We start from the raw sequence: 70,853 nt of genomic DNA on the forward strand, positions 1-70,853 counted from the left end.
TTTTCTCCTCACCTAACAAGGAAATAAATAAAATAATAAATCCTAATACTTAAAAGAAATAATTAATTTTCTCATTCATAATAGGAAGTCCAAAACTAATTAGGAATCCACAAAACATATAAAAACATCATAAACACAAGGTTGGCCAAAAGTTTGGAAAATTGACAGCTTTGTTATCAAAACCTCATGACCCAAATAAAGTTGGATTGGGCTCCTTTTGCACATTGATAAGATGTATTAAGACCGCCTTCTGATACTCCAATGGACCCTTCAAATCTGACTTGGTCAAAACCTTCAAAACTAATATATTCAATGTCTCTTTCAATGCCTTTGTATTGGACCATGTCATTGGCCCATTTGGAACATGTAATGGGTCCTTATTGGTGTTTTTCAACTGATCTACATCATCCTCTTGATACTCCAATGGCCCCTTCAAATCTGACTTGATCAAAACCTTCAAAACCAATGCATTCAATGCCTTTTTCTTGAACTGAGTCATTGATCCATTTGGAACATGTAGTAGGTCATTGCTGGTTTTTGTAGGCTGATCCACATCACCTATGGTCTGAAAAAGTCTGGGTAAGGGACTGGTTGTGCAAGAAGAAAATGCATCACCCCTAGTGCACCCTACCTGAGGTAAGCTGCATTGTTGTTTGATTGTTTTTCTAGGTTAAGTTTTTATTTGTTGGTCTCGTCTAAGGTTCAAGGTAGATCTCTATTCGTGAGGAAGTCTCTACCTTATCCTGTTAAATCCTAACCATTATAAGGTCTAAATTTTAGCATTGTATTTGTTATATATATGAGGGTATACTCTATTATCTAGTTTTACACCCTCAAATATTAAATTCTACAACTAAACCCTAATATTTTAAATATAAAGTGAACAAAATGATTGGTGAAGGGTTTTTGAAACTTTGATTAAACCCTAACGGATAAATATAAACTAGTCACGATATCCATTTTAGCATTTGAAAACATGAGAAAGATGTATTTTTGTTTTTTATATAAAAAAATATGCTTGGAAAACTTTTAGGATTTGATCGTATGCACGAAAACAAAATAATTTTCTGTTTTTTTATCAAGAGGGAATTAATTTAAAAAATTTTGAATTTTTTTGAATTTAAAAAAATAAGAAAAGTTTCAAAGAAAATTGGGTATTTTAATACCGGATTTGTATCTTACAGTGTAAATATATAGCTCGATATTATTCAAAATAGTTGGAAAAACATGCGAAGAGCCCACAAATATTTAACCTTTGGAAAATTTGAAAACAAATTTCTTTATTTTTTTAAAATATTTTAATATTATTATGTATTATTGTATTATTATTATTATATGGGCTGGACCCGGCCCATCTATCTAGGCTGGGCTGAAACGGGTCTAACCCGGCTAGGTTAGGTCGACTGATGGCCTCACAACCCTTTTTTTAAGCTGGACCGACCCATCCTTATGGACTAGGCTAGAACGGGTCCAGCCCACAACTCATATGGTTGCTAGCCCGGTCTAGCAACGATGTGAGTTATTTGTCCATTCCAAGCATTGAGCATAAAGAAATTGAAGGTCAAAGTTGGGAAAAAATCAGCTATTTTCCTAGTTTTTTTTCTCCCCTCTCAGCCACCTCTTTCTCCTCTTCCACCGCCATGCCTCCGCAGTCATTATCACCACCAGCCATACACCGTACATGTTGTCTTTACTAGTGTCAAATCTTGACCCTTGATTCGAACTAGAATGATCCCAATCGTTGGTTCAAATGTGTCATCATAGTCTGTCAAAATAGATTGCTAAAGCCACCTTTTCAATTTATGCAAAAGACGTCGATCTATGATGACAACCAAACTTTTGCAAAATGATCTTTGGTTATGAATTTCTTCAATTTAGCCCTTAATTGACCCCAAACTTTTAATTTTCTTAATTTTAACCCTTAATTAAAGTATAATTAAGTCCTTACACCTAAATAAATCATTTAATTGGACCCAAATTAATTCTTGAATATAATTAAACTTTTAATTTGACCCATGATTAAATCAAATTGGCCTATTAAAAATTTAATTATGTCTTTAGACTTAATTTTTATGCAGATTTGTCCAATAATTATTTAATTTGATCTTGAATCTATATTGTCTCTTTAGTTTTGAGCACAACGGGGTACAATTAAGCTCCAAATTCATTTAAAATTGTAGATTGATCTTTCTCTATATTTGAAATCCTCCTAACTTGCTTTTTCTAAATGTAAGTCTTCCTGCTATTGTTATTTATTATTTATTTTTTTATTTTAAAAGGAAAAGGGTAAAATTTTAGGGAATAACCAAAAAATGAGTTATAACAATAGCGTCAGTGTCATCTCCTCATACCTAAGATGGAATATATGTCTCTCACATCTTCATCGCTCAATTAGTGTATGGATTAAGTCGTGGTTAAGCTTGATGTGCTCTATACAACCGAACCTTCTCATATAGTTTCATCTGCTTATATGCTCAACAATAAATGATAACCTCATCTTGTATAGAAATCTAAAATATAATTACATAAATATGTAATACCTTTAATGTTAAGTAATGAAAATATTTATTAAAATTAAATATACTTACAAACTCGATGAAAACATCATCCAATTAATGTCTATCCTGCAACCACATGACGAAAGTGTCAGTGGACCCTGCAGACATGTACTGTGACCCAAGCTCTCCATGAAAATAGTCATGATATTTGGGAATATCAATGTCATAATATGGTTACCTAAAATGAGAAGAAGATCCTTTATCTCGTGTGTGCGACATTCTATGTAAGAGTACCTGTGTTTAATGTGAGATCAGATAAATTTAATATTCTTACAAAACATATCATAATATATTTTAACTTATATTTGTTTTTGTCATACATACATTGTTGAAGAGGATATGTTTTCATATCATGACATGTTTTATTGCATATGTATCATCTATAATATGTATGACCCTCTATTGCATCTATCGTATTGTGCAAACGAGTAGATATTCGTTGACCATGCTCGAGTTTCCATCTAGATGAGTCTATGTCAACTTGAGGTCATGTCTAATCACTTAATTTTAACTCCTTTGGTAATGGATGGAATGTCATGCCATCTACTAATTTATAAATCTAAACCATATAATGACCATCAACAAATTATGTAAAGTCTAAGTGATTCTCAGCACAACATGCAAAACACGTGAACATGGACGTTGAAATGTCTGTCATTAACCACATGTGCATGTTCTATCATTCAAAGTGATTGCCTATTTGACTTCTTTTACAACACCCGATTTAATAGGGATGTTGACTTGAAAAACCTGTTATTCGGAGTAAAAAAAACATTACAGTATGATCTCTTGATCTATCCCTACTTTTATCAATTTAACCTAAATTGATTGGGGCGGATTATTCCACATTAAATAAAATCATTTATTTCACGTCTCTGTTTGATCCGATAACTATTACATCTGCAAAATGTCAATTGCACTAGAGCTAAAATAGGCATTGCATAGGCACCTTTTAGAAAAAAAAAATATGATTAAAAGCTTCTAAAAGATTAGTTGTCATATTACCATAACGGTGACCACCATGGTAACATAGTGCCCATTTTTCTTTTGGTTTCTTTTTAAGCCATTATTGATATGTTAGGTCCAACTTACACATTCTTTCGTACTATAAATCAAATTTGTGCCTTGATGATTCATAACACATCCTCATCAAATCTTTTTTTGTAGATGAGTTTTTGAATTTATGATTGAAGTTTCTAATAAATTATCGGGTACAATATTGATGGTATCCTATAGGTGCATGCCAAATTTCCACTAGTTCATTCTTTATACCAGCATGTCTATTTGATATTATCCATATACATGTTCTATAATTGATAACATATCTCTGTAAGCAAAGCAAAAGTCATCTCCAATTTGAATTATTTTTTTCATTAACAATTACAAAAGCCAACGAGAATATCCTATTATTTGCCTAAAACAAATTGCAATCAATAACTTCTCATTATATTGCCCATATAAATGTGTGCCATCAATATTGACAAGCGATCCATATAAGCTCCAAATGACCAAAAATACTCTCTAAAAAACCATTGTACTATCATCAAGATTTTCTTTATGTATCTAGTCCACAACTATTCTAGGATTTGATTTTTTTATTGCCAATAACAACCTTGATAATTTTTTAAAAGACTCCTCATATGAACCAAATAAATGCTCAAACACCTTTTGTTTTGCAACTCATACTTATCATATGATATTTTATACTTGTAATGCAGTTTTATCTCATTTTGTATGTTTGCAACCGTTATTGAAAGACTATCCATCATAACGGTTGATATAACATTAGCAACAAAATTTGCATTGAGTAGATGATGATTTTCTTGGATAAAGGTCAAGGTATATATGCATGGCCCTTTAAATTTTCCTATCTCAAGTGAATCCAACCTTTTGTGATATCCTCCATGTAAATACTCTTACACACATTGTAATTGAACAAATGTCAAGTTTGACCGTTGGACTTGATATTCAACCGAATGTGCAATGTGTCAATATTTAACTGAATTAACAAATTTATTTTTACCGCTAAATGTTTGTCTAACCTCTAAATTAGAGCCTCATTGCAAACTTATATGACTAAGTGCCTAATTATGAGAAATAATAAAAGCAGACCCAGAAGAATCTCCAAATTCAGGAATAGAAGGTATTACCTCATCATCAACACCATCATCAACATCATTATCAACATTTACTATCACATTCGGGTCTAATGTCTTATCATTTTCATTGTCACAAGGCTAATAATAGTCAATCTTTGCTGATTAGTGAATGGATTGTCAAACATAATATCATTAATCCCTTGCAGCAAATCATCAGACAATAAACTATTTTTTCTTTTATTAACCGACTTTGAAGAACCAGTAGATTGTGAGACACTTATACATATTTGACCAGAAGTTGGGACACACAAAGATTTTGGTTGACTGCTCACATACAATATCATCATATTCAATCCACTTTAGATGAATGAATCAATGAAACTGCCATCACATATAATCGATACAGGGTAATACTAATGTTCACCAATTTGACACCTCCAAGTTATTTTAACATCAACATCATTATAATTCCACTCAAGTCCATGAGAAATAATTTCTTTCATTTCCGCATATGACATACTTAAATTACCATTTAACAAAAACTGCTCTTGTTATTGTATGTGATACTACTGCTCACATTTGAATCAATAGTACCACTGTAATGATATAACATAAATATGTAATAAGACATTCTATATAAAAAAAAGAAACAAATCGGATTCCGATCAATTGGATGTAATTTTAACTAAATTGCATTACTCCAACTCTAATTGCCAAAATTCATAGCAAATTCAAAACAAATTCCTAAAATTTAATGTAGTGCATAATTGATCAAAATTAAACATAACTATGATACAAATCTAATTAATATTTTCGTGCTTAATTGCATTAAATCAAATTCAAATTCATAAAAAATCAAAAGGGTTTAAAGAAAATACCAAATTTAGCAACTTATCTATAATTCAATGCAACACATAATTTATTGAAATAATTATTTCATAATTAATTTTACTTATTTTCATCTTCAACTATATCAAATCAACATAATTGATGGTATTAATTACTAATTTATCACTAATTCAAAAAACCCTAAACAATGATTTCATTTCAACTAAACCAAACACAAATTCAAAGCAATATAGTATGTTTACCTTATTTGTAAGACTAGAAAAAAAACTGGGGCGGCGAGGGCAAAGGTGGCAATAATAGTAGTGGATTATGAAGAGAAAAACATCATAGGATGCTTAAAGACTAAGATAAATTTTATTTTATTTTATTTTTGTGTTTAAAAAAAAAACAAACAAGTGATTAGTGAGTTTTTTTTTTAAAAAAGAGGTGAAGGTTATGAAAGTTGATTTTTCAAGAAAAAGGATTTGCATTTATTTGTGTTTTTTAATTTGAAAAGGAATTTAAATTTCATGAAGACATGTTAAGTTATCGTATTTTTAAAGCACGATAATTATCTTATCATATTTAAAAATAATAATATTTAATATATTTCATTTCAAAAGTATGATAAAATAGAAATTAAAAATTTTTGGATAGTGTTATTTTGAGATAATTGTGCTAATGTTTCTTTTAAAGAAAACCCGCAATAAGATAGATAGATAGAGTGCAGCAACAGCTATGCTCGCGTCACCCTACTCAAAAGTGGAACTTGCCAAAATTCTAAGCGTGGATTGCAAGGCTAAAAAGTTGAAATAGCACCAATAATCCTACTCGTTTCACACCAAAGCTTTCCAAACTGAATTAAAATGTCACTTTATCTACTAAAATGCTTTTAAAAAAATCCTCAACATTCCCCAGCAGACAAAAAAAACAACAGTTGTAACATGAAGCATCATTATCAATGGAGCATCACATGCTCGGTATATTATATATGTATGTGCCTATGTGAGCTTGCAATTAGTAATGGCAATTGTTTATATATCATTATTGAGCTGCCCTTTTGTCCATATTGGAAGGTTTATATATATAACTCCAAAAGGACCCCTGCTTCTGGGCTGTTGCTGCTTCCTTCGTGCTCATTTTGTGAGAAGAAATCGTGGGTCTTTTGAGCTTACTACTTTGAAGCAATAGTCCACATGCCGCCAGGTCTATTCTTTTTTTTATATAACCAGGGTTGTCTGGGTCAATTTAGCGCACCACGACTAATCTCCGGACCCACTGAATACTCTGCAAACCCAGTAGGCAGGTAAGACATCATGGGAGTGACAGACGTGCACAGAAAGAGTCGAACCTGGATGCTAAAGAAGGAAACAAGTCCCTGCCTGGTCTATCTTAAGAGAACCGGTGATTATTCATACAAAATTCAAGAATTTCCAAAGTGTGGACGCAATATTGTTTGGTTGAAGATTTTCATATCCTTAAGACGAATATACCAATGTCCAAATATGATTCCAAAAGCTTGGGTGGATTTTCCTTCTTGTTTTATTCTGAGAAAAATAACTTCACATAACATGGAATTACATACAGTGTAGTCTAAAGCAATAGAACACAGTATAATGTCACTTTTAAGTTCATCCTATTCTATTTCCATAAAAAAGAACTATCATTACATCTTGCTTGTAGAAATGGGCAAACAACCCGTGGCGATGGGGTTCAGATATGAAAGGGGCCCATGCCAAAATAATAAACTGAAAATGGCTATGTTGCCAAGAGAAAATCCAAGGAAAACAACAGCTACCATCAAATTTCACTCTGTACTTTTTCCAATTGAACTAGATTTCTCGTGGTCCAAGCAGTCACATTGATTGACGACTGGCACAACAAATGCAGCTCAATTTATACCCAACTCCCAAAACCTGCCATTTCATAGCTCGCCCGCTTACTGGACCATAGTGAAACCACTAACCACTTAACACGCACGACCCTGAACCAGAACAATGTGACCATGGAGGCATGGACTCGCTTCTTGATTATGCGCATTAAGATTATAAATTAGCCTTTTCCATTTCCCATATAGCAAAAAGCCACATCACTAAACTGTATTTACACACGAGTCACGCTCTAGACCTCAGTCAGTCTTCTTCCCTCTGTGAATGAACAGCGTAGTCTCTTAAAATGCACCAAACATACCCAGCTTCTGTTTTTAAGGCCTCCCTTCTCTTTTCTCTCTCTTTCTAGCTTCAAGGTTTCCTTCTTGGTCTTGGCAATGGTGGTGTATAGATATTCCTTGTTGTTGTTGGGTTTACTTGCATTTATTGCAATGCTTCTGCATTTAACAATGGCAGGTCAGTACCATTTAATTAGCATTTCTTTTCTGTTTCAGAAAGATGTAAACTTTTGATATTTGTGTTTTTGTTTGGATTGAGAAAGGAAGTTACTTGCATTTTATTGATTGTTTTATTCTTTACTGCGAGTGATTATTTTGTGAAAAGGGAGGACTTTTGGAAGAGGGTTTTGGTTTCTAGCTTGAATTCTTTGAGGTGTTATTGTTTTTCTTAGTGAATAATTGTTTTGTTTAGACATTATTGAACATTTCCAATGTGTTTGATTCCTGAGACTCGTGGGATTGCATGAGCAGTTTTGTTTTTATGGTTATGTGTAACTGGGTTAGTGCCAATAATCATATTATAGCTATACTGTCACAATGCTGGAAAATTTAGAGATTGTCTACATTGAAGATATTGTTGTGTTATTTCGAACTCCCAAGTAAACAATCAAAAGTCTATTTTTTTGGTGATGCTTTCTTCTCTTTTTTTTTGTTGAAAAATGGTTATTTTGATTCACAACAACACCTGCTACTTCTGCAGATTGCCCCTTAGATCTGAGTGGATCAAATTTTACCTTAGCAGCCTCTATGTGCTCTAGTAAAGATGGAAGAGGAAAGTGCTGCCGCTATATTAATACGTTTATTGCAGTTTCCATTGCTCGTTATGCAAATGCAACTAGCAATCTAGGGGTTGCCTCGAATCTATCTGATATATGTCTTAATTCCATTTCTCAAACTATGCAACTGTATGGAGTTCCAAGTGATGCAACAGTTTTTTGTGGGTTTGGGACAAAAATTCCAGTGACTTATGAGTGTAAGGGTCGATCAACTGTCACTCAGATGTTGGGGTCTCCAAAATTCGTGGACGTTGCACAAAATTGCAGGCTTCCCCTTTTGTTAGAAAGTGACTGCAAGAGGTGTTTAAATGCTGGCATTATATACCTTCATCATCTGGTGGGAACAGATAATAATCTGACATTGAGTACCTGCCGCGATGCAACTTTTATTGCACTTGCAAGCCAATTTGATGATGTTTCAGCAGTTGAAATTGCAAGCTGTTTCTTCGGAGTTCAAGGGCTCAACATCCCTTTAGGTAATGAGTAGTTTTCTGCTTCATGTGTTTACTGATTTCTTGCTTGTGTCGAGTATGTACCCCTGTGCTGGTTTTTGTATTCTTTTGTTTATTTACAGTGTGAAATTTGAATCAATGTTGCATTTTATGAAATGAAGATAATGGTTCAGATAATCAAAGTATAAGAAGTTCAAATATTGACTTAGGGAAGAAACTCCACATAAAGGGTAAATGGACTATGTTAAATGCAGTTCTTTTAAGAAGAATGAGAATACACAGAGATTATCCTGGAAAAGGGCAAAGTAATTTTCCCAATATATTGCATCGGTCAGACCCTTAGCCTGTTATTTGTCATGTTATAACCTTCTAGATACAGGATATTATATATTTACTATGAGTTAATTGTCGTTTCTTGGCCAGGAAGCTGTTATCTGAACCGTCTCACATCATGGGAAGTGATTTCATCTGTAGTTCTTGTTCTATGTTCTGTTATCCAACCACTTAACTCATTTTTTTTTTTTTTTTTGGTGTTTCAGAGCCACCTCCATCTGCAGTCATTCCTGAAGCCCCTCCAAATCCATTAACAGCTGCTGGCCCGAACCAAGCTGTGCTGGGACTGCCCCTAAAAGCAAACCACCACCCATACCATCTGACATTAGTTCCAATTATTGGCATTGCAGTCACAGCAGCTGCCCTTGTGATGCTGATAGTCTTGATATTTCTTATTCGTAGGAAAAACAGAGAAATAGAGGAATCTGAGAATATAAATAAGACCTTTTCAAGAGCCTTTCCTCCTCCTAGGCCTTCAAGGAAATTTCAAGGTGTGATTCTGGGTTTTCTTGGTTATGTGCTATCTTCATGCTGGTGTTCGTTAAAATTGCAATTTTCATTCATTAATTCATAACTTCGGGTTGTTTGGGGTTGGGGTGGCTGTCATCTGCAGGGCCTGCATCAATGCTACGAAAATTCAGCTACAAGGAGACAATGAAGGCAACAGATAACTTCAATACAATCATTGGACAGGGAGGATTTGGAACTGTATATAAAGCTGAATTTAGTGATGGGTTAGTGGCAGCAGTGAAGCAGATGAACAAGGTTTCAGAGCAGGTAGAACAGGAGTTCTGCAGAGAGATAGAATTACTCGCTAGACTGCACCACCGCCATCTTGTTGCTCTAAGAGGCTTTTGCATAAAAAAGAATGAGAGGTAGTTTACCACTACGTTCAAGTATTTTATGATTGGCCCCATCTTATCTTGCAAGCAAAACTAAGACTTGATGAGTGTTTCCTTGTGGTCCATGTAAATGTTTGTATGCCATGGCTTAGTGCAAGCAGTCTTGTGGTGTTCTTTTTAAATGTTACTAAATGTTTTGTATCAATTAACGAGTAGGAAATTGAGGTCATTTCAATGTGATGTGTGTATGTGCTCAATGTGTGCCATGACATTACTTTTTCATGGGTTTAATATAATGAACACGAGGGCAGATTTGAACATTCACAAGCTCTGCTTAAACTTTTTCTAATCATCTGGTTTTGTGTGGGATTATCGTTTCTCTAACTGCAAAATCAAATACTCTTTGGTTGTTCGTGGCAGGTTCCTCATGTATGAGCATATGGCAAATGGAAGCCTAAAGGATCATCTTCATTGTACGTCTCTTCATTTTCATTATACTATTGCTAGTCCATTTGATTTGGTGCATTACTCTTCCTTTCTAGTTTATGTTCCACTGGAAATAAATTTTTGTGGTGCTGTTCACAAGAGAAATATCTCTCTGGTGTGTGCACACACACTTGCAATCCATGCCTTCATTTAACAAAGAAAATTTTTTCTCCAGAAGATTCATGGATTCAAATTCTATTGGTTATAGAAATTAGTGGTTTCTTATATTGGGGGAACTCATTTGGCGGCCTTGTATTCTGAATAGATTTGACATCCTGTTTGCAGCCCCTGGAAGTCCTCTGAGTTGGCAGGTCAGAATCCAGATTGCAATTGACGTGGCTAATGCTCTGGTAATGAACAGAAACAGTGGCTTACCATTGGTTTGGTTTCAGACCTTTGGCTCATTTACATGAATTATTCCCCCCCCCCCCCCTCATTTCTTATTCTTACTTGCAGGAGTACCTCCACTTTTATTGTGATCCACCTCTGTGCCACAGGGACATAAAATCAAGCAACATTTTATTGGATGAAAATTTTGTTGCTAAGGTAGTGTATTGATTTACTGCCTTGTTGCTTTTGTGAGTTTATTTCTTTCATGGCCCATATTGTATTTCTCAATTATACACTCAGAATGATAGTACTTCTAATAAAACCCAGATTTTCAAAAATTTTGAAGACTACGAAAAATTTAAAAATTTGAAGGACTGGGTTTTTCTTGCAAGAGTATGTCCTGCAAAGTCATACCTATCAGCGGTTTATCTTTTACAGTGTCTCCTTCACACCATTTTTATTTTCCAGGTTGCAGATTTTGGCCTTGCCCATGCTTCAAAAGATGGTTCTATATGCTTTGAACCAGTAGAGACCGATATCCGTGGAACTCCAGGTCCGGGAATACAATATTTGTGTTCTACTGTAAATATTTGCTAGTTCACTGTACTAAGAGGCCTGAGTACACAATGATTTTCAGGTTACATGGATCCTGAGTATGTGGTCACCCAAGAGCTCACCGAGAAAAGTGATATATATAGCTATGGTGTGGTACTGTTGGAGATAGTGACTGCAAGACGAGCAATACAGGAGAGCAAGAATTTGGTGGAGTGGTCTCAAATATTCATGGCATCAGATTCAAGGCTACCGGAGTTGGTGGATCCACGCATCAGGGATTCCTTTGACTTGGACCAGCTACAAACTATTGTGACTATCGTGAGATGGTGCACACAGAAGGAAGGCCGGGCAAGGCCTTCAATCAAGCAAGTCCTTAGGATTTTGTATGAGAGTTCAGACCCAATGCATAGTGAATTTGCGCGAGCTGTGGAAGATGAAGAGTGTGAAGGAAGTGAAGGAGGAGGAAGAACAAGCAAGGAAAAATCAAACAAGAGTGATGCTATTTTTCAGAGTGGGGATGGAAGATATCTTGCTTCCTCTTCAAGCACATCGAGGTCGTATTGTAGTAGAAGCTTTTTACTTGAAACTGGCTCCCCACAATCTCCCTCCAGTATGCTCTCTGTTTGAGGCGATCATTGTTTGCCTCGATCAACAATCATGGTTTGCAAGAAAGCTGTAGCACTACTCTTACAGACTTGGCAGCAGGTCAAGTCAATGTCTTCTGAGAATACATATCACCAGTTAGATAGAAAAGGCAATTGTAAAACTATTCATTGTTTTTTTAAGCATGAAAAAGTACTCATTATACATCCATTTCTTTATTTCATGTTTTAGGATTTCTGGACAACTAAAGCTGGGAAATATAAACATTTTATATTTCATCGTTGGTTTGTAAGACGGGCTGCTTTGCTTCAAGCATTTCTTTTCTGTTTTCACTTTGAAAAGTAAAATTGATCTAGCAGCTCACGAAAGTTTTACTCCTTACACTCAACCTAATCTTATTTCATTCTACTCTCATACAATTGCAAAGCTCTCTTTTTCCATCATTACATCTCATGATCCACTGAGAAATTGAAGAAATAATGGGAAGAAAATTTATTTACACCTGAACTTTTGCCAATAAAAATACCTGTGCAGGTCCCCAAGGTAACCATCATTGTTGGTGGAAGTTTTGGTGCTGGAAATTATGCAATGTGTGGTCGTGCATGCAGTCCCAGTTTCTTGTTCCTTTGGCCAAATGCCAAAATATCTGGTGATGGGTTGTCCTCAGGCGGCCTCTTCACTCCTCGGATATGATCAAGATGTCAATAAAATCTTGTGCCATCACTTTGATTTGAGCAATTAGATATATATAAAAAATAACATATCTACATTAATATTGACCGTATCTACATCGATCCTGTGCAAAAATTACATTTGTTCTGGCAAGGCCCTTTTCATATTTTATAGAATTGGTGCATTTTGGGGCAAACGCTTAGTTCAGATGCTCTGAATGCCATATTCACTTCTTTTGTGTTCAGGCTGTTAGTGTGCTGTCTCAATCGAAATGCAAACAAGAAAAGGCAAGGAATTCATGTGACCTCACCTTTCTTATAAATATTATTGAGGCCTTTACCAACTTATGGCAAGCTTATCTGCATTTGGATATGGTTGCATGGATTACAGTGGACTGAGGAGGAAATAGAAAAATTCAAGGCAAAGATCATGGAAGCATACGAGCGAGAAGGAAATTGTAATTACTGTATACTTCAGACAAGGAAATCGAGGCAAAGAAGTTTGTGCTTGGAACTTCTTAGACCCCAAAGATGTTGCAGGAAAGTTCCTCTTCTGTGACCACGATGATGAGTCATCAGTGTCTCTCCGATGTGGGCCAGACATTGCTGGAGCTAATGGGGCTATCCTCAGTGAAGACGATGCAGAAGTTCTCCAACAAGACTACGTCTACATGCCGATTGTGATAGTGAGCACAAAAGACGGAGACTTGCTGAAGAACTATATCATAAATACCACGAACACAACAGTTAGAGTAAAATTTGGGTTAACGTTATTAGGTACTGAGCCAGTTCGAAAGTGGCATATTTTTCCTCTTGAGGACCTGATCGAAGATCCCCATGGACTCTTGAAACCTGATATACTATCTCCTGGATACCATATTCTGGCTGCTTGGGTTCATAATAAAGGATTTGCACCAATGCGTGAAGATGGTTATTTGCTCACAGATTATGCTCTTGTTTCCGGCACATCAATGTCATGTCCCCATGTAGCTGGGATAGCTGCATTGCTTAAAGCTTCTCACCATGCTTGGAGTTCTGCTTCCATCCGATCAGCACTGATGACAACTGCTGATGTTACAGGTAACGCAGTTGGTAGAATCATCGATATGACCACTGAAGTTGCTGGGACACCACTTGATTTTGGAGCAGGGCATGTAAATCCCAACAAAGCCATGGACCTTGACCTAGTGTATGATATAGAGGCGGAGGATTGCGTTAACTACCTGTGTGCGATGAGCTGTACAAGCCAACTGATCCAAATCATCACAGGGCCTTCAAATTTTACTTGTGAATATGCTAGCCTTGATCTTAATTATCCTTCGTTCCTTGTTCTCTTGAACATGACGAATACTGCCACCACTACATTCAAGAAGGTGTTGACAAATAGAGCAGATAATAGCTCCGTCTATCATGCGGTGATCTCAGCTCCTCAGGGTATGAAAGCTCTAGCCCAACCAACAACACCTACATTTTCAGGAAACGACAGCAAGTCTTGGGGGATGCAATTTCAGAGACCATGGGACTCCTAATCACATCTTCCATTAACTTCACACCAGCTCAAAAACCCTGAATTCCCAAAATAATCGCTTCAAGGACACTTCACACATTTTATTGAGCTGCTTCTTCTTTATGTTTTTCGTAGTAAACAGAACGTCTCATATTATTTAAGGACCAGAGTAAAGAAATAGTTTTGGTTTGAGAAAGCTTCTATACAAACAAAAAGCTTCCAACTTTTGAATCACTGTAAAATACAAGGGGCACTGTTTTGTATCGCTGTTAAAAGTTTGAGGCACGAAATCACATGGATCTAGGTTCGGAGTCTTGACAGCAGCCAACCATTCAAAAATGCTTGAAGTAAAAGTATCTCCACTTCGATAGATTGATAAGATCAATCATCAAATACAACTCATGTAGCCAACATGTAATGAAAGAGCAAGTAAAGCTTCTACTTTCCAGGTGAGAATGTTGAAAGAAGTGTTCGGGCACTAAACTGGTGAAATTATATTACAGATCTCACATTAGTAGTTTTATCAGTAACAACGATGAGGCACAAGGCATACATGGAGATACTCAAATCCATGCAGGACACATAATGATAAAAGAATAAATGTGATCCAGCCTTCTCCGTCATCTTTTATGAAAAATAAGGGGAAAAAACTATGAGAGAGCATGCAATTATAAGGCATGCCTCAACTATCTGATCTATGTAAGTGAACACGTTACAAGACAAGCAACTCTCATTTCTCCTAGCCACCAATTGCAGCCAGGAACTTCTTCTTGCTCACTGGTTCTTCATGCAAGACCACAACGTCTCTCACCTTGTCAAAAAGCTGCTCCAGCTCATCCACACCAAATCTTTGATAGTCCAGTGGTTTTTTGTATCTTTGCTGGTATATTGACTCAAAACAATCCAAGAAAATCTGACAAGAATAGCTCACTAGAATCTCCTGCAACTCAAACTTGAACAGCTCAAGATTTGGGTCATCAACTTCATATCGAGCTGCAGCTCCCAAATTAGCCTTCCCTTGGTTCCTCCCCACCTCATGTTCCTCAACCATCACTCTTTCTTCATCTGAGACCTCATCTGAAGAGCCACCACCTGTCGCAGCATCCAAGCTCTCCTCCTGAAGCCCCTTTCCTGTCTTACCCCTCCTTGCTAGAATTATAGGAGGTGCACTTGGACCTGCTTTCCAGTTTTTAAGATAGACGAACTTCTTGTGACCCTTGCCATCTATTGCCATTGCATCGCCCATTTTCTTGAAAAGACTAACAAGCTTCAATGCCCCATATTCTGAAACATAAAGAGGCCGACCATACATCTTCTGATACTCAGGAGGAACTCGGGTAAGAGGCAAACATCCTCCTGAAAGTTCAAGTAACTTCACCAGCTGAGCTTTCAGACCATTTATGTCCCCAGGCTGTACCCACATAGTAGAATAATATTCATCATAAGATGTGGGACATGCTGAAACTTCATTCAGACCAGATGGGAGACTCTGTGACCTCGAACTAGTGGGGTGACAAGGCACAGTCATCAAAGAACTGCTGTTGTATTCAGATAAAGACTGTGACATTATAGAGAGATCTCTAGAGTTGTAATAGCTTTGCGAGCGCCCCCAGTAAACAATTGCCTCTTCTTCATTCTGGCCATCGTGGTTGTCATTTATACGGCATCCCATAAAATACCCAGCAATATCAGCTGGTCCTGCATGGGAAGGCAATAATGTCTTTGAGGGGGGTATAAAACCTTCCCCACGAGCCACACTAGGCCAGTCCCAAACAAACTTGCCAGCATTGCATAGGGCAGACGAGACGCCAACCCCAGAAGGGATAACAAGAATCACAGTATATCCACGCTGACCAAGTATGTGAAGAGCAGGAGAAAAATCCACATCTCCAGAGATAAGCATGATGGAAGAAGGTGGGGGGTTGTCAAGTGCAAAGAGAAACATGTCGACCAAAATAGCCTTGTCAGCAGCATCCTTTCTACCGTTTGGAACATCAACTAGTTTAACACCAGTTCTCTGGCAGCCTTCTCTCAGTCGTCTGGAGAAGGAGTTAAAATCTCCATATGCAGAAAACATCATGACAGCTCCTTTAATAACAGGGTGCACTCGCAAAGCCATTCTGATATTCCCAGCCACATCTTCAGGGCGGACATCACTAGGGACACGGCAGTTCTCAATGTCCCAAAGGATAGCTACAGGACCATCCAAAGAGGGTCGAATTTGATGGCTAACACAGGGTTGAATGGCTTGCATGTTTGAATCTGCCATATGGATTCCCCTCTGCTCAGAAGAATCAGAGGGAAGCGTTGATGCCGATGGATTTGAATTTGCCATCGCTCTTTTTTTAATGCTATTGTTAATTCTTTTATGTTATCAAAAAGTTAAAGACCCCTGTTGATTACCAGAGGAAGAGATTGAGAGTCATCAAACAATATAGGATTATTCTAAGAATAACTCTAGAAAAACATCAAAGCAAAAATGTGTATACCAAACTATTCAAAGAAGCACTGCCACCAAACAAGCTAACATTAAGAACCCAATTGATTAGCCAAACCTAAAAATAGATGTATTTGATTACTTCACCAAAGAGCTGATCAAGACTACATATTTAGCAGCTAAGCTCAAGAAGTGTTTTATTTGAAGATTAAGATCTTAGCTTAACGCCTGTCTCTCTTAAGACCAGAGAGCATAACAGAACCCAAGAGTTTAAATCTATCCCCACTGCACAAATTATGAAATTTACAATTTGAAGATGAAACTCAATTGATCAAAGAAAGGAAAAGAAAAGGGTACCTTTGAATTGAGGTCATAGAGCAGCTCTTTAAAATAAAATAAAGTTGTTATCACCAGGACCAAGGAATTGAGATCTTGTTGAAGAATAAAACCAAAGGGTAAAGATCCAATAAATTATCATCCAACAAAGATCAAAGAAGATGGCGATCACTCTTTATGGATTATTCCTACACAAGGAGAGGTGAAGAAGATTTTGGCTTCTTTTTCCTTATTTGTTCACTACCATACTTGCTTTTTTTGTAGAGACGATGGGTTTTTGCTTCTCTGGGGTGTTTTTTTTTTCCTAGGATTTTGAAGCCGGAAGAAGTGATATATTAATTATTTTTTCTAGGTTGGTTGGAGGGCGCTGTCAGAGAATGAGGTCTTGGGCTTTTAGGGTAAATAATGTTTGAGCCCAAGAACAAAGGAACAACCAGCCTGTCTCTTGTTTCATTTCAAGCTGATTAACCGACAGACACGATCAAAAGGTCGGAATGTTGATTTTCATTCTGCCTCGAGAAAAAGTCGCATCCAATTCCTACCCACATTAACGTTGAAACAAAACCAGAACCTTGCAAAATAACATGCAAAGTCGGAGGGATGTCACTTCTCAAAATCGACATCTCCCAAGAGTCCTGAGTCACAGCTGTAGCTGACAAACCCAAAAGATGTGGTTAACAAGAACATACTGTAGGTGTCTTAATAATTGCTTAGCATAAAAAGCTCAATTTGGAAACCATAAAGCAAGCAGAAATAAGAGCAGCGCTGAAGATAGGGAGCCAAAACTTATAAGATCCCTGAAGATTGTCATGAGAAACTCTGTTCTCTGGAAGATTGACAAGCAACTACAAAAGGAAAAAAGGGCTTTTCTAAAGATTACAACCCACGTATTCTATTCTCAAAGAACAAGTCTGGTTGACACTGCATGTCCTATCGCCAGATATCAACGTTCCATATTAGATGTAACCATTTTGTAAAGCAAAGCACAGCATGAACATGCATCGCATCCCGTATATACCAACAAGCAACATCAGCTTGTATAAAAGACAACGAATTTGTCCAGTCTTCATCATAATGCCATCCTCTATTAAAACTTCCTTGGCTACATTGAGAGTACTAGCAGCAAAAGGACCGGGATATGAGACTAATAGTACAAAATAGGATAGCAAATGCAGAACATCCGACCACAATTAAAATTCAAGCCCAAAGAGAACGCAAGTTTCTGAATTGATGTTTGGACAGAATATGAGAGATTAACAACATGACATAAATGGAATACAAAAGAAATATGTTTCACAGAAATAGATTACAAAAGCAATATATTTCATCTTGAACTTCTATCCATTTATTTCAAGAAGTACATAGGTCAAATATAAGTCTTTCCTCCGCTTATCCTTTCCAATAGTCCACTTGTCTACATTAAATCCTGTTCATGGATCAACGAAAATGCACAAAAGCTCTATTAGCCTCTGCCATCTTATGAGTGGTTTCCCTCTTTTTTATGGCTTCACCGGTCCCTTTGGCAGCATCCATAACTTCAGAACTCAATTTGAGAACCATACTTCGTCCTGAACGTTTTCGGGATGCCTCCAACAACCAACGGATAGCAAGTGCTTTTCCTTGGAATGTTCCTACTTCAATAGGAACTTGTTGGGTAGATCCACCAACACGTCTTGCTTTTACCGCTACATCAGGAGTTACTCCATTCACTGCCTCACGTAAAACAGCTAATGGATTTGATTGTGTCTTTTGCTGAATATTTTTCAATGCTTGATAGATGATATTATAAGCCAGTGACTTTTTCCCCTTTTTCAAGATTCGGTTGACAAACATGTTAACTAACCGGTTACGATAAACTGGATCAGAAGTGGCAGGTTTTTTTGCCGTTGTACCTAGACATGAGATGAGGATGAAAGGGAATCAGTCTCCCTTCATAGAGTTAATGAATAAATTCATTCTCAACATGCATGATAAATAATAACAATAAAATACTTTCACACTCCAATCAATACTCCAAAATTTGATGGCCCAGTTGGTAAGCAAAACAAAACGATAATTTCACTGCCACAGGAAAGTAATTTGGGCACCCAAAAAAGCAACATTCTTTGCATACATCACCAGTTTGCTATATTTTGAGTCTCGTCTCATCAAAACAAAGAACTTATTAAACCATTCCCCAGTTCAGTCCAGCTTGGGAGTTCTAACAAGAAGAAGAATATGCTAATTCTGAAAATGGGACTGGCATTTGAAATAACATGTTCTGATTCGCTCCCCCCTTCCGTAGGAACCTCTCTAACTTTCTTCCACATTTCTCCTACCCTGTGTCTTTATTTGGCCCCTTTTTTTCTGTTTTCAATTTCTTCCAGGGATTTCATTCATTTACACTGTGTCTCCAACCCGAAAACAAAATCTCAGCTTCTTTTCTGATTGAACCTATATTTGCTATAAAGAGCAACCTTCTACTATCTGATATATCGATTGCATTGAGTAGATGAGCTAATCTTTGATTTTTTTTAGCACACAGCAAATCCTAATTTTTTATTATTCATTAAAAGAAAAAACAAGATGGATTATCTCTTCTCCTAAACTCCAATCAAGTCACCGTCAAAATCAGCAAAAAAAAACTCAGTATTAACAAAAATAATAAAGATGAAACAACTCAAACAAGAATCAAAATTAAAAGAGTACAGAGTTTAAGGGAGTTATTTATTAATTTTGTTTTACCTCGTTTTCCGCGAGCACAGAGAACCTTGAGAGGGAGAGGCGCATGTTGAACAGTGAGATTCGGTGCTCTTTTAGCGGTGTTCAAGTTGATTGGAAATGAGAGTCTATTAGGGTTCAGCTGCTGGCATTGGCGAAGAACGGAAGCGCGGGAGCTCGTGAGCGGTGGAGAGCAGAATGAAGTAGCAGTTGAAGCCATTTCAAAAAAGAAAGAAACAGCGAATACTAAAAATTAGTCACGCAGAGAGAGACCAGAGAGATGGCGGTGGTTCTTGCTGCTATGACTGACTATCGTGTGGGTCTGAGAGTATGAGGATAGGGTGATGATATATGCGAGGAACTGAAATCGGGTAATCTGATCGCTGTGATATCAACCGCTGATCAAGGAACGGGACCCACCTGTGTGTGTACTATTTATTTTCAAATTAAGTAAGATTATGAAGAGATAAACCCAGGGATTAGTTTGTCAATATAGTCCCCCAACCGCTGGTTTTATCAATTTTCTTTTCCCCATCTCTTAAAATAACTTTTCATAAATAATATATTTTTAATTTTTGTTGTTTTATTTTTCAAACCAACTAGAATATTATGATTAATGCCATTTAAATATAGAAAATTAATGTAATTAATTTAATGAGAAATTAAAAAATGTATCTCATTTTAATTTTTTTTATTTCAAATCAAAATAAAAACTGTAATATTTCAAACTAACCCAAGTATTGTTATTAATATAAAAATTATTGTTAGTATTCAATTTAAATCCTATTTATTTTTACGTTTCAAAAGTGTTTTTAAAAATATTTAAAAATTTTTATTTTTTTATTTACTTAAAATTAATATTATTTTAGTGTTTTTAGATCATTTTGATATATTGATATCAAAAATAATTTTTAAAAAATAAAAAAATATTATTTTAATATATTTTTAAATAAAAAATATTTTAAAAAATAATTACAACAAAAAAAATCAGCATGTTAACCTGCATTTTAAATTTAATGAAAAACTAAAATCAGTCAAAAAGCTCACGCCCGGTGGGACTCGAACCCACAGTCGCCTGATTAGAAGTCAGACGCCTTATCCATTAGGCCACGGGCGCTTCTTGTTAATCTTCGTGTTATTATTTATATATAATTGTTACATAATATTTTCCGACTATATTTTCTCGTTGCTGCAAACAAGTACGAGTAACGAGAAAATAAATCCGGACTCATGCTGTGGTGTATGAGGTGCAAGAATATGTTACTTGTGCAATGCTAAAATCAGTCACGTCACGCAAGAATTCCTCCGTGAAGGGGTCCGTTTATGCAAAGAAAAAGCACATCATTTCAATGACTATAATCAAGTTGAATGGTGATTTATTTTATTAAAAGTTAAAAAAAAAAAATTGCAGTAAATTATTTTAATATATTTATTTAAAAAAATATTATTTTAATATATTTTTAAGTGAAAAGTATTTTGAAGAGTAACAAAGATGTATGGAATCGCGTTCCAAACGATATTTCATGAATAAAATTGAATTTTTCTTTTGCTTAAAACTATTTTTTTTTTTTTTGAATTTTTTTATATGCTGGTATCAAAAATAATTTTTTAAAAATTAAAAAATATATTATTTTAATATATTTTCAAATAAAAATTATTTTAAAAAACAACATTATTAACACCTCTTATTAAATACATAGTATTTTGTGTCAATCCGAGAGGGACGGATCAAGGAAGCAGAGATGCAAAGGCCTATGATTTTTCTTGTGTCAGCTGGATCAACTATTCCATCAACCCAGAACCTTGCTGCGGAGTAATAACAATTTCCTTCTCGCTCGTATGCTTCCGTGATCTTTCCCTTGAATTTGTCTATTTCCTCCTCAGTCCACTGTAATCCATGCAGGCTGCAGCCATATCCAAATGCAGATAAGCATGCCATCAGTTGGTAAAGGCCTCAATAATATTTACAAGAAAGCATGAATTCCTTGCTTTTTCCTGCTTGCATTTCGATCTGAGACAGCACACTAACAGCCTGAAAACAAAAGAAGTGAATATGGCATTCAGAGCATCTGAACTAAGCGTTTGCCCCAAAATGCACCAATTCTATAAAATATGAAAAGGGCCTTGCCAGAACAAATGTAATTTTTGCACAGGATCGATGTTGATACGGTCAATATTGATGCAGATATGGTGTTTTTTCAATATTGATTTCTCAGTGGATCATGAGATGTAATGATGGTAAAAGAGAGATTTGCAGTTGTATGAGAGTAGAATGAAATAAGATTAGGTCCTTTGCACATGAAATTAATATAGGAAATTTCAATTTTATACCTAGAAAAAAAATTAAGAAGGGACGTAGTTAAGTAAATTTTTACAATTATCAATTTAAGGAGAAAAATAATATTTTATCATTTATAGGATCTGGAGGTTTCCCTATTTTTGTTACTTATTTTTGAGGCCTCACACAAACAAAAAATTCAAAAAAAAACAGAGAAATACAAAAATATAAAAAAGTGTTGGAAGAAAAACAAAAAAAAAGACAAATATATCAGTTTAGAAGAACATACCAGAACTCCTAGGAAATTGCCAAAGATTGGTTGAGGAGGGTCAAAATATACAAAATTGAAAATTTTGCCTTATTGACAAAGAGAATTCATTTTTTAGGAGGAAAATTCAAAATTGTATGTTTAAGGACTCAATTGGAATTTTTCAAGGTTTAACTACAAGGAAGATTAATTCTTAAAGTCAATTTAGGCTTTAATTGGAAGAAATTAAAATCTGGAGGGTCAAAATGCAAATTTTAAGAGTTGATTTGGTCAAATCAAAGGCTTAATTGAATAAATATTAAAGTTAGATGGACAATTAGGGACTTGATTGAAAAAATTCAAAATTAAGGACCAACTTGTAAGGAAAACAAGACTTCAAAGTTTGAAATTGTTGAAATCAGGGACCAAATTAAAAAAAATTAAAAGTTTGATGGTTAATTGGGATCCAATTGAACAAATCAAAAATCAAGGACCGTATTGTAAAAGACACTCAAATTTAGGGCTATTAATTGAGTTTGATAAGGGTGAAATTACATGAAATTAGAGTTCAGAAAGAACTTACAGGTGAAATTAAAAGAAATGGGAAGAATAGGGATTAAATTGAAGTTTGTCAAATTCCAAATTAAAAAAACCTAATTTGTAGGGTTTAGCCTAATGATGTTGTTCAGCTACTATGCTCTTTCTTCTTCGATAGTTTTGGTTGATCAAGTAGGCACTTTTAGGTGAATGAATATTGCGTTTCCAACCACTTTTTAGGCTATAACAACTATCATTCAACTAAGAAACACCCCTCTACAACCTCATTTTTATTAAATCAAATGTTTACATCCTATTTTCTCCGATGACATCTTCTCCGTTGTCAGTCAACCCTGCATTTTTAGATTCTATACTAATCGGGTTAGCATTTTCAAACGAATAAATGTGGAGTTACAGACCTCTAAATTGAGTAAGATTGGATCCAACATAAAGGTATGCACCCCCTCTATCTTGATCAGGTGGTATTAGGTAACGTTGACGTTGGTGTTGCTCCAACGAAGCTATGAAAGTAATCAACTCAATCAGCCTTAACTAAGACATTCATTTGTACAATACCACGTAATTCTTTTGTGTGTTCACACTTAAAAACTCTAAGAGGGTTCTTATAAAGAATTTGAAACTTTTATTTCAAGATCAAAAGACTAGAAATACTTCACCTTGGCCTCCAAATTTGTTAAAAAATCACATAAATCCAGAATCATTGATCCTGTAGTAAAACCAATCTAGTTTTGGTTTGTTAGAACCCTAACAAAATCATTTAGAAGCTCTGAACCCGCCTATAAAAAGAGAGGTAATCAGAGGATTTCAGGGAGAAAAAAAAAAGGAAAAACAAAGGGGAAATTTTTTTTGGTAAAGGTTTAAGTAATCCAATCAAGTTCACAATTTCAAGGATTTGGTTTGTTTTTGCTAGGTCTGGAGAGAAGAAAAAAGCAATGCAGCATTAGAAATCCATTCTTATTCGAAGATTTCAAGCTTGGAAGGTATATCCTTGCAAACCTTGAAAGAGAAGTTCATGAAGCTTGTTGGATTGATTTTTGTTGTTTAAATGCAATGTTTTGAATGAGTTGACATGTTAATGATTGTTTTAATACATTATGTTTACATCTAAGTTTGATTTGAAATTTGCCAAATATATTAGCAAGGTTGATGTTTTTTTTTTTTTTACATGTTTTTGAGTTTCTGAGTTTTATTTGGATCTAGTTGAAGGTTTAGGAAGACATTTTGAATCTAAATTGCATAAATATGTAAGCTATTTTAGGTTGATAGTTTTGGAGCTTAGAATTTTATGCATATTTATGATGATTTGTTATTTTTACTAGTTTCTTTTATTCAAGTATGCTTGGTTATGATAATGTGGGTTGTTTAGGCTAAAAAAATCTGGTTTGGAGGTCTAAAAAGTGTCTTTTAGGTTTAGCAGTATATATTGGGTTTTCTAGGCAAATTTGGGTTTTTGTTCTTCATATTCATCCAATAAACATTATTGTAGGTGCTAGTTTTAGGTCTCGTTTTATTTTAATTCTGGTTTTTATAAGTTCGCATATCATTATTAGTAAATGATTTAGGGTTTTCAGGCATTGATAATATGTTTTGTGGGTTTTAATCTTAGAATCAAAACCTATTTTTGACAAAATCATGATGTTTAAGGAATAATAAAAGCAAACTGACATTTGATTCTTGATCTATACTTGATTGCGATTAAAACATTGCTTTTTATTGCTTGAAATCTGGTATTGTTTGATGTTCAATTGTTGGATTTAAGTTTGAGTCATGTTCTTTATTCTTTCTATGTTTGATCCATTTTTCTTGAGAGATTTTTAGTTTTTTATGTTTTTACTTATGTTGAATCTGTTTTGGGTTTGGATCTTTATTTTGGATTAAAAAAATCCTACATATTTTTTTATTTTACCTTTTTCGGATATAGATTTTTATAAAATTATTTTGTGCATTTAATTTTTGAAGTTATTTTTCTGATTAATATATAATTTTTTTTATCTTTTTGTATAGATAAATTTTATTTTTAAAATTAAAAAAAACTTTATTTTTATATAATATTTTTAATATGTGCAAGCTTGCATAATATATTTTTTTCTTTTATTTTATTCAAGTAATTTGATGTATTTGTTTATTTATATTATCGTTTAATTGAATAAAAAGATTTATTTTAATTAATAAAATTTAGCAAACACAACCGAGTAAAAATTCCATCTTGCGAGATTAAATATCTTGATTTATACATGTTTTTTTATTTTTCCACTTTTATTTTTAATTGTTGTTAATTATTTTTTAATTTATTAGCATACATAATTTTTAATATATTTTATTATATGTATGCATATACTTTTTTATTTGCCCTTGAAAAAAATAAGATAATCAATGATTTCATCAAAGCGTCTGTGTTAATTAGCTCTTAGAAATTCATGGGCGACTAGGAATTAAAGCAAAAACAACATAAAAATATATGCATAAGCTCCACAGACGCTTTCATTGTCATAGCAGCACTTTTCAAACAGAGAGCAACTGGGAAAACATAATCTGCTTGATCTTTGATAAAAATGGAATGTTAGATTAACACGTTCCTTCGTTATTCCTTTCGTTGCAAAGGGTCTAACGGGCTGCAGGTCTAACTGAACCATCACCTATTCCTTTTCTGCTAGAACTTTTTTCTCAAAACCTGGGCAAACTTTATTCCTCAATTTCCTTTCTGCAAAAGAAACCTATTTTTCGTTTTTGAGTTCTTTCACGGCCAAAAGAAAAGCAGGGTGAAAGGTGAAAGGTTATTTTTTTCACCCCCTTGAACACTAATTTTTATACTTGGTTAAACCCAAAATTAAAGAGCTGGAAGCTTTGTTTCCCTTGAACACTAATTTTTATACTTGGTTAAACCCAAAATTAAAGAGCTGGAAGCTTTGTTTTAGTGTCATCGGTTGGTGCAAGCTAATTTGAGGCAACTCTGCTCATTGATTTTCACTGTTTGTTAAAAGAAAATGGAAAGCCTGGAAACTTTCTTGCCATAATACAGTTTATACCAATTGCCAAAATAAAATATGACCACGCTACCCAATCAATAGCATACTGCTTTGCATAGGCTAGCTACACCTGTTAGGTATGCATCCATCTTCCAGAAACATTAGAACATAGAAATCCAATCTCGGTAACACAAAAGGCAAATTTGTGGAAGTTTTTAGGCTAACATTGTAACACTCAGGAGCCTACCTCCATGCTCACCACACAAATGGCTAAGAATGCATGCTCAAACACTGCTTCTGCTATCCACAATCAATTTATCAACTCTACCAAGGCCCTGTCAATGTCCTTCGCAAGCATTGTCTTTTACCTCCCCATTGCGCTTTCTTCGTCTCGAAGAACTGAAAAAACAGAGAGTAATCATATTCCCCTCACCATACCAATGTTGATGCACATAATTTTCAGATTTTACAACTACTTAATTGAGTAGCACAATTCGACTCCTGTTCTTAGTTTAATCAGGAACTATGACACCTCGTGACTATTATGAAGGCTATGTAGGGAAGAGGTGCGGTAATGTACTTGAGCTTCCTATCAACTTCCTTATCTACCTTCTTTTGCTTCATTGTTATCTACATTTTTTCCCTTTACTGTTGCAACCTATGTCATTGCTCAAAGCTTAGGTCACAATGTGAAGTCGTTATTCAAAAAAGAATGCAACTCATCAATTGCAAGGATTAATATAGCCAGTGAGCTTTGAACTACCTCAGATCATTTAAGAAAGCAATTACCTAAGAAGTTAGGAGACATCTTGTTTCAGTGATAACACAAAAAATATATATTTGAGATCGGACATGGAAGAAGTAAACAAACTAACTATCTGAACAAAGAAGATGGAAATTGCACAACGCCGTGACTGCCATCCAAAAATACAAACTGCAGTGATTCTAGAAAAGAGGCCATACCTGATTTTGCTGCATTTCAATTATTTCAGCCTGCAGCAACCAAGGTTTGGTCAAGCAAGTTTGCCACACATCAAGTTCCAAGATTTTTTTATAGAAAAGAGCATACCTGTTTTCTCTGTAATACTTCGTTCAGTTCTTTGAGTTTTGCAACTTCATCTTCCAGCTTTTGTGTATGGGCCTGCAAAACCCAAAAGCAGAAAGTAACATGAAGTTTCAAGCAGCTTTCTCACTTGAAGATTAATGTTCAGTCATCACCTCAATGACTTAAAAACTCACTAAACAATAAGAGTTTCTTGGACCTGGGAGCAGCAAAATTTTGTGTGTGTCCGACTTGAGATGGAACATTATATAAATCATATTGATGGATGCTTGAAACCAGCATGCTAAAAAAACTGCTAAGAGAGGGGACCCCCAGGAGCAAAGCCTCAACTGATTCCCATCAAATAGTTTGCAGTGCTTTTCACCACACTATACTGGAAAGCTGCCAAGTGCCAACACATCTTAAGAAGAACACTTAAGTTGGAAATTAATCATTTATTACGGTGTATTCATTTTTATAGGTACGAGTAAGATTTAATGGGGAAACTAAGTAAAGCCAAAACCTGCTGCTTGTCATTTAAAGAAGAGAGAGGTTGACATCTACTACCAACCACACACTTATGCACTTGTATGATATAAATGGTCATTAGAACTAGATAATAATCTGGCATTCTGAAATACAGCACAAGCAGAATTTGCCTTTTTATCAGCATCTTGAAGAGGAAAGAAAAAAAGTTGATGATTCAATTAAAACTCAATGATACGATCCGCCCGTGTCAACAAAGTCAAACAAAATACCTAAATCCATGTGTGGAAGCGCCAAGTAATGTCACTAAGGCATCAAACTAGACCTCTAAAACTACAGGCAAAAACAATGGAGACATGTAAAAATTACAACCTGGAACACAAATAGCTCCTTGATCAGCTTTAAAGTACCAAAGGAGCAAATATTATAGTACAAAAACAACACAGAAGGGAATATTCAGAAGCTGAAAGATGTGTAATAGGTCAGTCACTAAACTAACCTGCTTGAGAGTCCGTGATCTTGCAGCTGATTCTCTGTTTTTAATCATTCTCCTCTGCCTTCTCTCAGCAACCTTCTCCAGAGCTGTGCTGGCTTTTCTTCCCCGGCTAAATACATATGGAACTGGCGATAGTGAAGATGTATCAGCATTACTCTTCGCAATCACATCCGGTGATACCCTATTTGCAGAAGATCCTGTTGCAATTGTAACGCCTCCAGTTGCTAAACTAACAATTCCCATTCCTCCACTGTGAGCTAGACCATTGTTCACAGATCGGTCTGCAATTCCAACAACCGATCGTCTCACTCCAGGGCTAGCAAGCTGAGCATTGTTTGACAAATGTAAAGGGGATGCAAATGCCACAGTTGCTGCAGGCTTGGGGAAGAGCAGCTGCTGCTGCTGTGACAGCTGCCGTGACTGCGGTAGTTGCTGAGTGGGTCTGATTCCACCTGCATCGAGTGTTAAACTAGGAGGCTGGTTAGCAACTAAATTACCATTGTTCTCCATTCTCCAAGTTCCCATGAGCCCATTGTTTCCATTTGGCTGTTGAAACCCAATGGCCAAACTAGAGTCGTTGTTGTTGTTTAGCAGGGATAGTTCACCAAAGAATCCACTATTATCAGGCCTTCCAATTTGTTGAGTATCCTCTCTCACTACCCCGGCCCTAACCAAGAACTCCTCCAAAGTTGTCTCTCCTAAAGTCTGTTGCCTTTGTGGTAAATTGGATCCCGCACTACCACTCCCATCTTCAGCAGCACCACTAGTTTCTTTGATCAGGTCTCTCCAAAGCTCATCAACAGTCTTTTGACTTAGTGTCCTAGGCAAAGTTAAAGATCCTTGTCTCTGCAAATTCCCACCCGGGGCACTTCCTTCACTCCCCACACCAAGTGTATTTGTCATTGCTTGAGTCTCTTCGGCAGTCCATATGTTTTTCAATAGTTCTTCCATGTTCATTGATCCAAAATCCTTCCGCAGCCCACCACCCCAGGTATTTTGGAACTCATCGAAGGTTAACGAGTACACTGAAGACTGGCGGATCAAGAAAGGATTCTCTTGTGGCTTTGTGACGCTGCTTTGTCCTGGTGGGGCATTTCCAAAGTTCTTGTAGTCCCATTGAGAGTCCATTTTTTAAAATCTTCAAGTGGCGGCCACAGCTGACTAAATCAAGTAGTTCTGTAACTTTTATAAAATTAAAGAAGATCAAAATGGAATCTCACTCCGCCTAGGTAAATTGAGATAAGAAAAAATCACTAAACCAAGTCATATAGGAGTAAAAGTTACAGTTTTTACATTCTCGGTCCGACTACACAAATTTTAAGACCCAAGTTCAAGTAACCATGAGCATAAAACTATACATCAACTGCACAGTTACTTCAAAAATCCAATTGGACAAAAACAAGCCAAGCCAAGCCATGGCTTGAAAAAAAAAGGTATCAAGATTTAAAGCTCCTACAGACACCATTTCCCAGGACATAAGAAAACAAACTGTGCAATCTTTGAATCTGTTAGACCAAGGCTAAACTTTCAAAAAGCATCCAATTTTCATAAAAAGAAGCACACACTAATGCATGGCCTCAAAGAGTCGAATCCATGCAATTACAAGACTTAACACCCACACACGCAGATGAAACGATCCCATTTCCAGGAATCTATGATAGCACAAAGCACAATGAAGTAGAGTTCTAGAATAAGAAAAACACCCCTGCAGAGTTATTATCCAATAAATAGAGATCAAACTAAACTAAAACTGAAGCAATTTTCATGTTCTCTCCTCAATTTCAGATCCAAACGTTCATTAAAACTGCAAAAAAAAAAAAAAGATAACATACAAATAGCAGCTTCCAGGTTTGATACTTTTCATGCTTCTGTGCTGATAATATCACATCCCTAACTCAAATACCCATAAATTAAGCAAAAAGGATCAAGCTTTAGACCCGTAAGAACTAGCCAAGACCAACCCATTTTCCAAATAAAAAATACCAATACCAAGTAAAAAATTAAACCAACAAAGAAATTACACTAATGAAAGTCCAAACAACTCATTTTATAACAATATTTCGACTTTCAGCACCCAAAACCAGGGTGGGGGGGATAAGAGCCCACTCAAACCACGTTAAACAATATTGAATCTATCAATTGATGAAATTATTAAATTAAAATCTACTAAAAAAGAGAGTTTTTGAGAAAGAAAAAAGGAAGAAATACGAGAGACAAAAAAAAAAAAGTGAAAACAAACACTGTGCGATTAGAAGGGAGATAGACAGTCACGGCAAGGGACAATAAAAGTATTAAGAGAAATGGATAGTTTATTTTTATTACCTTTAATTGTTTTTTTCTTCTAAGAATATAAAAATCGAAGCGAGTAGTGAGAGCGTAGTGTCTTTTTTTTTGTGGCTTACTTCGCTGGCTGGTGGAGGCGACAAGTGTCTAGTGCCCCTAAACACGAGTCACCAATTTAAGGAGCTACAAAAGATTTTTACTTTATTTATTTATTTATTTATTTATTTATTGATTTGGAAACATGATCATTGGAGATCTCGCAACGTGGTCCAATGGGGCAGCAGTTGAAATGCCGAGTTGACGCGTGTCCAGTAGGGAGAGGCAAGGTGGGTTGCTCTTAACCGTTGATTTGTGCTTGATGGTGAGGGTTTTGGTATTTTATTGGTTTGTAATAGTGGGGATTGTATGCGAGTTGGTGCAGGTAGTGACTGAATGTCAACCGTCGATAGTATGAGATCATGCGTGGATGGGTTTGATGATATCAGCATGATATCAGGTGCGATTGATATGGAAATGGACCAGGCATGTTTGTGTTCCCGTATTACTTACTGTTTTGAATTTGAGCTCAAGGAAAGTTCCAGAGCACCACGTGTCCGTCCTCCTTTTATTTCATCAACATTGAAAGGACTGTAATAAACAAAATGTGATGGCGGGCCTTCATCTTGTGAAAGTGGGAGCGGTGTCATTCCACTTTATGATTTTAATTTTTAAAATACTTTTTTTTCTTTTCAGAATAATATAGTGATCAGATTAAAAAAGTATTAAGAAAAAAAATTTTGTATTTTGAGAATTATATTTTATCTTCGATTGCTTTAGATCTAACACTTAAATATATGTAAAAAAAATGTATTTCAAAGATTTGACTTGCCGAATTAAAATTAATATATATGAATTTACTCTTCATGTAATCTCATGTTTGAGTTTTATGGTTGCTAATATAATAATTACTAGAGGTTTACATGGTTTTTAACTTAAGAATTCATGAAATTAATCGAAATGTACGTAAACTGACCCGAACACTCACGTTAATAAAAAAATTAATATATATATATATGATCACTTTTTATGTAACTTTAACAGCGAAGTACTTATGTCATAAAACATTAATGCAATGGTAGTAATAATATATGGTTTATAATGTACAATCTCTGATATAAGAAAAAAAAAATTAAGATTGTGATTCATTCGTGTTCATAAAATTTACAATATTTACCTATTCAATGTGAAGTTTGTAATAAAAAAAGTTTATAACTTGTATTTTTTAAAATAAAGTAAAAGATATCTAGGGCTAGTCTAATATTTTTCTGGTGTATTGTTTTCTAAAAAAAATATTAAGAAGGTCCATTTTAAAAATCGTTGTTTTTAAGATTTTAATAAAAATTGAAAAAAACATATTAAATAAGGTTAGTTTAATCTCTAAAATAAATAATGAAGTGAGAATAATTTTTTAAAAAAAAAGAAGAAGAGAAAACAACACCACTCTAAAACAAAACGTGTAAGAATATGTAATGCAATTATCAAGCAGCCAAACAATGAATTTTCCTCGTTAGTGCTGGAAAATGTGATTCATGATCGGGTCTGTCACAAGGTTGTTAATTTTATTTTATTTTGTTTGTATTGGCTGAAATATTTTATACCAAATTAAAAAACAGAACAAAAAATAATAATTTTCATCTCATTTCAAATCTCAGTCCGTTTTAGATTTTCTAGATAAATTTTAGCCGGAATGTTCTGGTTTAACTTCACATATTTCGTTCCGGACTTGAAAAGCCATTAATCAAATTGGTATTTTGTTTAAATTGAATTACTTTAAATTAAAGTTTTATTTAATCTTGAATATTTAGAAATATTTTAAATTTTAAAATTATATTTGTTTGACATTGTGTTTATAATTTGAATTATGTTTGTTGAATTGTCACTTTTCCCGTACAGAGTGCACAAACAGTAAACAAAATCTACTTATAACCTTAAGCGTGATATTATATTTTGATTAACCATCCTGAGACAGTCATGCCGATCTAAGGAACTTGAATCTGATAGAAATGCCGATCTAAGCGATTTCTAGACTTAAGAATTATGGGTATGGCAGTGATTTTATCGGGCAATCATATCAGATCTAAGATATTTATGTCTCGCAACTCATGTAAGAGGAAAATTATGTATTTTAATTGTTGGGAGAGAGAATAGAAAGAAAAATACAAACAATCAATTAATATGACAATTCAACCATGATATGTCTACACACGCTGTAACATGTGGAAGAGAGCACGGTTGCGCATATAGTTTGACAGCGAATGACTAAATTTGACCATCAGAAAGTATCTCACACGTCTTTTTAATGGCACGAGCACCACCCACTTGCCAAGGTGTGTGAAACATGTACCGGTAACTTTTCAATTAAAAAATACAATGTGAAAATTATAAAATGTTCTTTATGGTCCTTTTAATTACACAAATTACTTATGTAATTTTACTATCATAATCTATAATAATTTGTGTCTAGAACTACAGTGAAATTTCCATGATATTTAGCTTTCTTCTATTTATATATACACACACATAGAGTAATCACATAATCAACGCAAAACACAAAGGAGTCAAATGATTCTCATTTCAAAGCTTTTCGAACGAGAAATAATCTTGTTCAGAATTCAAAGACATGGTGGTTGCCCACAAGGTTCAATTATCTTCGCACGTGGAATAGAAAATTAAAACTAGTTACGCGATACACGCTTTGATGCAGGTTAAATATTTTTATTATTTATATAAAAAAAAAAGTTATATATATAGGTTTTTTCAGTATATTTTATAGTTTAAAAAATTTAAATATAAATTAAAAAGTTTATATACACATGTAATCAAGTAAATTGAGAATTATATATGTTAATAAATAATTAAAAAATCATTAATGACACCTAAAATAAAACTTGAAAAATCAAGATACAGATATAGATAAAAATATTTAATCTCATAAGATGAAATATTTACTCGATCATGTTTGTTAATTTTTATTTATTAAAATATTTTTTTATTTAAACAAATGATAATAGAAATAGACAAACATATTAAATTGATTGAATAAAATAAAACGAAAATATAAATAATATGCAAGGTTACACATACTAGAAATATCGTATGAAAATAAATATTTTTTATTTTTAAAAATATAGTTCATCATTACAAAAGATAAAAAAAAAAATCATTGATGAATTAGAAAAATCTCTTTGAAAATTAAACGCATGACCAAAAATTATTTAAAAAAGATTTTCTAAACAAAATAAAAGAGAGAAGGGGTATTAATATAAAAATAATTAAGTTTTAACAAAAAAAATAAAAGAAAGAAGCATTAATTGAAAATAAAAGAAATTAGAAAAAAAAAGGGTCAGGTGCTAGTGGGCCTCGCTTGCCTGGTCCTTTTCATTAGAGCTCGCGCGACTGGGCCTCTTTTTTAACTGCACCTAGGGCAAACAACATGTCATCCACTCTATTTAAAAAAAAAAATCAGACAACGCATCGTCTCTATTTTTCAAATTCCAACCATTGTGGTGCCAAAAAATCAGTCTCAAGGTTCTTTTGACCAAAACTCTTTTTTAACTCAAAACACCTAAGAAAAAATGATAAACATATCTATAGCCTCAAAAAACCGCCCTAAAATACCGAACTCAACCCGAAATAAGAAATCAACACGAGTTTAAATATGTTTGTTCATGTACTTTCAAGGAATTAAAAACACATAATATGAATTATTTTCATCAAATGGAATAATTTGACACAAATATCATCTATTTTGATGGCCTAAATCGGTGTCAGCAACATGTTTCTTTTTCTACCGCTGGTATTTCTGCAATCTCTCTATCCTCTCTCAACTAGGGACCAAAAAATAACAAAAATAAACTTTTGTACCAAAATAAAATTAAAAAAATATTGAAGAACTGAAATTGTATAATTTGCGTAATTTTTTAAGTTAGAGGACCAAAATGCATCTTTTTCAAAACTTATGGCTCACCAATCATGTTTGTCACATTTTTCATTTTGGTCTCACCTCTTCCAACCACATTATTTCATAAGAATTCAAAATTGATCTTTAATTAGGACTAAATTGCCCAAAAACATTTGAAGACCAGATTGAAAAAATACAAAATTTTGCACAATCCATCCACAGTAAAAATGTGGGAGGATGAACAGTGGAGGCAATGCACGGTAAAAATACCATACCATTTAGATTATAGACTGGTTAGGTGGCTTGCGCTACACCGCAGGCCAACTTTGTTTTGATATAAAAAATATATATAAAAAAGCTAAGACCCAAGAGTCTTGAGTCTAATTGCAACATCAGACCCAAAAGCCTTGGATTTGGGTTTGACTGCAACGTCAGGCTCAAGAACATTGAGTGTGGCTGTAACACTGGGGCGAAGACCCTTGGGTTCGGACGCCAGGCTCAAGAGCTACAGGTCCAGACGTTGGACCCAAGGCCCTTGGGTCCTAACACTGGACCCAAGAGACTTGGGTCGATGTTGCCCAAGTTTTTATAATTTTTAATTTCTTTAAATAAAATTTATGGTTTTTCTTTAATAGTAATAATATTTTTTCTCAAATTTATTAATGATGATGATGATGATAATAATTTTACCCTTCAAATCAAATCTATGATTGTTTTTCAATATTAAAAGTATTTTTTTCATATTTATTAATTATTATATTGATAATATTAATTATAATAAAAATAATAATATTTATAATACAAATAATAATATTAATAATAATATTAAATTTGTTTGACCCAAGTTTAAGTAGGTCTGAATGCAAGGCCAGACCCACGAGCTTTGGGCCCCTCTTAAACACCAGACCTAAGATCCTTAGGTCTGACTGCAACATCGGACCCAAAAGCCCCCGGTCCGGACGCCAGACCCTAGAGTCTCGGGTCTGGCTGCTATGCCTTACCCAAGCACTTGAGGTCTGGCTGTCATGCCTGACCCGGACGCCTAGGGTATGACAGTCATGTCTGACCCTAGTGCCCGAGTGTCTAGCAAGCATGTCATGTCCCAATGCCTGAGGTTGACAATCTTGCCATGCCCCAGTGCTTAAGGCTTGGCAACCTTATCATGCCTCAGCAAAATTTGAACATACTATTTTATCTTCAATCATTCTTTTAATGTCAAATGCATCCTATGAAAAAGATAATCCAACCACCACTGCATGCTTAGCAATTCGGATCTGAAAGCCTCGGGTCCAGGCACCAAATTCAAAAGCCTTGGGTTTGGCTGGAATGATTGACACGAGTGTTTAGGGTTTGGCTACTCTATCTGACCCGGGTGCCTAGGGTATGACAGCCATGCCTGACCCCAGTGTTAGGTGTCTAACAACCATGTCATGCCCTAGGGCCTGGGGCCTGACTGTAGCCTTACCATGCCCCAACAAAATTCAAACTGATTATTTTATCCCTAATCATTCTTTCAAAGCCAAATGCATCTCATGGAAAAGATAATCCCACTCCCCATTGCATGCTTAACAAGTTTCTTTGACAAGGACAACTCTGTCATTACACTACTTCAATCCACAATAATCTGTGTCTAGATAAACAGTAAGAGGGGCACTGAACCCTTTTAATATATTGTATAATAATAAAACTAACTAAATAAATAGGATCGATTATCTTCTTGTACCAATCTTGTCATGGTCATTCCATCATAGTAATTGGCACTTTGAATTTCCATCTTCACAGCGCAAGTAATCAACATAATTTGATATATATTTTTTAAAGTGTTTTTTAATTAGAAAATAAATTAAAATAATGTTTTTATTATTTTTTTAAAATTTATTTTTGACATCAACACATCAAAACGATATAAAAATGCTAAAAAAAATAATTTGAAAAAAAAATTCTTAATGGAAAACATGTTCAATCTCAATGCTAAACAAGCACCTAACCATACATGCTGCTGGCATGTTCTTTTATTTTACATTTATTTAATTTTAATCGAAGATAATTCCTTTACATTGATTATTGAGATAGTATTTGGTTACTGTTTATGATTAATAAAACAGAATAAAATATAAAAATATATATATCACCCTTAATATGTATCGTTATGAAATTTTCATATATATTTTTAAATAATTTGATATTTTATTTTTTTATTTTAATTTATATTGAGTATTAAAATTAATAATATTATAATAATCTTAATTATAAAATCAAAACTTGTTGTGCAATGTGAAGGTGATGTCATGTCTTGTTTGCTGTGGATTTTAGCTTCCTTAAACTCTTGATTATGGAGTTTTTAAGGAAGTGTTTTGAAGAAGATGAAGGGGATAAGGATAATAATAATTAAAAAAAAAAAAAAATTTATTCGAAACACTTGAATTCGAACTATCTCTATTAATTGATTCTAGCAACCTTAGCTATTTTATAATATATATATATATATATATATATATATATATATATATATATATATATATATATATATGCACCGAGGCTTGTGGCCCAGCGGCAGAGGCAAGGTTTCCTTGCCTCTGTCACCTAGAGCGTGTACGCCTGTCACTCCCATGGTGTCTTACCTGCCTACTGGGCTTGCAGGGTGTTCAGTGGGTCCGGGATTAGTTGTGGTGCGCGTAAGCTGGCTTGGACACCCCGAGTTAAAAAAAAAAAAGATTCATATATACATGTGCTCTTTTTTTTTTTTTTTGAAGTTAAACTGTGACTAGGATCTCATATTAATAAAGGATATGACAGCGAATTCTAGACTAAGTCAACTTGGTAAAAAAATGAGATAACAAAGATACTATATGCTCATAATATCTAGTTATAAAATTACTAATTTAAGAGTGGAAGTACAAGTATCTACTTGAGTGGTGGATCAATTGTTGTTTTTTTTTTAAATTTTAATTTAAATTTTTAGTCTCAATTTTATTTTATATTTTTAGATAATTTTGATATGGTGGTGTTAAAAATATTTTTCCTTTTAAATTACAAATTAAAATAAAAAATAATTTTTCATAATTAATGTAAAATAAATTCTTAAATATTTTTTATAACTAATTACTACACATTTTAGCTTTAGAATATTTGTATTTGATAATACGTGAAAAGTTGATAAGCAACCTTAAAACTATCAAAATACATTTAAAAGAAATTTTAGTTTGATATTTTTCAAGTAAAAAAAAAATAAAAAACAAATTTAAACATGAAAACAAACATTTTCTTTGATTTAAAGGCTGTTTGGTAACGAGGCTGGTGCTATGTTTTGTTTAAAACCCAGATAGATCTTGTTTGGTAAAAAAAATATAATTCACTGTTTACGAGTACTTTTTGCGTTTGAAACTCAGTGGAAGAAAAGCATGACAGAACTGCTTTGCGCTTATTCTAGGTATATCAAGAAGAGAATCCTTCTTCCATCCTCTGACTCCCAAGTCTGAGCGAGAGTAAAGCATGTGAGGCCGAAAACAAGCCACGCCAACATTTTCTATTTCTCGATAAATGACATGATATTATGCACGTAGAAAACGGGGAATAATAATGATTGCACAGTATTTGCCCACCGGTTTAAGAAAGAAGCGTGGAGATGCATTAGAGGCAGTGGTCCAGGGGAAATAAATTATTTTTTTATTTTTATTTTGGTATTGGATATGTCTGTCATCCCATCATGCTTCACGTATCTATTGGGCTTACAAAATGTTTAGTGAATTCAGAAATTAATTGTATTATACATAAACTGATCCAATCACTCCGGATTAGTGAATTGATTGGATTTGATGTGCCTAAGTGAATAAAAACAGTTGTTTTTTATTTTTTTATTAAAATTATTTTTAATATTAATATATTAAAATGATTTAAAAATATTAAAATAATTAATTTAAAATAAAAAAATAATTAAAATTTAATAAAAAACAAATCGAAATTCAAGGCAGCTATTCAGGTCCAAAGGTTTGTTTAAGGCCTAGCTTCCTTTTTCGGAACTTAGTGCTGCTAGATACTGTATATTGATATTTCTAACACGTATACTTATGGTTGCGAAATTTAATATTTCTCAAACTAATGTTTTCTCGGCTATTAATAATATAAAAATAACATGTATTTGTAATCAATTTCAACCCGTTGTGTTCCATATTCTTCATCCAAGAGAAGCAAGGTAAGTCCCAAGTGAATGAAATAAATAAAAAACAAATCTTTAAATATATTTGTGTACAATATAAATACATCTATACCCTTAAAAGCTAAAAGACAAACCTTTCAACCAAGTATATTTATATTTTTTTGGGAAGGCTTTTTGTAATTAACATATGATTTAGTCTTTTTAATAATTTAAATATGATCTTGATAATAATAATAATAATAATAATCCACTATCTAGCTATTGGCCGCAAGCTCAAAAGAAATATCTGACTGACATTACCCCGAAGATATTATCAGCATGTGCTGACGTGGCAACGTTCTGTTGACTCTGACACGTGTAAAAGCGTTGCCATGCCTCCCTTCTCTCTCTTTCTGTGTTTTCCTAAACAAGAAAAATTAATTCGGCCTCTTTCTCTCTTTTTCTCTAATTAAAATCCAGCGAAATTAAAGGAAAACGATTTTCACATTTACTGTCTGAGATTAAAAAAAAAAAATAAGGCGTAAAAAAGAAAAAAAACGGTTAACGGATAAATGGAGGAGGGGAATCTCAGAGGGGACATTCCATTACCGGATCAGAAGAAGAAGAGTAATAGTGAGTTGATTCGGACGAGCTCGGAATCCTCTGGTTTAACCGTTGACAATGCCAATGCAATACCGGTAACTTTACTCGCTCTTAATTTATTGCTTTCTTTGGAAACGAACTTAAGGATCACGTAGAAAAGCTTGTGCGATAATCCTTGATTTGCAGCGCTTATTTGTTTTTGCAGGATATGTGAGTTTTCGCTATTTTTAATTTTTCGTATATAATTTATTATCTAATTGTTGTTAGAGTTTCATTATCAAAAACAGTCAAATTTTACGCCAGGAAGAGAAAAAGGAAATTTTTTTTCCATGATGTCAGATTTTGGAAATTTGTTAGCGAGTTAATTAATTTGCTTAACTCGTTTTTGTTGTTGTAGCTTGTGTTTAACGTGAAAATTAGTCTTAATCATTCGTAATTAGCTGATTAGTTCTTGTGTTCTATCACCTGGTGGTAAATTTTTAGTATTCTTTTTCTTTTTTAATTTTATTTTTAAAGCAGGGTCAGGGTCCATCTGCCGCGTGGACAGATGAGAAACATAGGTTGTATCTTGATTCATTAGAATCTTCATTTGTTAATAAGCAATTGCGCCATTCCTTTAGTTTGCGTGGTTGGTTGCGAGAGATGGGAGGGAGGCCGTGTTCATCGCAACCCCAGGTTAGCGGATTTAAATCTTGGTATTTCAACTCTCGAATTCCCTTGTTTTCGGAGGTTTTTTTTTTTTTTTGTTCTGAGCTTCCTTGGTTATGTTTCAGTTCATGGTTCTGCGACATTGTAGATGGGAGAAGAAGAGGAATGAGCCATTGTTGGAAAGTACAGCTGACTCTCATTTTATCGAGGAGACAACTCGGTTGACAAACCAGTGGGAGGCGGCACATCATGATCTTCAAGGACATGTTGCAGCTTGTGGTGGGGGGATTCGTGTAAGAGAGAATGCAACTGTCTCCTGTGGATTGGCAAGAAGTTCAGAACAACACTCCATGTGCTGCTTATGCTATCAGAATTCTATTGGCAGCACCATAGGTATCAATTGTAGGGAATTCCGACCGGTGATGTTCTGATATTTGCCCATTGGAGGCTAAGCACACTGACACAATATTTAACGTGGTTCGGCAAACCGCCTACATCCACGGGAGAAGCCATTGCATTATATAGGGAGAGTACAAGATTTACAACAATAGAGAGGAGGAGGAATTATCCCCTTATTTGGCAACTCTCAACCTCACTCTATTTCTCTCTTCTCAGTGCTGCAATGGCAGCTACTGCTGGCTGCCTTGGCAGCCCACTCTCTCCTACATCTCTCACATCTTTGGCTCTACTCTCTTCTCTTACCTCTCTCATTTTGCTCTCTAATGTATGCCTCTATTTATAGGCATCCATGGCAGCTCCTCCAGCTCTTTTGTCAACAATGGTGGCTGCCAATTCCAGCTCTTCTTCAACAAAGGTGGCTGCCAACTCCAGCTCTTCTTCAACAATGGTGGCTGCACCTAGCAGCCCTCTTTGACAATGAAAATGGCAGCCATCCTCTTCTAGAAGATAGGCTGTAAATGCTCTATGATTGCTGCACATAATGGCAACAATCCTAACAATCACCCCCTTTGCCATTCATGTGGGCAATTGTCCTCTTGCTTCTTCAGCACATGCTTGCATTCTGCAGCTCTTCCAAGCTTACCATTCCGAGAGCGTCTTTGGCCAAGTTTCCAGGTACTTGCCAAACCTTTCAATCACCAGAGTCATCCAAGCACCCCTTTGCTCACTCCAAAGGATCACTTCAACCAGATGGTTTGTCATATCTCATCTGAAGAGTGTTTAACGCTTGTCTCTGGAACAACATCCCCCTTCAAGCATATCAACCATGCTTGGCCCAGAATGATTTATCAAGCCTTACACCAAGGCTTACAACACCCCCTCAAAAGGATATTTCCAAGTGCGTCAGTCATTGAGTATTTTAATGTGATCACGAGCTCACCACTCTTCCAAGAGTCTACTCATCCCGGAGTTGCGTCTGCCCTCTGTTCCTCCCTAGGAACCACGCCTTACTTCTCCGTGAGTCTCCCGCTCTTAGTCTCAAGAGTCCAGGTGGCTCTCCACCTTTAACCATGGGGACAGCCCATTAAAGGTTGATCCATCTCTATCTTCATACTCTGAGTATTACAATGTCATTACTGAGCTCACCACCTTGACAAGAGTCAACTTGTTCCTGGAACCTGCGCATGCCCTCTGCTCCTTCATAGCAGTCGCGTCTTAATGCTCCACAAGCCATCCACTTATTGTCCAAGGCAAATGTCTTCTAGCTCATTGATCTTTAGCATGGGGGCAATATCCATGAAAGTCAATCCTGCATTTGTCTTCATACTCATCATAGCCTCTTCATTGGCTATACACTTGTCCACTTATATCTAGCCATCACATTGGCTCTGGGGCGTTCTGAAATTGGGCTCCTATCATGGCCCTCACACCTTCTCCTGAGGTGTCTTCGCCTGTCGTCATGAGACGGTCTGAATTTGGACTCATATCATGGTCCTCACACCTTCTATCCGAGGTGTCTCCGCCTGTCGTCATGAGACGATCTGAACTTGGACTCATATCATGGTCCTCACACCTTCCATCCGAGGTGTCTCCGCCTGTTGTCATACGGCGGTCTGAACTTGGACTCATATCATGGTCCTCACACCTTTCATCCGAGGTGTCTCCGTTTGTTATCATGAGACGGTCTGAACTTGGACTCATATCATGGTCCTCACACCTTTCATCCGAGGTGTCTCCGCCTGTCGTCATGAGACGATCTGAACTTGGACTCATATCATGGTCCTCACACCTTCCATCCGAGGTGTCTCCGCCTGTTGTCATACGGCGGTCTGAACTTGGACTCATATCATGGTCCTCACACCTTCTCCTGAGGTGTCTCCGTCTGTCATGAAGCGGTCACCTCCTCCTTCATTGGGGATGTCTCTAGTGACTCTAAGATTCTCTACCACCATGTGGACTTGGGAGAGATCACTACCACTGATCACATAGAAAGAGAGAGTTGCGGTGCACTCTTCGCAATCCTCCATCCCATTTTCTATGTTTGGAGCTTCTATGCCTTTCTGCTTGATAGCTCCACCCACACCAACTCTCTTTGGTGTCTTCGCCTTTCATCGGCGGTCGCACCCCCTTAATTAGGTGCTTCTGCAATAGCTCATCTTTCCATCATTGCATGCATTGGAAAGGTCCTCGCTTGTTGCCTTTATCAAGAGCACAAGAGACTTCCTGTTGTACAACTTTTTCACACAGTCTCTGCTCTGAGCTTCATCTGGGAACTCTTCTTCTCCTTGCATCTGTTGTCTCATTACAGTACCTCATTGGATCCTTCGGGTACTCCTGCACAATCTCCGTGTGCTCTCGTGCAATTTCGGTTCTCCAGATTTCTCCCTATTCTTTGCTTTTATGTTTGACAACAGCTCATCCTGTCACAACATTTATCCAAGTCAAAATAGGGTGCCAATCTTTATCTCCTTGTGTATTTCTCTTCCATTATCAGGGTCTTCATCAATTCTCCCTTCGAGAAATTACAGCATCGAATCTAACTTCTTTGGAGAAATCACCACTCCATCAGATCCCTGAACATACGGAACTCAACTGTTCCTTTGTGCCGTCATCTTGCTAGTCTTCAACAGTTTCATTACAAACTGTTACATATACAAAAATAGTACTGTGTGGATGATCCTTCAACTAAGCAAGTTCCCAGGAAAGATTTGGAGGGGTCACACTGGTCCCGCTTAAAACCCAATCTCCTAGACAGAACTTCTTAGAACGTATCTATCCACCGTACTGCCTTTTCGTATATTCAACCATTTGCTAGCTTTGTTGCGGCTTTCCTTTACAAGTGATCTGGGGTATTCCGGTTTTATACCTGATTTCTCAACATCTGGCGAGACTACCAGTTCTTAGATTCGTCAAGATTGGTCTTCATCAATTTCCACTCTCCACCTCAAATCGTCCACATGATCGGGTGTCCAGAGTATCCTAATTTTGCCTTCCTTCAAGGCAATTAAAATTTCTCCCCACTTAGTAGTTCAGCACATGTAATTGGGCAAACATGTGCACTTTCTCCTTCTTCATCTCCATCGACCACCATGATGACCTTCAGATGCCTCTTCATCGGGCAATCTCTTTCAATAATTCACCACTACCATTTTTGGTCTCAAATCTCAAAGATCGGACCGCACCATTGCATCCGGAACGATCAAATTAGCTAGAAACAAGTCTGAAATCGTCCAAATCGCATTTCAGACGGCTAAGATTTGATCAAAACAATTCTAGCCTGATAAACGGCTCAGATTCAATCTCAGATCCAGTTGCACATAGGATCAGCTACGCTGGATCCTATCCCTCGGCTCGCGGCTCGGCTCCAACTCGGCTCGGCTCCATTCGGCTCGGCTTAACTCAGCTCGGCTCGCGGCTGATGACGTGGCAGGTGGTCCCACTGTGCTGACGTGGCTGCTGACTGGGCGCTGACATGGCATGCTACTGTACATGCTGATGCCACAATTACATCAGGATGACGTCATCCCTGGCATGTCTACTGTACATGCTGACATCATCTTTATCCGAGTCAGTCACGTGGGTCGGGTCAACTGGTATTCGGGTCGGGTCAACCCATCCGGGCGAAGAAGACGCGTGGGGCGCGTGGGCAGACGCCTTGCCGGAGAGTGATGGAGAGTGCGGCCATGTCCGACGTCCGAGTTTGACGCCGTTTTCACCAGTGGCTTCGTCTCTTCCTCCTCTACACGGTGGTATGGTCAAAACATAATTTTGACAACTTTCATTTTTGAGCAAAAATCAAACACCACTTCAAACCATATGCTCTGATACCAATTGTAGGGAATTCCGACCGGTGATGTTCTGATATTTGCCCATTGGAGGCTAAGCACACTGACACAATATTTAACGTGGTTCGGCAAACCGCCTACATCCACGGGAGAAGCCATTGCATTATATAGGGAGAGTACAAGATTTACAACAATAGAGGAGGAGGAATTATCCCCTTATTTGGCAACTCTCAACCTCACTCTATTTCTCTCTTCTCAGTGCTGCAATGGCAGCTACTGCTGGCTGCCTTGGCAGCCCACTCTCTCCTACATCTCTCACATCTTTGGCTCTACTCTCTTCTCTTACCTCTCTCATTTTGCTCTCTAATGTATGCCTCTATTTATAGGCATCCATGGCAGCTCCTCCAGCTCTTTTGTCAACAATGGTGGCTGCCAATTCCAGCTCTTCTTCAACAAAGGTGGCTGCCAACTCCAGCTCTTCTTCAACAATGGTGGCTGCACCTAGCAGCCCTCTTTGACAATGAAAATGGCAGCCATCCTCTTCTAGAAGATAGGCTGTAAATGCTCTATGATTGCTGCACATAATGGCAACAATCCTAACATCAATTAGTTTACAGTTTTATCTGAAATTTCTCTATGTATGTATTCTCATCCGTTAAAGATTGCCTAGTCGTACTACAAATTGACTAGTTGCCTTGTTGCATAATAGTTGTTCAAGGACCTGCATCATTATCGTGTCTCGTCCTCTGTTATATCAAACTAATGTTTTTGTGTTCATTAGTCACGGCTCCATGACATTCACTGCTCACCTTATGGACAATGTAATTGACTTTTCCGGTTTCTCATATTTTACACTGATCTTTGGCTACAACTCTGATATGGATAAACTTGTTTTCTGTTTTACTGTTTTATGTCAATGTTCAAGGAAGGTTATCAGTTCCCCCCCTCTTATTTCAGATCATGTGGAGTCGAAAGCAAAAATTTCGGCAGATGCAATAGTTCTGTCTATGTGTAAAGCTTAAATGGCGTGTGCTTTGATTTCTATACACTCTATAATTTTAGATGCGAAGTGCTACTGACAGTTATGGAACAATGTCACTTTCACGAGTTGCAAAACCTTATAGGCTATGTTGTTGAACAAAGTAGTGTTTCTGATTGCAGCGAATTATTGTTCTTGCTGAGTTGTTTGGTTTCATGCAGAAGTCTCGGATCAGAACTTTGTTGAAGAACACCAAGGAGAGGAGCTGACCTGTATCCACATGTTGAAAAGGTTGGGGAGATCTGGAGCGGAGGCTTCAAGGAATGATGAGAAAATTTGATCATTGCTGTTCTGCTTGTTAAGTCGTGATTTACAAACATGTTAAAGTCTAAAGCAGAGGTCCTGGAATTTTGTGAGCATGGAGTCTCATTTTTGTCAACTCTATCTTCCCCTTTCAGGCTGTGCCATTGACAAAGTCTAGTACAAGAAATGCTTCAACTGTCAGTCAGCTAAGTTCGAGAAAAGGTAACTTTTGATTCCAACACTTGAAAACATAGGCAAGGTCTTACCCCATTGACGAGTCTGTCATGTTGAGAAAACTGCAGTGGGCAAGATTTTGATGGGCTGAAAATGATCTCATGCTTATACTGTGAAGATTCTTTTTTGCTGGGTGCTAAGATATGAAACCAGAGGGACAAATACAATCAAAAGCTAAAATTATAGGAACAAATGCGATCAGGAATTGTAAATATAAGCTTAATAATGATCAACCCAAGATCATAGAGTATACATGAACAAAACCCCTAGCTACTGGATAAACCACCATCATCCATCACCAATGGAAAATGTCCTTTGAGCCCAATAATGGATTATCTGTCAGAATGGGTATTTATAATTATCCCAGGAAATTGGCTGGGAGTGGGGTTACGTGGGCTAGTACCCGCAAACAGACCCGTCCACCTCCCATTGGTCCTTGACATCCATGACCGTGCCACTACCCAATATAGTGTTTCGCTAACAATATTCAATTTAACTAATATTTTGAGGTTAAATATCTCTTTAATATCCCACCCGCTCAATCTAGGCGAGTCCAGACCACTAAAATTCTGAATAAAAAACTTAAAAGATTTCGACTTTCTCCAGCGGCTTTGAACAATGACAGGGGTAGATGGAATAAACATAAGTACAAATTGCATAAAAATACGTTGAATAAAATCATAACTAAAAATATCTTAATTTAAAATTTAAAAATGAAATATTCTTTTTATATAGCCCCCTCTCTTTAAAAAGTTTAGAGCTACTTAAATAAACCAAAAAAACCACTCTAGATAAACTAGAAAATAAAAGGTATTAAAAGCAAACTAGAAATAGTAAAATTGTTAAGTTAAACTAAATAAAAAATAAATAAAAATTGTTAATGAGAAGTAATTTTTTTAAAATTCGTTTGCATCAGTCTCTTTAAATTAAAAAAAATTGACATTTAAATTTAAATTACTTTTGTCTCGATCTCATAGAAGTCTAATCAAGACTTTTTAATCTGTTTTTTTTTCTTGCTTTTAATGTATAATAATTTTAAATATCAACTATAATTTCTTCCAGTTAAATTTTGCATGAGAAACATGAATCAACAAATGATTTCTTTTCCACTGGTTTCTGGATTAAAATTACAAACTTCAAACTTGCTTTTTTAACATGTGTTTTATTCACGTGATTTTTGAATAAATTTATCTTTGTGATAATAATAAACTTGTAATAAAAAAATAGTTCAAATAGCCTAAATGAATTTTTTTTTTGTTGAGTACATGAACTCATGTTACTTTTATACTTAACCATTAACTCATCAATGAGCACACCATTGATGACTTTATCATTGTTGTTAATAGTATTGATTATGGTATTATTATCAATATAATTATCATTGAAATAAACATCATAAATTAATAAAAAATAACATTATACATCTATCTCACCATAAACAGAATTATCAAAATCTCCATAATACTTATCCCGATTAAGAAGTTGACTACTCTACTCATATATTTGGAACGGGTTCTTAGAATTGATTATGAATTTATGATTATGATCCTCTGATTTTTTATATTTATCTAGGTAAATTTACAAGATAATTCTTCAATTTGAATATGTAATTTTATCACCACACAAGTGAATTCTATAGTTTGACTTTGTATGTATTAACACCTATTTATATCATTCAAGTTGACTACTCTGGTATGGATTTTGTTCATTAGTTGTTTTCCAGCGTATGCACTAACATTGAGTAAAGAATCCATCAAGAAGTTCTTACAAGAGAATCCCATCAAGTTGTTTAATATAGGCTGTATGTAGTATGTACGGTTAAGATGGGCTCAAACATATAGCTATTTTGAGCTTCAATGCCGAGTGAACACTTTTTTACAGTTTTTTATGAGCATAATCAGAAGCACAGCTAGACACGGCCACGCCTAAATGCCAGGGCTGAGCTGAATTGAGATCTGTACGGAAATTCATATAAAAATGGATGATGAATATGGGCATGCCTACCCATGGACGTTCATATGATTATTTTTTTAAAAAAATTCATGCTCTAGGATCAAGCTTGTGGCGAATCGAGCGGAGGAGGGTCTTGGAAAGCCACATGTTTTGCTCAACTACTTTTCTGTGGCGGCGAATCGAGCTTGTCTCTTGGCTCTTTTCGAAAGTTAAGCGCCGGCCCAATTCTGCGTCGCTCTAAGATGAAGGGCTCTTTGTTGTGGTGCTTGTGGAAACGTTGAGCCAAAAACAAAGGGGCGACTTTCTGCTCGACGACTGTCTCAGTTTTCATGGTCTTCGCCTCTGGAAAAATCAAACACCACAAACCTCTCATCATTCTAATATTCTTTTGAGTAATTAAAGGCAAAGGTTTCTGCAAAACAAACATTATTTGGATAGGAATAATGACTTAATTTGGATTGGAATGACTTAAGAGTTAAGGCATTACTATTAAATAATTGATAATTTGACAGCTTGGAGAAGCGAAAACCCTTGAGGACTAGAAACGCTATAATTATTACAAGTAGGCATTTAAGATATTCAAATTTTGTAAGTGTTTGCTTATCAAAAACTATTGAAGCTTTTTATATAGAAAAACTAAAAACTTTACTAATATTGAATAAAAAAAATAAAAAAAGTTATTCCATTCAAATAAAAAAACTAGAAAAACCTAATAATAATTAATAAAAAAATAAAAATAAAAAATAAAATTAACTAAAAAACATATTTATTTTTCTAAAAACATTTCCTATATCATTCTTCTAGGGCTCGAAAGAAATTCATTCTCGATCTTAGTCAACAATCATCCTTTACGAACATTCTATGTGTGTGGACCATTCTTATTATGGGTCTCTAATATCTTTGTGAGCGCTACCTCAACTTGGATTTTTAAAACAATATCTTTGTATGGGTCACTTTATCTTGAGTTATACTACCAAAATTTTTAATAACAACAATTAACGCAAATAAAAATAATACATTAGTTCTTTAACACTTTTTTTTTATGAAGGGAATCTTTTCATCCATCTTTTCACAAATATGATATCTTTGCAATTTTTTTTTGTCATGGTTATTCAACAACTAACCATTAAGAATTATAAATCTTTCATATATATTTTTTACGACTTTCAATTAAAATCATCAAGAATTATTAGTTTTTGATATTAATACAAAAAAATCATAAATAAAAAGACAAAAAGTTAATAAGATAGAATTGAATATGAATATGGATGTCACACATGAACGTAATTCATAAAAAAAAAAACAACTTTTTTTCTCTAAAAGTTCATCCTCCATCGTAATTGATGTTCAAAGCTCAAATTTCATCAATTCAAGGCTTAGGTATCCCATTTAACACGAAAGAAGAAGGGTTTAATAGAGTTTTGTTTTCTTTTGCACAAGGCATACAAGTTTCAGTAGTTTGGACTCCAAAATTATCCACCGCCAAATATGCCCAATCAGATGTTCATGCTAAGCATCTTAACATGATCTCCACATATATATATATATATATATATATATATATATATTTGTTTGAAAAAAATAAATCAACTATCATCCTCCCTAGTTCCGACCTCGACTAAACAAACAAATTAGATGACCCTTGGCACCTCCCAAGAGTCCCCTCCTTCAGGAAGAAAAACAGCCCTCTCCTCTCCTCCTAAGGTCCCATACATCATCTACAAAATGCCCTCTCTCCTCCTTCTCACCACCATTACTTCTCTCTACAACACTAACAAAAATCCACACTTCTCTAGAAACTATCTACCATCATTATGTCATCACTTTCAGTTCGTTTTCTCACGCCACAATTGTCACCCACAGTTCCAAGCTCCTCTGCAAGACCAAGAACAAGACTCTTTGCTGGACCTCCCACAGTGGCTCAGCCAGCGGAGACGGGGGTGGATGCAGGGAGGTTGGAACCTAGAGTGGAGAAGAAAGACGGATACTATGTGTTGAAAGAGAAGTTTAGGCAAGGTATTAATCCTCAAGAGAAAGTGAAGATAGAGAAAGAGCCAATGAAGCTTTTCATGGAAAATGGGATCGAGGAGCTTGCTAAATTGTCGATGGAAGAGATTGACAAAGAGAAGAGCACTAAAGATGATATTGATGTTAGACTCAAGTGGCTCGGTCTCTTTCACAGAAGGAAGCACCAATGTAAGTTTGAGGTTGCAAAGTTATAATATATTTATGTTAACGAATTAAGATCCTTTGTTGTAAATTGTTTTTTGATGTTTGATGATCAGATGGTAGATTTATGATGAGACTAAAGCTACCAAATGGGGTAACAACAAGTGCACAAACAAGATACTTGGCAAGCGTGATCAGGAAATATGGGAAAGATGGCTGTGCAGATGTAACAACAAGACAAAACTGGCAAATTCGTGGAGTGGTGTTGCCTGATGTGCCAGAAATACTAAGGGGTCTAGCTGAAGTTGGTCTGACAAGCCTGCAGAGTGGCATGGACAACGTGAGAAACCCCGTCGGAAATCCGCTTGCAGGAATTGATCCGGATGAGATTGTTGATACCAGACCTTATACCAACTTGTTGTCCCAATTTATCACTGCCAATTCTCGTGGAAATCCTGAGTTCACTAACTTGTAAGTTTTCAGTTTCCTCAATTTTTTTTTAAGTATCCGAGCTTGACATGATGAGCGAATTGCACAAGGAATTGAACTTGGTCATATTAATTTAAATGCCTTGTAGTGGCTTTAGTGAGAAGCTCGAAATCAAGAATAAACGAGGGGGGGGTATTGATTGAGAATCTCCAATGATTTGGAGGAAATTATCAGATTGTTCTCTAGCTTTCTAATAACCAAATCAATTTTCAATTTTGATGCCAAAGTTTCAAGTAAAGAGCTTTGCATATGAAAGTTGCAAAGAAGTTCATTAGTTATTGGATCATATCATAATACAACAGTAAAGAAATGGGAGTTGTAGCACTTGTGCTCTATAAATGGTAATTATGTTTTGTGCTTTACTGGTGGGTATTTGTCCAATCATTTGAGATGAAGTATTAAAATCCTAAATCGACAATGCTATGGCACCATATAGGTCATTTACACGGGGAGACATTTTCTGAACCAGAGGAGATAAAATACGATATATAAATCTAGGTAGCATAAATGCAATAAATGCCGAGTTGTTTTCAGTGACCTTAGCCTTTTCTCTATCTTTGCAGGCCAAGGAAGTGGAATGTATGTGTCGTGGGTTCTCATGATCTTTATGAGCATCCTCATATCAATGATCTTGCTTACATGCCTGCCATGAAGGACGGGCGGTTTGGATTCAATTTGCTGGTTGGTGGGTTCTTTAGTCCCAAGCGATGTGCTGAGGCAATTCCTCTTGATGCTTGGGTTTCAGCTGATGATGTGCTCCCATCTTGCAAAGCAGTGTTAGAGGCCTACAGAGATCTTGGCACCAGAGGGAACAGGCAAAAGACTAGAATGATGTGGCTGATCGACGAGCTTGTGAGTAATCATTCATCTTTTAATGCATCATTCACTCCCCTTTCGAAGTTCATTATCTTTAATCATAGACCTCTCTGATCAAATCGGGGATTCTGTATAAATCCAGGGCATTGAAGGATTCAGGTCAGAAGTAGTAAAAAGAATGCCACGTCAAGAGCTAGAGAGAGAATCTTCTGAAGATTTAGTTCAAAAGCAATGGGAAAGGAGGGACTATTTCGGTGTCCATCCACAGAAGCAAGAAGGCCTTAGCTATGCAGGTCTTCACATTCCTGTCGGTCGCGTCCAAGCAGATGACATGGATGAGCTAGCTCGTTTAGCTGATATTTATGGCACTGGCGAACTCAGACTCACTGTGGAGCAGAACATCATAATTCCCAACATTGAGGACTCAAAGATTGAAGCCCTACTTAAAGAACCTCTATTAAAAGACAGGTTCTCACCTGAGCCACCTCTTCTCATGCAAGGGTTGGTAGCATGCACTGGCAAAGAGTTTTGCGGGCAAGCAATAATTGAAACAAAGGCTAGGGCCATGAAGGTAACTGAGGAGGTGCAGAGGTTAGTGTCGGTGTCTAAACCAGTGAGAATGCACTGGACAGGCTGTCCTAATACCTGTGGGCAGGTACAAGTTGCCGATATTGGGTTCATGGGTTGCATGGCAAGAGATGAAAAAGGGAAAATCTGTGAAGGAGCAGATGTGTACGTAGGAGGAAGAGTTGGGAGTGACTCACATTTGGGAGAGCTTTATAAGAAAAGTGTTCCATGCAAGGACTTGGTGCCTTTGGTTGTGGACATTTTAGTTAAACAATTCGGAGCTGTACCTAGGGAGAGGGAAGAGGTGGATGATTAGTTCATTTAATCAAAATGTTCATTCTTGTTTCATTGCAAATTCGGAGGGGATCTAATGCATGCTTTTGGAATCGGAAATGAAGCACTGAAATGATCTCACAGGACTACGACGGGTGATAGAGGTCAGAGAAGGGGAAGGGAAGGGAGTTGTGTTCTTGAGCTCCCACGAGCATGATTTCCAACAACTCTGGTTTCATTGTTTGGGTTTTGTCTGATGGTTAGAAGCCCGGTGGGAGCTTTTATGTATGAAAATAAAACTTAGTATAGCTTATGATGCAAAACTAAAAACACTCGGAGACTAAAAAACAATAAAATTTGGAAGATTTTTGTGTGACTCCCATATAACGCTTGTTCTTTTGTTGATTTTTATCTAAGAATGTGTCCTAATGTGAAGGCTAATTAATCTACTCGAAGAATGCTAACAGTCAGGATAGCAGAGTGTATGAAAAGACTCCTCGATTGTGTTTAAAGCAGTTAATTCATCATCTCAGGCGGACTGTGGAATAGCTCCCGTTTTATGATATTGTCTTGTCTCCCTGCTGCAAGTACTGCCAGCAAAGTGGCTGACTGCTATGATCGCTAGGAGCTTTTATCGCTGTAACTCCCCGATCTGCTTGATTGTGCCATCAGTTCTCAGGAGAAAATAGGCGCATGCCGTTATTACACTAGGATTGTGTAGGGCCTTTCCAAAGGAAGAGAGCCCTCCAAAAATAGGCGTATGCCGCTATCTGCGGCGAGCACACGGTATTCTTTAGTAAAAGGCGAAAGAATAGTTCGCTCTGTGCTCACCACGCGGCTGCGTGCCTTTCCACAGCTATCTGCATAGCATTATATAGAGCATTTGCTGACAGGTTATTTCCTTTGCTTTCCATGTGGGATTTTGGAAACCCAAACGCAACGAGCCCCTCTCCTTGCACTTTCACTGCCAGCCATGTTTGCTTCTCCCTCGTTCTCATAATTTGGCAGCACGAATGCGAGCTTCTGATCTTGTTGAACTAACTTAAATCGGCAGCTAGCATTTGAATTAATCAGGAAAATTGGCTTCCAGATCTTCTAAATAACCGACAAGTAAAGGTTTTAGAGTCGAACCATGGGAAGCCCACTGTGCTGGCAAGGCACAAACCATCCACACACAAGTAATCTTCTAAAACTGTAATTAATCTGCTTCTCTTGGCTAAAAAAAGAGAAAGAAACGAAAAGAAAATGTTACCGACTAAAAATACTAACTACAGTTGGGGCTTCTTATGGCCCTGTATCGCTGGCATTCGCTGCAGCAACATCTTGTGGGAAAGGTGAGGTTCCAAATTATTTGCATATTTCACTAGAAATTTGAGTAACCCTAAAACTATCCCGTCCTTTGAGAAGCTCCATTGGCAATTTCTCCAACTGATTCAAACATAGGCCAGCTGGTTGTCGCAAAGTGAGACATCGTAATTTGGGGGCTCTTTATCTGAGAAAACCAGAAAAAAGAATGCCAGCTCCTGCAATTAACTTGCTAATGCAAGAGCAAGAGTATTAAAGATAAAAGTTGGTTGGCGTCTGTTATTATCATTTCTTTCTTTCTGAACATTGCTGTTAGTAATTATTAGTATATCCTAGCTAAGACAAACACAAAAACACTTACATCACACCAATGTTTATCAGTGATTCTACTGTATGCCCTCATGTCTCATCCTGTTAGAGATTAGATTACTAAGATCAGAACAAAGCTTGAGGTATTTAATGAAGGGAAGGCGAAAAAACTAGGATGCGTATACATGCAGAGAAGGAAGAAAACAAATGGCATCCATGCCACTTTATTGGCGTACGGCTAGGTGTAAGAGAAACGATGGGAACCCACCCAGCTAAAATGAAATTTTCAGGTTGGCAATTCCTGTTTTCACATATTTCATTGGAATGATTTGATTAAAAGGGTTAACAACCGAACCGTCCTTCAGCGTTGGAGACTGCTATTCATGGCTGATGCTGGTCAATGGTGGAGGCGCGTGAGGGAGAAGCGCTGCTGTTAATTATTGACGGTGGCCAACGATGTTAACAAGCCCATATTATACTCTTACGTATATATTTCATTTTTCCCCCGAAATAAGTGTTTTTCGTGTTGATAAACTATCACCTGCAATCAAAAACTAAGAGAGAACATAAAATTAGACAAAAAGAGCTTGCTTTAAAGAAAGTCCAAGGTTATATTGGGTAATTTAGCCAACTTATTTTAGCGGGAGCAGTCACCTATTTTAGAGGGGTTGACTTTGCATAGGGCCTAAAGCCCAGCCCAATCTGGACCCCTGAGATGGTGGCTTAAGCCCATCAAGCCTGTTGATGAACTCTGAACACCCAGCTCAATGCTCATCCAGAGACCAACCCGTTTCTGAGTTTTAAAACAAGCCCATTAAATAAATAAGCAATCATTCAGTGGGTTTTAGTAAAAGTTTGCAGCCATCCTATCTCTATGATCATCAAATACCTTCAAGAAATGTGTATTCTTTTTCTGTAATTTTAGATTTTATTTTTTGTGTTTTTTATGGGGTCGTTTCAGAATTGAAAAGGATTTATAGTATTTTGTCTTAAATAATTTTACCTCTAATTTGTTAATAACACTTAATTCCCTTTATTTTAATCTTAAATCTACTCTAATTTAGCATTATAAAAAATAATTAAGTATAAAGCTAAAAGAAGTGACGTTTTCATTGTTCCCATTTTAACTGTGCATTCTTTACAAATCAACCTGGATTGTAATAGTTGATTTTTTAAAAAATTTAATTTAGTTTTTTTTTTTCATAACTGAACTAGTTCAATTATTAAACCTAATTAAATTCATAAACCAAGTCATGTGTGACCAGGTTCATCCAATATGCTATCGTTTTAATATTTTTTTAAGAAAATCTTCTCACTTTTTTTAAATAAATAGATTTATACTTTTATTGATCATCTAAATTTTCTTTGAACCAATTACATCAACCGATTCATATACTGTTAGCTCTTATATAGTTTAGTTGATTGAAAACTCATGCCATGCAAAGCGTCAGGTCAAGAAATTTCAAGATTTACCTTACTTACCTGGATTTAATAGCAATGAAAAAAAAAACTCCACACTCTTAGTATTTTTTTTTTATATTTAAAAATAAAATTGATCCAGCCAACGACACACACAACAACTGACCTGAAATAGTACTAATATAAACAAAAAAAAAATATATATATATATCTCAACAATCAAAACATTACGAGACAGACACTCACAATTCATCTTGATTGGGTATTTCTTGATGTTTTCATAGATAATATATGAACTCAATGCCAGACACAGAGGGAGGCGATAAGAACCGAACAACTACTTGTACGAGACTGAAAGCAGTCTAAAAGCTATATGGTAGCTATGAAAATGAAAAACTCTTTGTGCATTGAAGAACCACTCAAGTTATCAGAAAGTGACCTTTCAAAACTCATGCTGCCTGGTATTGGAATATTACGTGGCATTGTAATAACTTTTACATTTATGATTCCAAATTTCATTTTAAATCAAGATTTTAAAAGAGAATTTCCAATAAAATTCATTTAAAACTGTAATTTATATTAATTAATCTCACACTTTTAAAATTATAATTGAACTAAGTTATAGTTTCAGTCACTTGACACCTGCGAGGTGATCGAATCCGTGCGAGCAATCAATCATGGCGGGGCGAGCACTAGTGCAGTAATCTGGCTAGTGGCATCCCAACATTTCCATGTTTAAATTAATACCATGTGGGCCTGAGGTAAAAAAAAACTGCTCATGATCGATTGAGTTGACTCGTTAATTGATTTGTCGATGGTCGGAATTTTCTGGAATTATACACTGCATCCATTAAATTCTGTGTGCTGGATCTAGCTGTCTAAATTAATACATGTCCTGTCCCGGTCTCCGGCAGTTTTGTTTTAGTACATATCTTAACACAAGAAGGTCAATTTGGTCCCCGTCTTTTATTTTTTGTTTTTAAACCCCACCTTCTAAGTCTGATTAAACGTTGAAAATGGTGATGAGTGCTGAAGCAAGCAACAGGAAGCACTCGAGACAGGAGAAACATCGCATGTAGCTTAATCTGCACGCCCTAAAACATGTCAGGTACTTTCACAATGCATAGGATATTTGCATATTCAGCAGTAACCGACCTTAAGAAACATACATGGTAGTCCCACGTTTTGAGTTCGATCTGAAATCTGAGTTCAGCTATACTAGTAGATTTATGATGGATGAAACTCCAATTGGCTGGAAGAAATGGCTTTCTTAGTAGCTTTGATTCATACAAGTTTTCACTTCCCAACAATGATATTGATTTTTTTAACTTTTTTTTATTTTATTGTGATGTATGATGTTTTTTTAAAAATATTTTTTTAATTTAGAAATAAATTAAAATAATTTTTTTCATATATAATTTGTGTTTTTTAACATCAGTATATTAAAATTATTGAAAAATACTTTTCAAAACGAGAGCACTTTTGATAATTTTACTTGATACAGTTAAATATGATATCTTCCGTTGAAATTTGGAATGCATAATTATGTAAATAAATAAATAAATAATTTAATAGTTAATTAGTTCAAAATCAAAATAAACCAGAAGATATAAAACCATGTAACAATTGCTATAGCTCACACAAAATCGATTTTGCTAACATCATTTTTATTCATTGTTGTTCGCTTTGCAATTACAACGTATTTCAATGAGCAGTTTTTTTATTTGTTTCACACGATCTTTCAGAAATTTAGTAAACATGATCAATTGTGTTATGACCAATGCAAGAGGATTCAAATCCAAATGCTTAAAGCCAATAGCAAGCCGGTGTGTGTTTCTAACAAAAACTACCTCATCGGGAATGGATTAAAGCCATCTTGCAACAACTCTTCTAATGGCCAAAACAATGGTTAAGGAGGGAGGTTGTCCCATGTCAAAGAACCATCTCAACATAATAGCTTAAACTGTTAGGTGAGGTCTCAAGATATGATTTATATTACTCTCTAACACACCCCCTCAAGTGAAAGGCATTTGGGCTTGAAACTTGCACATACTCTCATTACCTTGTGCTTAATTTTTTTTTATCAAATAAATGGGGATGACACATTACCTTGTGCTTAATTTTTTTTTTATCAAATAAATGGAGATGATGAGATTCAAACTCGTGACCGTTTGGTCATTAAGGTTCTGATACCATGTCAAAGAACCATCTCAACATAATAGCTTAAACCGTTAGGTGAGGTCCAAGCTATGATTTATATTATTCTCTAACATCCCATTCGTACTAATCCCAACCGTCACACTTGCTAGGCTCAATATTTTAAGGCAACTGCTCAGGATTGGCCAAGACTGCTCGCAGAAGGATTGTAATGTACTGTGACGACTTTGGTTTTTCATGGAGGATGTTGTTGGTATCTTTAAGGACATCTATGCTGTCGATATCTAAACATGTTTCCTCCTTCGCTTCTCTTGCAGTAGACGCTTCAAAGCTCTCACCTGAAAATTAAACCATACAAATTGATAGTGTAAATGATTTTATTGCTGAACATGTTCCAAGAACTAGATGCATTGATATTCTATACGTGAATAGATGGATTGCAATGTGAAGTGCTCTGAGCATTTCATCAAGACCAAAAAGATGAGCTGATTAGATGATTTTTTCACTTGGTATTTGTGAATTCCTCTATGTTTGCCAGTTTTTCAACGAATATAAGATGTGAATGCCTTTATACACACACATGTATGCATAAAAACACACGCCATTAAGTCAATCTAAATTGCTAGGAGACCGCCTTAGTGATTTCCTTTATATTTGGATCCATCCTTCATGCCCTTTGAGAATAAAGAGGGCTCGAAGGGTAGGCAAGAAAAAACCAAGATTTTAAAACAATTTAGCCAGTAACATATTTCATTTTCTATTAGAATTTACCTTGTGTAAATTATATCTTGAAAATTTACATAATAACTCAAGTTTTTAGATTCAGATTGTATTTTTTTTATCATATTAATGTTTATTCAAATTAGATTTTGGTCTTAATTTTTTTTGGATAGACCCTTAGATTGGCTTAAGGATATTGCCTCTTTTTTTCCTCCAGTTTCTACATGTGCATGAACAAAGAAAAAAAACAGAGAGTGTAGACAGGTTTAGCAATCTTACCATTGCAATTGCTCATTCAATCGGGTCCATGCAATATGAGTGTACGACCCTCTTACCTATAGGAACCATAAAGTTTACAAGAAAAAAATCAGATATATTTTGATATTGAAACTTCTGTAATTAATACAACCTGTTCAGAATTGATAGTCCAGATCTGCCTCCTTGAGATTGTATGTTTTCGGACAACAACATACATTACAAGTTGCAGCGAACCTGTTGAGATATTCTTAAATACCGACCGGTGCCTTGAGACTTCCGGTTGATGATGCTTAAAAATATGGCCATTATATGGTTGCTATTTGTTGCCATCCAATGATTATTGTGCCACGACAACATGGATTTATGCCACGATGCATTGACCTTAAACATGATGGCAGTGATTGCGCATACATTTTTTTCCAAAGGGAAACTATTATCGGTGTCTTTCTCTATCTAAAACAAAAGATGAATTGGGGGATAGAACACCTGGAAATAAAAATATTCCACAATGTTGTATGCAAACTTTTCAAAGATATCAACTTCCACTATATATATAATTTTTTGTTTGTTTCTATATATGTTGTGTCTAAATTATATAGCATTGCGGATGAAATATGTAAATTGTAAGTCTATGCATCATTTTCTCATTTTATATTATGTTTGAAATTGTAGTGTTTTTCATTGTGGATCAAATTTTGTTTTAAAGTGTTTTTTGGTTAAAAATACATTAAAAATAATATATTTTTTAATATTTTTAATACCAGTAAATCAAAATAATAAAAAAACACTAAAAAATATTAATTTAAAACTTAAAAAAAAATCAAAAACTTCAAAAATTACAGTTTAACTACACTCCTAAACATGGATAAATTGGGCAATTAGAATACAAAATAAAAATAAATGGTGAATTAACATAACAACAAAAAGTTTTGGTGAAATAATATATTTTTAATGTCGCGATTTTGAACTATAACATCAATTAAATGACACGGTTAGGAACCACAACAAAATTGTAATTGAGATTACGGTTCACAACCGCGACATCAATTAAATTCAGGACTATCTAGTTGACCGGTTCCTAATGGTCAATTACATCGGTCGACCTGTTTGAAAATAACAAGAAAATCACAAAACTACTAAAATCTGGGCCTAGGGTGATATTTTTTAAATCTAAAGACCCAACGGTCGTAGTAGTGATTTCATAGCCATTATAAGGAAAACAACCTCCGAAAACCCCTGGAAAAATTTGAGCACAACTCAACGATCGGATCAAAAGTTATGGCCTTTTTTATCTATAATTCTGGTTTGACGCGACTAGAAATCCTCTTAGACCTAGACTTATCCTACTGATCCATAAATGTATCTGCTAGGTCATCCACGTAATCTGTATGGGGAAGATCCTCATCTGGTTATGACAGATCCACACCTAACTGCTCACAATCACTCATTATCGCAAGCCCGACTACACCATAGACACTGAAAAACAGAGGACAACTATGAACAATAACTTTTTAAGATTTTAATTAGAGTTTGTTTTTTAGTCCACAAATTGGACAAAAATGTATATTTTGACTCATAAAACATATGTATATTATGGTTTTTATGTGAAACGATCAACCATTTTATACAATTGGATCAACCGGTCGACCAATTGAGCCAGAGGATTGGCAATGGGGCTACATGTTAAGTTATCGCGCTTTAGAAGCGTGACATGTTTAAATTTTGCTATTCTGAAGTGTGAAAATTATCTTGTTGCGCTTAGAAATAATGACATTTAGTAAATTTCACGTTTCAGAAGCGCGACAAGGTGAAAGTGTGTTATTTCACCAAGTCTTTTTCAAATTGTGTTATTCTGCCAAAATTTTTAACTTACTGTGCTAATTTTAAAAAAATCCCCTAAACAATGTCATAATCTTAACCTAAAAACAATCACATATGTATGATTATCTTCATTGACTCTTAGCACCATTTAGCAAACAAGATTAGCAAACTAATTATAAAAAGCAATAACAATTTTGAAAAATCCAATGTAATTTTTAATTGCAACATTCCGTGACCAATCAAATAAGTTAGTTGTCAGGACTCAGAAGATTTTCCATGTATAAAAAAAGGACAAATCTTTATGACCATTCACATGGCATCCATATGCCGCCCAAATTTAATATTCTGTATAATAATTAAAAAAAAAACATATGTGAAATGGCTGAGATACACCATGATTGTGAAAAGGGATAAGAGTACCTATGCAAGGGTCCTACCTCACAAACATTGCAAATGTAGTTGACTCCAAATTATTTCATTGTCAAACTCCCCCTTCAAAAAAAAAAAAGTTTTCAAGATCCGTTTGATATGGTAGTATCTCTTGTTGTGGCTAAGGTTATAATTTTACTTTGGTAATACATGATGTTAACATGTTAAATAACACTCAAAAATCCAAAAAATTTTCATTTATATGACATGTTATTTTTGTAATCAAGTAGGTTTTAAAATAGCTTTATAAATTTCATCTAATTGATTAAAAAAAGGTCTTGGAAGCTAAAATAGAGTAAAAAACTATAGTTTCCCAAATATGTTATCAATTCAAATAGAACTTTCTGGTTCCTTAAGAAAAGGTAAGGATGAACTATTTGTTTTTGATATTTTAAAGATATTCCTACCGTATAACTAATTGTTTCAACTGACAAAGTTTGGTAAGAACCATATATAAACAACAAAATAAGTACAACATAACTTATTAACGTGTGTTTGATATTGTGGTGCATAATACTTTTTAAAAGTGAAACTTAGCACATTTTAAAAAAATTAGTACAATATTGAGTCACATGTAACATCTATAACACGAGAGTCTCAATTATCATTTGCGACTCGATAGTCACATTGTTAATCTGCGACTCGAGAGTTGCAGATACTAATTGCCACACTTGAGTCACAAATATTATCTGCAACTCAACTAAAAGACTCATACTAAGGCAATTTCCTCTACCATCAACTCCATGAAAAAAAAAACCATAATTTGCATAATTCAAACAACCAGTTTTTCATCAGCACATAACACACTCGAGAGTCGCAGATGCCAATTGCCACACTCGAGTCGCAAATATTATCTGCGACACAACTAAGAGACTCATCCTAAGACAATTTATTCTGTCATCAACTCCCTACCCAAGAAAACTACAATTTTCACAATTCAAATATAAATCGAGCCCACCATGATATAAATCGAGTGTAGTGGTAGCCATAATACGTTTCATCCCATCGACACTTTCACATATAGTTATTGCTGCTTTCCGAGCCTCTCGTACCAAGTAATAAATTTATATACATATATTAAAAACATGTTTGTAGTCATCATCCATAATAACATTAATATGATATTTAATAAATGTTGTATGTAAAAAAAATATTATATACCGATCGATTCTATCTTGGATATCGGGGCATACAATGCATTGGATTGGTGGACGCCTCGAAAAACATGACCAGATAGGTGTAATGAAACAACATGTAATGTACATATACCATCTCATGTATATATCTATATCAATCATCAGATGCTGATCCTCAAGAACATGATCTCTCGTAGCATCCCAAATATCTAAGTAAAATGCATGAATCACCAACCAATTCCTCGAGGTCCTATATAACAAATTATTAGCCTTTGAAATACAATTGATCATCCATATAGTTGAATTAAAAACAATAATTAAAGTTTACATAATTTAAAACAAATATAAAAGGTAACATACGTTATTTAGTTTCACAAGTTTTTCTATTATGACCCCCTTAACTGTATATGCCATATATATTCAACGAGTTCTCCTCTCTAGATTCCATCTCATTATGTAAATGAGTGGATTTCCTTCAACCTTTATCCATTCATCATCTGGTTCGACATCCATATATATTTGGACTACTATATGCAGGCCACAATGGTGTATTGGATAAGGGTTGAAAACAAGGACTATATGCATTTTTGTATTTCAAGTTGGAATAGAAATCATCAATAAATTGCACATAATCTATATTTTATAAAGTGCAACATGCAATTGGGTGTGAGCATGGTTGATGATACAATTGTCATTTCCCACAAGTATAAGTTACTTCATTGATGTTAATCATTTCTCACACTTCTCTTGTAACACTAGTTGTTAGAGGTGTCTTAGACTGAAATATCTCACCTCTAATATCAAATATGATTTAGAAGTTGTCGCATTAACAAGTATTTCAGCTAGGACCTTTGAAGACCACATTATATCATGACTCCAAAAATCTTCAACATTTTCTTTACACTTCACAAAATATTTATTACACCTAAAAAAGATTATCTTCACTATATCCGATACAAGCAAGCCACATATATTTTTGAAAACATTATTAAAAACCTTTGATAAACTCGTGGCCATATTTCCATAACGACGACCACCTAAATCATATGTCAGTGCTTATTTTTATTTAGGTTCTACTTCTAGACATGCTTTGATTGCATCATCAGTCTCCACCAAATGCTCATATAAAATGTCAAACTCCTATTTAGAAGTATTTGTACACATCCCATGCAATATATTTTTCAAAGCAATATTTTTTAACATGGTATTGAAGTCACCCACAAAGTGTCGTGAACAATATTGATGATATCTGATAGGCTCAGGAAAAATCCATGCCATGGAATTCTTAATCTACATGTCTATCTGATACAATGCATAACCTAGTATGACTACGAATCACATATCGACGAAGCAAATCTAAAAACCAGCTTCAATTATTGTTCGTCTTTTCTTTGACAATATCAAAATACAATGGATAAACTCTATTATTCGCATAATAAGCAACTATAACCAATAACTTTGCCTTGTACTTACCATAAAAGTGAGTATTGTCAATATGAATTAGAGGACAACAATATTGAAACCCATCAATTGGAGCACAAAATGCCCAAAATGTTCTCCCAATTTTTTTTTATTACCATCAACCATTTTATTATACTAAGTGACACTTATTCTTGGATTCTGATGGCCTGTAGCATTATAGGTAGGTTTTGAAACGATTCTTCATGTGAACCAAATAACCGCTCCAATATTTTTTGTTTAGTCATCCATAGCTTCCAATAGGAAACTTCATGCTCATAACCCCTCTCTATAGTACCTTGAATTGTTGCAATGCCAGCACTTCAATCCCTCTTTATAATTGTCAACATCACCTCGATAACTAGATCTAAATCAATTTGACGATGACATTGTAAACAAGAGGGTTCTAATATATGTGTGGTCCTTTTAATTTTGAAATTTCCCATGAATTAGACCTTTGGTGATATCCCCTATGCAAATGTCATCTTAAGGTATTTAGATATTCTAACTAAGTCGATTACATAACATTCTAGATAACTATGTCTAATATAGCAGTTAAGAATTCATAGTTTCCTCCATTATAAATGATAGCATTGTCGGTATTGACAATGGTACCATAATGGAAGCATAATATTTTAAAATTACCAGAAATTATGTTAAACAACACAACAAAATATAATTTTAATTTATTAATATATTGGGGTAATCAAAGTGTATAATTGATCAACAAAACCATAACGGTAATATAATCAGCTAAAACCTAAATTCATCAAATTAACCGGCGAACACCTACATTAATCAAATTTCATTACCATAACAAAATTATCAATCAAATTCATGTATTTCATAGCTAATATTATTATTCTATAAGTAATTTTGTATAATCCATAATTTAACCTAAATTAACGTTAACTCTTACAAAATAATTTTGTTAATGCACAATCAACAACCCAAAATCATTTATAATTTTACAAAACAACATAATTATTAACTCGAATTATATCTAATTAACCTAATCCCTAATTCAAAACCCTAACATTCTATAAAATCAAATTAGCATAAATTGCATCAAATTGATAGAGGAAAAACGTTCAATATACCTCTAAATGTAGAATATGGATGGTGATCGGTGGTGGCTGATTTGGTTGAAAAACGGATGAGGTGATCTTGTGATGTTGTGGGTGTGTTTTGCGGCGGGGGGGGGGGGGAGAAAGGCTCTTTGGGTATAAATTTTAAATGAAGCCGTCGATGACAAATATGAAATAAGAGTCACAGATGATATCTGTGACCCGTGTGTCGTAATTTCCATCTGCGTGTGAAACTGTGCTATATATATCCCCAAATATTTTTTTCACTGTGTTACTTTATTAATTTTTTTTAATTATGCAAAAAAAATTGTGATATCTGGAATCAACTCATTGCATTCTATGATTGCTAATATTTAAAAAATCTTAGATGAATCAACAAGTCAATTTAATAATGAAAAATATCAATTTAATAATGAAAAAAATGATGATTTTACTGAAATGTGTATTCGAACTAGAGTGTTTTTATGAATTTTACAACAAGGTTTGGAGTGGAAGAAATTTAGACAAGGAGGATGGAAGTGAAACATGAGTATATCCACAAGAGCAACAGTATGCTTGTGCTGATTGGCTGAGGATCAATATCACTATTTTCAGTGTTCTAAGAATACAACCACACTCCGCCGTATGTTCCAAAAACGGAATCAAATGGTCAGCTTTATGGCTTATAGGCCTCCTCCTTGGGCTATATTTAGGTGGATTTGAGCATCATCCTGGGCATCTGGGAACAAATCTAGTATTGTTTGTTTTGTGGGAAAATTCCAAAATATTTGATTTGATTTTGATTTCCACTCCAACCATCCTTTTTCCTTTCATTTTAATATTGTGCTGTCCCAATAAATTCCAGTTTCCTTTTCTTTTTTTTACAATCCTTTTGTAAAAAAAAAAAAACGAAGAGAGAGAGGCCCCCCCATACAAAATTGAACTGGGTAAATGCAATGTATAGAATTTCATAATTGTGTACTGGATGCATACACGTACAGTTGACTTGATTGTCGAGAATCTCTTAGAGATCACCGAGAAGTTTGAAGCTTTCTTCCATCTATGCCACAAAACAATTAGGGCACAGCATTCTTTTGGGAATGGAGATAGTAATTAGCTTTCTTCCATCTTGCGTATCACAATTGCCACTAACTTAATATAAATGCTGTTAAAGATGCATAAGAATTTATGCTATTGCTATACAATATATGTATTTAGTGGATAATTAATTTTAGAAAATTAAAAGTAAACTGCTGGAGTGTCAAATCATGCCGAACAAAATTTCATGGCTGACCTCATGTTGATAATGAGTTGGGAATCTTTGGGTACAGAAATCTCTGCCGCAGAGAAAATGTTTGAGCTAGAATGAGTGGAAAACATAGATCACGCTCGCTCTACACAGATGCTAACTTATATATCCACTTCTTCTCAAGTAATCGCAATCTTTAAAGCTTGTGGGGGTAAGAGATTTAGCTAGTAAACTTGATGTTATGTACCCCTTTAATGCAAGTCAACTTGAGTCTTGAGATATATAGAATGTTCAATGAATTATATTTTAATTACCATTATGGAGTAGCTAGAATACAACTTGAGTAGAAAAGTCTACGTACTGCCCATTGTACGTGTCATTTTTTATTGATCAGGACTAGACAATCTGCCACTTCTCATCTATAAAACGCTGTGGAGACACCATGCGGCTCTGTATATTATTTCGGATCGGGAAGCAATAAGCTAGATTGTGTTTCTCCTTCGATGGATGTTCACTCGAAGACGTCTTGTCATAAGTTAGATACGTTCAGTGGATCATTGTAGCCTGACTTGAGTAGATTAGATAGGGGCCTTTTTTCTTGCATGATTTGGCAACTATTTGGAAGGATTATAGCCAATGGTAGGCCACGCATAGTCATGTGTGGAAAAGCACCGGTGTTTCATCCATTTTAGGTTCTAGGCTGAGCCACCCCCATGAGCCTAAGAATCATGTATATGAGAGTGATGGCTCACTGATTCCGCACTTCGATGGCTTTCTCTGCAGAAATATCTAACAAAAGATTCAAGCTTGCCTGTTTAGAGGTCACCTAGTGATCCTCCTCCAGGTCCAATAATGTTCGATTGGAAACATTGCCATGATAGCTAGCATGGATATACATGGTAGTTGGGTTGGCCCATCGTGATGATTCTATGTATCTTCTTTGGATAATGCATGGATTGATTGGTTTGAATTTTGAAATTCGATTTATTTCTAATATGCCAACAGACCTTTCAATGAAAGAGAGTGCAAAAGGCAGAAAATCGCCAGGTTTTCACCATATATATATATATATATATATAATATGGTGCATTATTATCAACTTTAAGCTGTGCGATCGATAACATGATTGAAGATTAATCTGGACAAGGCTATTCACATGAATGCAAAGAGATTTCTATTCCCTCTCGCAAAATGTGCAAGATGACATGAAACCAAACCGGAAGGAAACCACGCACTTGAAGAAATCGCCCCCTCGGGAGCACAACCGCCTCCAATTTATTTAAGGTATATTAGTTCTCAACTCGTATGGATCTTAATTAATTAAACGATTTAGTAGTTCTACTTATTTAAAAAGAAAAATTAAAATTAACTTATCTCAATTATTTTATTTTAAGTATATTAATTCTCAATTTGTATGAGTCTCAATTAAATGATTTAGCAGTTCTATTTATTAAAAAAATATAATATTTTTATTGTTGCTTCATTTTTAGTTATGTTATTTATGATATTTGTGTGTTTTTCAAAGAAGTAATTTATTTCTTAAGCAATTTATTAATTTTTTTCAAAGAAAATATTCAATTTAAGTAAATCTTTAATATAATTTTAATTCAAACAACATAACTATGAATGGCTATATTTTGATGTGTTTAATCTTACAACATAGTATAATAGAGGATTAAGCACTATCTTATGCTTACTTTTATTAATTTAATTAAATAAAAAGGAATGAAAATAATGAGATTCGAGCTTGTAATTGCTCAATCATTGAAACTCTAATGTTGTATTAAGAATCACCCCAATTTAAAATTTTAAACTATCAAGTAAAATCTAATTAATAGTCTTATATTACTTTATAACAAGCTTAATTACAACTATACTTCGATCCCTTTAGGGAAACAAAATTGATATTGAGAGATCAATAAAAAAATAGAGTTGTTCAGACCATATAAGATCACATCCATGTCTCTCTACTTGGTCATATACTATCCTATAGTCAAGTTTGTACTATTTGATCTAAATTACAATTATCCATTATATATATATATATATATATATATATATATATATATATATATATATATATATATATATCGTAGGTGATTGGCACCACACCTAACTTTAGATTACAGAAAGGTGTGTTACATGCATAAACATAACATGATCATTTTATATTGATATTGATATTCACCTAACTTAGTGCATATGTTGTACCTATATATATATCTTTCTGTAATCTAAAGTTGGGTGTTGTGACAATCACCTACGATATATATATATAATGACCATGCTATGTTTATGCATGTAACACACCCTTCTGTAATCTAAAGTTGGGTGTGGTGCCAATCACCTACTATATATATAGTAGGTGATTGGCACGACACTCAACTTTAGATTACAGAAGTTAGGTGAATGTCAATATCGATATAAAATGGGTGTGTTACATGCATAAACATAGCATGATCATTTTATATCGATATTGACATTCACCTAACTTAGAGCACATATTATACCTGAGTGACACCACGATATTATGAATATAGAAATGTAATAGGTCACTCACACAAATGATAGTTTATGCTCACCACTTTAAGTTACAAAATCAAAGAGATACAAAAAAACAAACAAACTCACCACTCTAAAGATACAAATCACTCATAACTTTAAAGATACAGAGTTAAGGGAATAAGTTCACCACTCACACAGAAGATACAAAGCTTGTTAGATTAACAAAAGGCCAAGCCAAAGACTTTTCAATTAAAATTATGCTAAAAGATCTGAATACATAGTATGATTCAAGATTATATACTTGGAACAACCTTTCCAGTATAGGAAAACACTAAAATAACATAATTAAGACCCAAATAAATGACTTTGACAGAAAGCTAGACAAATATTAACTAGCATAATATAACAGACATAACTTCTTGTAGAAAACTCCAATATATGAATAATTGGACAATTTGAAAATACGACATTCTAAACTTGAAAACCATGCAAGATAAGATTATTTCACCATGCAGTAAAACATGCAAATTCAGGCTCCAAGTTGACCCATAGGTTGACCATAAACAACAACAAGAACCTCACCCATTTGCATTGCCAACCCAAACTTAAATAGCCCAACATCAATACAACCATTAGAAGACACTCATGTGTCATGTTTCCTAATTGAAAACGACTCATCCTCTGGTCATATGTATTATCATCACTATATTAAAGAGTTAAGTCAGTCACATTAAAAGTGTCTAATATATCTTGAAATGTGGGTAGCTCAATAATATAGGTATTTTCACCAATCCGCTTTAAAACTTTAAATGGACCAGCTTAGTAAACTTACCTTATAGGAACCTTTGCTTGTCAAGATACACCCAAACCAAATCACCTTATTTGAACTCTACATACTTATAATTCTTATTTGCTTGAACTTGATACTTTTGATTTTACCTTTTAATCTTGTCATGAATTTGTTCATCCAGTATTTTAAGTTTGGCCTTTTTTTTAGCATCGCCACTAAAATTTTAACTTGTTGGAAAAGGAATTGAGTATAATGGACTCAATAGATTATAACCATACATAACTTGTAAAGGACTACAACCATTAATTTTTCTAGTAGAGTGGTTATAAGTGAATTTAGTTTGTGACAATACAAGATCCCAATCTCAAATACTCTTATTCATCAAGCTTCTCAAAAGACTTTCCAAACTTCAATTGATGATTTCAGTTTACCCATCAGTTTGTGACTGAAAAATAGCATTGAATTAAAGACGAGTACCTAGGTTCCTCTAAAGTCTACGCCTTATAAACTTGAAATCTTGATATGATGTTATTGTTTTCAAGATGCCATAAAGTCTGGCAATCTCCTTGAAGTATAAATCATCAATATTAATAGCATTAAATGTTTTGCTACATGAAATAAAGTGCACTATTTTAGAAAACTAACCAACCACAACCATAACTGAATCTTTGTTCCTTGAACTTTTAGGCAAGCCTAGCATAAAATCTATGATTACATATTCCTACGAAGCTTTAGTTACCAGAAGTGGAGTGCATAAACCTAAATTTTGACTATGTGATTTAGCAATATGGTGTGTCCTACAATGTTGTATAAACCTTGCAATATCTTTCTTCATGTTTGGTTAGAAAATATTATCCTCGTTAATAGCAAGTGTTTTGTCTCTCTTAAAGTGACCACCAAGTACATCGCTATGAGCTTCAAAGATAATGACTTCCCTCAAAGAACCTTGATGAATACACAAATAGTTTCCTTTAAAAAGATAACCCTCCAGCACAACAAAATGCTTGGAAACACTATTTTTGCATTCAACACATATCTTGTTGAAATCACCATCATGCTTGTAGAGATCTTTCAATACTTTAAAACTTGCCACTTCCACTTACATATTAGTCAATAAAAAATATCTTCGACTCAAAAGCATCAACAATAACATTATAAACTCTAGATTTGTGCTTTAAAGAAAAACTAAAAGTCTTCGGCTAAGTTTCTATTGGTTATTAAAAAAATTCAAAGCTTCATGATCAAAAATAGCATAAATAATTTTTTGGGCAAGTATTGACACTAATGGGCACATTGGTCATATTTTGCTTCATAACTTAATCTTTCAACAATAAATTTATTGGAAATTGTGCTTTATAATTTATTTTAATTTTCTTTCTATTAGTTTATCTCAGTCTTGTGACTTGGGATGTGTACTCAGCAGGTTAACCTAAGTTTACTCGGGTCATTTTTTTAATTGATTTTTTTTTATTTCATCCTTCAACATGAGGTTTATTGTAAATCAGGCTTCATAATTTGTTTTTATTTTTTTTATATTGGGTTATCATAGTCTCATGACCCCATATCCAGATTGACAAGTTAACTTCGGTTGATCCGAATCAATTTAATATGTTGTTGTCTCAGTATCTATAAACAAATATCATCCTGAATTTTTATTTTGATTTAAAGTATGTTTTTACCGGTCTTGTAGGTTGTCTTTGGAACTGCCAAGTCAATTGAGTCATATTGGGTCAATCCCTACATGGTTTTAAAAAATATTTCTATTTGAAAAAAAAAAAACATTAGCAATGCCTAGATAGTTTGTGCTAAAAACACTTTTGATTCAGCATATAGCATAGCGCGGGCTAATGAACATGAATTTTCCCCTGGCTAAAAAAAAATATTAAGCTAGGATTTGGGGGTAGGATGGTCATTTTACCATGATTCAATATTAGTTTCAAATTATTTGATCATAGATTAGTCTTTTAAATTTTTTTAGAACAATTAAATTATTTAAATACCATGTGAAAAAAAGAGGGGTGGCTTAAGCCCAATGGCTTTATGTCTTTTTCATTTTTTTATTAAAGTTAAATTACTTAATTACCCATGGATTAAAGATTAACAAAAATATTATCCCGAGGTATTTTGACATTTTCATCATGATTGTTTTTTGTTAATAGAAAGTTAACACGAACAATTTTGTATCTTAATATTTTAAAACAAACTTTGTGGCTCCTGCCACTAATGCGTCAACGAGTGGGCAACACATGTTGGGTCATTTGTTCATCAAACACTTCCTTACGTGATGACTTTTGAAAATTCTTGGCACCCCTACTCTAAAGGACAACGCGTGTGTCAAACACACCTCTAATTTGGTGTAGGCAACCATTTATTTTCTTTTTTTTTTCTCCCTCCACCTCAAATTTCACGCTAGCACTTTCAAATTTTTTCCCTTTACATCTGGTCCTTGTCCTTTTGATTACTATTTTTTTTAATAATCAATAAAATTAGATTTCCTTTCCAATTTCACCCCTTCTATTTTTGTTATCTTTAAAATTTGGTCCCTTTTTATTTCTATTTGTTTAGTTTGGAGTAATTTTTTATTTTTATTTTTACAATCTCATCTTTCTTTGGCTTTTTCTCATATCAAATTTATTTTCCACTCTTTTGATTTTTTTTACTTTGGCAAGTTTTTTAAATTGATATTTTCTCATGATTTCATCCTTTAAAATTAAATTGGTTTGGGATGAAGCTTCTTAATTGAATTCGGACCCAGGATTTCACGGGTTGTGAGTTTTGGAGATTAAATTAGGCTTAGAAGGTTTGTGTCGGGTTTGCTTGGTTTTTTATTTCTCTTTGTTTAAGATTTTTTCTCATTTTCATATTTCATCATTTATTTAAATAGAGTTGGGTTCTATTCTT

The 70,853-nt window shown here is 34.9% G+C and overlaps 6 protein-coding genes, 2 non-coding genes and 1 pseudogene across 17 annotated transcripts; 4 read left to right on the forward strand and 5 right to left on the reverse strand.

Moving 5' to 3' along the window:
* The first annotated feature begins 7,303 nt into the window (after window positions 1–7,303).
* On the forward strand, window positions 7,304–12,341 carry LOC18097780 (probable receptor-like protein kinase At1g49730). Its single transcript, XM_024598559.2, has 9 exons — window positions 7,304–7,830; window positions 8,353–8,904; window positions 9,420–9,704; window positions 9,827–10,088; window positions 10,476–10,528; window positions 10,827–10,891; window positions 10,998–11,087; window positions 11,340–11,424; window positions 11,509–12,341. Exons 1-9 carry the CDS (start codon window positions 7,752–7,754, stop codon window positions 12,051–12,053), a joined length of 2,016 nt encoding a protein of 671 aa, XP_024454327.1. The 5' UTR covers window positions 7,304–7,751; the 3' UTR covers window positions 12,054–12,341.
* LOC112327343 (subtilisin-like protease SBT1.7) lies at window positions 12,084–14,229 on the forward strand (annotated as a pseudogene).
* Window positions 14,230–14,677: 448 nt separating this feature from the next.
* LOC18097781 (uncharacterized) lies at window positions 14,678–17,305 on the reverse strand. 2 transcript variants are annotated; one of them, XM_006384341.3, is made up of 3 exons: window positions 17,002–17,305; window positions 16,697–16,762; window positions 14,678–16,599 (listed from the first exon to the last, which is right to left on the reverse strand). In XM_006384341.3, exon 3 carries the CDS (start codon window positions 16,540–16,542, stop codon window positions 14,947–14,949), a length of 1,596 nt encoding a protein of 531 aa, XP_006384403.2. In that variant the 5' UTR covers window positions 16,543–16,599; window positions 16,697–16,762; window positions 17,002–17,305; the 3' UTR covers window positions 14,678–14,946. The 2 variants fall into 2 exon arrangements, with proteins under 2 accessions (XP_006384403.2, XP_024454328.2); XM_024598560.2 differs by lacking the exon at window positions 16,697–16,762.
* Window positions 17,306–18,176: 871 nt separating this feature from the next.
* Window positions 18,177–20,029, reverse strand: LOC18097782 (30S ribosomal protein S7, chloroplastic). The gene is made up of 2 exons (XM_006384342.3): window positions 19,705–20,029; window positions 18,177–18,872 (listed from the first exon to the last, which is right to left on the reverse strand). Exons 1-2 carry the CDS (start codon window positions 19,898–19,900, stop codon window positions 18,418–18,420), a joined length of 651 nt encoding a protein of 216 aa, XP_006384404.1. The 5' UTR covers window positions 19,901–20,029; the 3' UTR covers window positions 18,177–18,417.
* A 695-nt stretch (window positions 20,030–20,724) lies between these two features.
* Window positions 20,725–20,797, reverse strand: TRNAR-UCU (transfer RNA arginine (anticodon UCU)). Its single transcript has one exon. It is a non-coding gene; the product is annotated as a tRNA-Arg (tRNA).
* A 4,904-nt stretch (window positions 20,798–25,701) lies between these two features.
* Window positions 25,702–30,220, reverse strand: LOC18097783 (ABSCISIC ACID-INSENSITIVE 5-like protein 7). 6 transcript variants are annotated; one of them, XM_024599433.2, is made up of 5 exons: window positions 30,076–30,220; window positions 27,757–28,929; window positions 26,799–26,870; window positions 26,693–26,722; window positions 25,702–26,128 (listed from the first exon to the last, which is right to left on the reverse strand). In XM_024599433.2, exons 2-5 carry the CDS (start codon window positions 28,879–28,881, stop codon window positions 26,054–26,056), a joined length of 1,302 nt encoding a protein of 433 aa, XP_024455201.1. In that variant the 5' UTR covers window positions 28,882–28,929; window positions 30,076–30,220; the 3' UTR covers window positions 25,702–26,053. The 6 variants fall into 6 exon arrangements, 5 of the variants coding, with proteins under 5 accessions (XP_024455201.1, XP_024455204.1, XP_024455202.1 ...); XM_024599436.2 differs by having other exon boundaries at window positions 27,757–28,935; window positions 30,076–30,186; XM_024599434.2 differs by lacking the exon at window positions 30,076–30,220 and adding an exon at window positions 29,586–30,036.
* Window positions 30,221–38,518: 8,298 nt separating this feature from the next.
* Window positions 38,519–45,179, forward strand: LOC112327237 (cold-regulated protein 28-like). 4 transcript variants are annotated; one of them, XM_052451995.1, is made up of 5 exons: window positions 38,521–38,809; window positions 39,231–39,389; window positions 39,488–39,755; window positions 44,747–44,816; window positions 44,984–45,179. In XM_052451995.1, exons 1-5 carry the CDS (start codon window positions 38,684–38,686, stop codon window positions 44,994–44,996), a joined length of 636 nt encoding a protein of 211 aa, XP_052307955.1. In that variant the 5' UTR covers window positions 38,521–38,683; the 3' UTR covers window positions 44,997–45,179. The 4 variants fall into 4 exon arrangements, with proteins under 4 accessions (XP_052307954.1, XP_052307955.1, XP_052307952.1 ...); XM_052451994.1 differs by having other exon boundaries at window positions 38,519–38,809; window positions 44,750–45,179; XM_052451992.1 differs by having other exon boundaries at window positions 38,524–38,809; window positions 44,747–45,179.
* A 3,517-nt stretch (window positions 45,180–48,696) lies between these two features.
* Window positions 48,697–51,716, forward strand: LOC18097785 (ferredoxin--nitrite reductase, chloroplastic). Its single transcript, XM_006384346.3, has 4 exons — window positions 48,697–49,211; window positions 49,301–49,655; window positions 50,237–50,525; window positions 50,632–51,716. Exons 1-4 carry the CDS (start codon window positions 48,830–48,832, stop codon window positions 51,370–51,372), a joined length of 1,767 nt encoding a protein of 588 aa, XP_006384408.2. The 5' UTR covers window positions 48,697–48,829; the 3' UTR covers window positions 51,373–51,716.
* Window positions 51,717–52,052: 336 nt separating this feature from the next.
* LOC112327394 (U5 spliceosomal RNA) lies at window positions 52,053–52,169 on the reverse strand. The gene has a single exon (XR_002981610.1). It is a non-coding gene; the product is annotated as a U5 spliceosomal RNA (small nuclear RNA).
* Window positions 52,170–70,853: the final 18,684 nt, after the last annotated feature.

This window comes from Populus trichocarpa, chromosome 4 (assembly GCF_000002775.5).
Source record: "Populus trichocarpa isolate Nisqually-1 chromosome 4, P.trichocarpa_v4.1, whole genome shotgun sequence".
NCBI lineage: Eukaryota > Viridiplantae > Streptophyta > Magnoliopsida > Malpighiales > Salicaceae > Populus > Populus trichocarpa.

What these genes read in the sequence shown, in the direction of transcription:
- LOC18097785 (XM_006384346.3), top strand. Translation starts at nt 48,830, where the DNA reads ATGTCATCACTTTCAGTTCGTTTTCTCACGCCACAATTGTCACCCACA. An exon ending in AATCCTGAGTTCACTAACTT is followed by an intron (nt 49,656 to 50,236) that starts GTAAGTTTTCAG and finishes CTATCTTTGCAG; the next exon opens with GCCAAGGAAGTGGAATGTAT. An exon ending in TGTGGCTGATCGACGAGCTT is followed by an intron (nt 50,526 to 50,631) that starts GTGAGTAATCAT and finishes GTATAAATCCAG; the next exon opens with GGCATTGAAGGATTCAGGTC.
- LOC18097782 (XM_006384342.3), bottom strand. Translation starts at nt 19,900, where the DNA reads ATGGCTTCAACTGCTACTTCATTCTGCTCTCCACCGCTCACGAGCTCC. An exon ending in CTGTGCTCGCGGAAAACGAG is followed by an intron (nt 18,873 to 19,704) that starts GTAAAACAAAAT and finishes TCTCATGTCTAG; the next exon opens with GTACAACGGCAAAAAAACCT.
- LOC18097780 (XM_024598559.2), top strand. Translation starts at nt 7,752, where the DNA reads ATGGTGGTGTATAGATATTCCTTGTTGTTGTTGGGTTTACTTGCATTT. An exon ending in TCTGCATTTAACAATGGCAG is followed by an intron (nt 7,831 to 8,352) that starts GTCAGTACCATT and finishes CTACTTCTGCAG; the next exon opens with ATTGCCCCTTAGATCTGAGT. An exon ending in GCCTTCAAGGAAATTTCAAG is followed by an intron (nt 9,705 to 9,826) that starts GTGTGATTCTGG and finishes TGTCATCTGCAG; the next exon opens with GGCCTGCATCAATGCTACGA.
- LOC112327237 (XM_052451992.1), top strand. Translation starts at nt 38,684, where the DNA reads ATGGAGGAGGGGAATCTCAGAGGGGACATTCCATTACCGGATCAGAAG. An exon ending in CGTGTTCATCGCAACCCCAG is followed by an intron (nt 39,390 to 39,487) that starts GTTAGCGGATTT and finishes GTTATGTTTCAG; the next exon opens with TTCATGGTTCTGCGACATTG. An exon ending in TTCTATTGGCAGCACCATAG is followed by an intron (nt 39,756 to 44,746) that starts GTATCAATTGTA and finishes GGTTTCATGCAG; the next exon opens with AAGTCTCGGATCAGAACTTT.
- LOC18097781 (XM_024598560.2), bottom strand. Translation starts at nt 16,542, where the DNA reads ATGGCAAATTCAAATCCATCGGCATCAACGCTTCCCTCTGATTCTTCT.
- LOC18097783 (XM_024599433.2), bottom strand. Translation starts at nt 28,881, where the DNA reads ATGGACTCTCAATGGGACTACAAGAACTTTGGAAATGCCCCACCAGGA. An exon ending in GATCACGGACTCTCAAGCAG is followed by an intron (nt 26,871 to 27,756) that starts GTTAGTTTAGTG and finishes TGGGTTTTGCAG; the next exon opens with GCCCATACACAAAAGCTGGA. An exon ending in TTGAAATGCAGCAAAATCAG is followed by an intron (nt 26,129 to 26,692) that starts GTATGGCCTCTT and finishes CTGTTTTTTCAG; the next exon opens with TTCTTCGAGACGAAGAAAGC.